The sequence below is a fragment of the Micromys minutus genome (genome assembly GCF_963924665.1).
Source record: "Micromys minutus genome assembly, chromosome: 18".
In the NCBI taxonomy this organism is placed as follows: Eukaryota; Metazoa; Chordata; class Mammalia; order Rodentia; family Muridae; genus Micromys; species Micromys minutus.
The window spans coordinates 13,461,811-13,522,758 of record NC_137953.1 but is presented as its reverse complement, the minus strand read 5'-3'; the positions used below and the strand labels follow the sequence as shown (position 1 = coordinate 13,522,758).

Sequence of the window (60,948 nt, the reverse complement as noted above, 5' to 3'; positions counted from 1 at the left end):
CCATGTGAAAATTTGATACATGCTTCTGTAATCAGCACTGTGGAGACAGGGATCCCTAGAGCTCATCTTCGGCCAGACTGATTAGTTCCAGGCTTAGTGAGTGACCCTGTCTCAAAAAGTAGGGTGAGGGCTGGGCTGGGGCTCAGAGCAGAGCGTTCATCTCACAGACCTGCCGCAGGCTCATCGGTCAGGAAGGAAAAACAGGGCCCACGAGGCAGTAAGACGGACAGCAATAAAGACATCCAACACTGACCTCTGCGCGCATGCGCACGCAGGTACACAGGCACCAGCACTGGCCTACACAGATGTACAGACGCACATGCACACAAGAGGGAGGGAGTGAGATGAAGAGGTGGCTCGTTGGTTAACCGTGCAACAATAAGGCTGCAGAAACAAGATCTGACGTCAACAGGCCTGCTAGCACAGAGCGGGGAGGAGAAATCATTCTCCAGAGGTGAGATTCTTAACCGGTTATCAACACCAAGTGGTCAGCCCTGTAAGCATTTATAAACAAGCAACACCAAACACAAAGTCTGCAGATTGTGTGTGTGTGTGTGTGTGTGTGTGTGTGTGTGTGTGTAAAGCAGTAACAATGAAAGAAAGAGGCATTTGAGAGTGAAGGGAGGAAGAAGGCTTGAGGGGTGTTGAGAAGGGAAGGAGAAACACAGTATAAGTGTATTTTAATTAATAATAAATGAATTTGGGGGCTGGAGAGATGGCTCAGTGGTTAAGAGCACTCACTGCTCTTCCAGAGGTCCTGAGTTCAATTCCCAGCAACCACATGGTGGCTCACAACCATCTGTCTTGAGATCTGATGCCCTCTTCTGCTGTGTCTGAAGACAGAGACAGTGTACTCATGTATAATAAATAAACAAATCCTTGAAGAAAAAAAAGAGCCTGTGACTTTAAAAAAAAAAAATAAATTTAAACTTTTACCTAAGGGGAAGGGGAGAGAGCCCAAACCGTTCATGCAGAGGACCCAAGTTTGGTTCCAAGCACCCATGTTGGGCTTGTAACTCCAATTCCAGAGGAACCAGCATCTTCTTCTGGTCTCTGCAAGCTCTTAATTTATATACTCATACTTAAAAACAAAATCTCTTTATTATTTATTTATTTTTTAGATGTAGATAAGTACACTGTAGCTGTCTTCAGACACACCAGAAGAGGCATCAGGTCCCATTACAGATGGTTGTGAATCACCATGTGGTTGCTGGGAATTGATCTGAGAACCTCTGGAAGAGCAGCCAGTGCTCTTAACCTCTTGAGCCATCTCTCCAGCCCCATAGTCATTCTTAAGAAAAAAAAAAAAAGTAAGTCTTTTTAAAGGTAGACAGAATTACCGATTCTAGCTGGGTATAGTGATTGGCATTTGTAATCCAGGTGTGCAAGGCCTCTGAGCTGCCGTCTTACCTCTATAAGCCTGTGCTTTTCTGTCTTTGTGCTGTCTTGGTTCTAGATTGGGAGGAACCAGTCTGGAAGGGATCCTCAGGAAGAAAGCGACAGAAAGGCCAAGATGGAAAGACACAGGAGGAAAGTGTCCCATACACTTAAGGATCCCAAGAGGTCTTTATTACCCACCAGCCACCAGCAGTTTCCAGCCACACACAGGGTCCTCTGGGTCTCTCTCACCCACTCTCAGGACCGTGAGATGCAGCCGCAGTCCAGTTGTCTCCTCCCAGGGGACCAAGGAGCTTCCGGGGGATATGATGCAACAGAAGGCCCTCCCAGGGACCGAGCAGCACTCCTGGGGAGGAGGGCAGGAGAGGGCCCCTCTTGGCACACATGAGGGAGGGTCACCCCTGAAGAGTAGGGCGGGGTGGAAGGGGCTCTTAGGTGGGGATGGTGCCAGTAGCGAAGAGTATGATGAGGATGACGATGATAAGAACAATCACACAGATGATGACAATCATCTTCACATTCTTCCACCAGAACTTCCGGGCCACCTTCTGGGACGTTGTCTTGAAGTGTTCAGACTGTTGGGGGATAAGATAAAGTAGTGACGCAGTGGCTCCAGCCCTCACAATAAGAGTCTAGATGGACACCCACACGCCACAGTGTAGATGTTTACACTATAAACTGAAACTGGGAAGAAAAAATAAAAAGGCACTGGGGCTGGAGAACCACTGCTTCAAAAATAAAACAAGTAAATAATCCTTTCCTCTTACAGTAGGAATGGAAAGGGTTTTAAAAATATTTTATAACATTTATTTGTGCCTCTGTGTGTGGCCTCATGCGTCACACTGTCCATGTGGTGCAGGAGCTGGTTCTTTCTATTCTGTGTATCCGGGGGATCGAACTCAGGTAACCAGGTTTGCTGACCAAAGTCTTCACCCCCTGAACTATCTCTCTGGTGTTTCTTGTTTGTTTTACCTCTGAGACAGGATCTCACTATGTATCCGGGGCTGGCCAGGAACTTCAGAGATCTGTCTGTCCTGGCCGCTTGACAAATGCCTTTCCACAACAATGTGTAAGCCAAGTTCTGCTTTAGAATTCCTGAGCTCATAAGACTTCCCTCTGACCACGGCAGGGTCCCTTCCTTTTCTTTTTCTTTCTAGTCAGGATCTCATACAGCAAAGACTGGCTTCCGCTCCTCACGGAAAAGGATGACCTTGAACTTTTAAAAATTATTTTTATTTATTTGTTTATGTGTGTGGTGTGCACAGGCCATAGTGGAGTTCAGAGGCCATTTTGTAGGAATCAAGTCTCTCCTACCGACTGTATGAATCCCACAAATGGAACTCAAATCCTTAGGCTTGCCACCAAGTGCCCTGTACCTTTTGAACCATCTCAATGGCCTGGCTTTGAACTTCTGATCTTTTTGCCTCTACCTCTGAAGAGCTGGGATTACGGGCATGTGCCACAAGACCCTATTTATTTAGCGTCAGGGACTGAACCCAGGGAGGGCTTCATGAATTCTAATGAAGTATTATCTGAGCCTTAAGTTCGGTCTCCCTTCTTTATCTTGCCCTTGCCCTGGCCTTTACATATATATGCCCACAATCTGAGTATGTTTGACGGGCAGAGAAATCTGGCCCCCCACAGGCTGAGGGGTGCAGAAATGTGCTCCAGATGGATGTATCTTCTGGCTCTTTAATACTTTCTCTTCTAGCTTCTGTAGAAATAGAGCTTCTACAGAAGTTTGGAAAAGTAAAAACAAAAAGCCTCCTGCTCCCCCAAGTTTTCTTCCAGACACTAAGTGTCCACAAACTGCACCAGCTGCCAAGATTACACACTGGACCCAGAAAGCCATCTATAGCACATCAAAACTGAGGCCCCAGCCTTGGTTTGTGTTGGACTTTCTTCCACCCTGAGCAGCTTGGCCTCAGCCCATGGCTGCAAAGAGGAGAAGGTCTAAGCAAGATGTGGCGGGGAGGAGATATTATTCTGACCTTTGCTGGCAGGGGGATCCTGGGATTCAAGAGCTTCATTGCTCTTCCCAGCTGTGTTTTAAAGCTGACTCAGCAAGACGCTCCCCCACTCCAGCCCTAATAACACCCGGAGCACGCCGAAAGGCCGAGGGCTGCCTAGAACTCATAGTTTTGCCTTGGGGGCAACAACTGCAAAGGGTTGCCCAGGACAAGCCTTAAAAGAAAAATCAGTTTCACACCCCAAAGAAGCTTGGGAATGCTGCGGTTGACTGAACCATCTCCGTAATGGCTCTGTGGGTGGACCCCTCACCCAAGCCCACTGGGCTCTCTACCAACCAGCAGAGTAGCAAGAAGCCAAAGGTAGAAACTCAACAATCTCCTGCATAGGCAAAAGGGCAGTAGACATGAGTCCACTTAGCCTTCCCCCCCCCAAACTTCTCCCCCCAACACGAGATCTCTCCCCCTCCTAGTTTTTTCCCAATCTCACCGTGGCTTCCAAGTCCTCTGTCTTGTTTCGGAGATGGTCCAGGTTCTCTCCTCGGGCCAAGATCCGCTCCACATTCTGGGTCATAATATTCTTGACTCCCTCCACCTCGCTCTGCAGGTTCCTAACTCGGTCATTCCCGGCGCTCCCACAGGACTCCTCCTGGATGTCAATACAGGGGTTAATTAGGCTGGCCAGCAGAGGCCAGAAGTAGTTGGAAGGACTACAGTAGGTTTTAGCCATTTCTAAAGCTTCAGTAGTTTACAGGAAGAATGTTCACGTGGATGCACGCACCCGTCTGTCCCAGATCTGCCTCAGGCGGTCAGGTATTTTTTTTTTCTTCCAGAGGCTGGGTCTCCTCTTGGCCTGGGGCTCTGAGATTAGGGTGGACAGAAAGCCTCAGGGATCAGCCTTCGCTGCCATCCTAGTGCTGGAAGCCACCACACCCGGATTTTTTTTTTCTTCTAAACGGGTCTAGGGACCCGACTCAAATCTCCCTGGTATGTGGCAAGCACTTTGCCCACTGAGTCACCCCCCCACCCCAGATTTATTAATTTACTTACTTATTTGAGACAGGTCTCACATAACCTAGGCAGGCCTCAAACTTCCTAATTAGGATGACCTTGAACATCTGATCTTGAGCATCCTGCCTCGACTTACCCTGTGCTGAGATTACAGGTGTGCGCCATCACCCCTGTTTTATGAGACGCTGGGGAATCAAACCCAGAGTTCCATGCCTGCCAGGCAAACTATCAACTGAATCCTTAGTGGGGCGTAAGTGCAGTGTGTGTGTTTGTGTGTGTATACACACGACTGTGCACACACTATCAGTAGGTGTGGGTTGGGGAACATACACGTATGCCACAGCACACACGTGGAGGTTACAGTTGGACAGACAGGAGCGAGGGGGATATTGAATTCAGGCAGGCTTGCTCTGCAAACACCTTTACCTGTCCAGCCCATCTTGGTTGCCATGGAAGTGCATATTCTAAGTCCCGAAGATGAGATTTGACTCTGGGCTGTCATTCACCTTCTTTTTGGGGGTTTTCAGGTTTACAAGGAAAAAGCAGCCCACAAGTGCCCCTATTTTGACTCCCACAAAGAAGGTCAAGGAGGAAACAGCTGGCGTTTCCGGTTTCCTGAGCAGAGCACAGCCAAGTACCTGGTCCCTACAGCCTCCCTCTTCCCAATCCTAGTGTGCTCTCTCTAAAGCTCTGAGAGCTGGTCAGCAGAGCACTCTCGCCTGGCCCAACCCAAATGCCTCTCCAGACATCTGTTGGTGAATTCTGCTTCCAGCCTGCGGGGCAATGTAACCTGGGTTCAGAGGATGTAGCCCCCAGAAGGCATCATGTGACATTGGGCAGCACACTTCTGCTTCAAGTAGGCCGCACACCACCGCCTGCTTAATGTAGATATTCATACAAGTCCTTCCTGCTTCGGTCTCTCTACCCAGGAGGCCTCCAGATAAGGCTTTTGAACAAGGAGGGAAAAGGCCTGACTCCTCCCTTAGGGACCCAGGGGGGCTCAGGTATAGGCCGTGGGTGTGGGCTGAAGCTAGATTATCAGGGAGAACCGCCATCTGGCTGCTTTATAAACCCTTGGCACTGTTGCTAATGTTTCTAGAGAAGGGGGTTGCTTTTGGTGGCCAGACAGATCCTCTGGGTGTCTGCAAAGATACAGTGCGAGGCTAAGGGGGAGAACTCCAGTCCGCTGGGTTGGAATCTGAGCCCCAAAGAGCAGGAGCGCTTGTGGCCCGGTAATGTCACAACACCGGGCTCAGGCCCAGCTGGAGGAGGCGGAGGAGGGGGAGGGCGCGGCGCAGCAGCTCGGCTTGGAATTTGGGTCCCCCAACCCCCACCGAAACCCTGATCCGATCGAGCACCGAGGTCATGAGAGGAAGGAGGTGGAGAAGTGTCAGGAACCCCTGGCCCGGAGTGCGGAGCTATTTGTAGACAAGTTGTCAAAAGTAAGGAGACAGGCAGCGCCGGCCCAACCCGGCCAGCCCTCTGCCGCCAACTTACCTATCTCGACACAGACAACCCCCAGGCCCGATCCCCCTCCAGCAGCGCCTCTAAACCTCTCTTTCTTAGTCCCCGCGTCACTCACCATGTCTCGGAGCACTTGGGCCTCTCAAAGCAGAACTTCGCCTAGTCAGTTTCCACCCAAGGCAGCCACAGCTTCACTTCCTGCTTACTCCAACTTTCTGCCCGCCTCCTGCCCATCCCGCGACTCCAGCCTCTCCGGCTCCTGCCTCACGTAAGTGCAGGTTTCTCCAGGTAGGCGGCCGCCCTCTGCCGCCCTCCTCCAAGTCTCCTCCCAAACAAAAGCTTAAGCAACAGGGCAGGGGGTGGGGGCGGGGAAGGGGATAGCCTCTAAATTGTCGAGAGGGAGAAAAGGAGGATCAACCGCCCTCCTAAGTTTTCCGAAGCTTCTTTGTATGCTTCAGAGGAGTGATTCTAGTGTTTCAGTGACTTAAATTAGCCTTATTTAGATAGAAACGAATGTACAGGTAAAAATACCTTGCGGGGCAACCTTTGTCCCCGAAGGTCATCCTGGATGAGAAGAGAGCACTAAAATCCCCAGAAATCGGGGTTGGAGAGATGGGTCAGCAGTTGAGATCACCTGCTGCTTTTGCAGAGACCTAAATTCGGGTCCTTGCACCCACACCTGGCTGCTCAGAAACACCTGTATCTGCAGCGTTAGGGGATCCGGATGCCCCCTTCTGGCCTCTGTGGATATGTGAACACACATTGCACACACATACATATAATTAAAGTCTTTCAAATTTCCACGCAAGTTCCAAGTTGGCCCTGGTGAATCTTTGCCCTCCTCTTCGGGGTTCTTCAGGGCTGAGGCTGACCTCAGACAATGCGAGGAATAGAAACAACAGGGACAGGGCACCTTGGCCTTGTCACAGGACAGAAGACAGTTGGAGAAATGCCTCAGTCACCAGCCCCTCCTTTCCTTCTGGAGTTCAGCGGTCCTACATTTCCTTCCAAAGGTCACCGTGGGGGTTGGTGACCCTGGTCAGTGGTCAGATGGATTAGGAGGGGGCCTAAGGGTAAAGGGTTTTTCCACCACACATGGCTTTCCTCCAGAGAAAATCTGCTCTTCTCCGGATGGAGTTTGTCAAGACAGAACAATAACAGGGCACCAAGAGACCAGACATTCTTTCCCACCCCAGAATAAATAACATCGTCAAGGAGGAAATCTTAGCTCCTCCAACAAATAGGAATTTTTTTTTTTTTTTTTTTTTTTTTTTTTTTTTTTTTTTTGGCTATAATAAATTTAGAACCCCGGAATCATTTTGAGACGCTTTTGTGGTTTTTCCTTGTGCATGCACAGGGACTCAGGGAGGGGCTAAATCTATAAACACTGCCAGTTTAGTTTTACAGAAACAAGTTAAAGCACCTAGGAAACACTTAAAAAATCTTCTAAGATTTATCATTATTTTTAATTATGTGTGTGTGTATGCATTTTGTGTGTGCGTGTGCGTGCCTGAGGGCAGAGAGGTCAGGTTCTCTGGTGAGTTACAGGCAGTTGTGAGCTGCCTAATGTGGGTGCTGGGAGCTGGACCTTCTGTAAGAGTAGCAGATGCTCTTAGCTGCTCAACTCTCTCTCTCCCGTCCCCTAGTGACACCTTAAAACCGCACAACCCCTTTCCTTTTCTATAAAGCAAAAAAAAAAAAAAAAAAAAAAAAAAGAAAGAAAGAAAGAAAGATCTAGAATAAACAGGAATGAGATCACGACTCACGACAGAGCATGTCTGCTCTACTACACTTGATCTTAGGCAAAAGGCCAAGAGACCTTGAGAGTATCAGTTCTAAATGAGCTCCTTACCATCCTGCTGATCAAGTGGCAGGGCTCAAGGGGTCACAAAGAAATGGGTCCTAGAGAGATGGCCCATCGATCCCTTCAGAACCCAAATTGATTCCCAGCACCCTGGTCAGGCAACTGTAACTCTAGCTCTAGGGTATTTGGTGCCCTCTTCTGGCCCCAGCACACCCTGTATTCATATAGCCAAACAGACATACAAACTTAACAAAATAACAGGTACAGGCAAGTGGAGTCTGAGGTCAGCCCGGTTTACTTATCCAGTTCCAAGCCAGCCAGGGTTATGTGGTAAGACTTTGTCAAAAAAAAAGAAAGAAAGAAAAAAAGAAAGAAAAGAAAAAAAGAAAAAGAAAAAGAAAAAAATAAAAAATTAAATTAAACATTTTTAATAGTAAAGTATTTTTAAAGATTTATTTATTTATTTATTTATTTATTTATTTATTTATTTATTTATTTATTATATATGAGTACACTGTAGTTGTCTTCAGACACACCAGAAGAGAGTGTCGGATTTCATCACAGATGGTTGTGAGCCACCATGTGGTTGCTGGGAATTGAACTCAGGACCATCAGAAGAGCAGTCAGTACTCTTAACCACTGAGCCATCTCTCCAGCCTGTAAAAGTATTTGTACAAATACTATGTATTTTAAAAGATTCATCTTAAACCACAAGGAAGTCTATAAGATGGAACCTGCCTGGGCCAGGTGTGGTGATGAATGCCTTTAATCCCTTGGGAGGCAGAGGCAGGGAGATCTCTGTGAGATACAGGACAGGTAAGACTATGTGGAACAGATGGACAGACAGACAGACAGACGGACAATCACAATGTGTCAGTGGCTCTCTCAGTAGCAACAGTATTTGCCTTGAATGTCCAGAGCCCAGGGTTCTGGCCCAAGACCGTCCACCCTCAAAGGCTTGTGCTGCCCAATACAGTGCTGACTAAATGTGGTCACTGAGCTGTCACGGTGGCTAGTGAGAACGGAGGCTGTAAAATGCATGCCAAGTTTAAGCAGCAACTTAGAATGAAAAGAAGGATGCTACATCCATAAATACCATGAGTATTTTATACCTTGTGTGGTGCTCCACACCTGTAATCCCAGAACTCAGGAATCTGAGGCAATCGCACACGACCTCGGGCCAGACTGTGTCTCCAGTGCATCAGTCCGTCAGTCAACCAACAACCACATCTCCTTTCCTAGGGCGCTGGGGTTAGAGTCCAAGCTTCCTACAGTGCCGGATGAGCGCTCTACCTTCTCTAGGACAGCACAGCACGCCTCCAGCCTCTCTTATGGTCTTAGTCTGACTGCTAGAAAAATTTAAACCACACAACTAGTCAAAACTTTACTCTTTTTTCTTTGGAGATGGGTGCTGGGAATTGAACCCAGGCGTTTGTGCACGTTAGGCAAGAATCTGCCGTGGAGCCATATCCCTTGTCTCATTTTTCAGCTACTTTCAAGGACTTAAAGGTGTTGGAATCCTGGGACTGTTGTGAGTCCCCGGACTCTCCTGTGGACTACTGAACTTAGGTTTTTCTGCAAAGGCAGTTTGTACTCTCAACTGCTAAGCAACTTGTCCAGCCTTCTCTTTGGATTTTTATTTTATTTTATTTTATTTTATTTTATTTTTTGAGACAGATCTCATAATGTCGCTCAGGTGGCCTGGAACATGACATATATAGTCCAGGCTGGCTCAAACTCACAAAGATCTTCCTCCTCAGATTCTAAACTTGGGGATTACAGGTGGGAGCCAAAATGCCCAGCTGTTTCTTTTCTTCCCTCCCTCTCTTCCACCTTTTGTCCCTCCCTCCCCTCTTTCCTTTTTCCTTCCCCCATTTCCTCCTTTCCTTTCTTTGCTAAGGACTAACTCTTCAGACTCTGGGCTGGGTGTTACCCATTCAGATCGTTTTTCTGTGAGGTTTTTGTTTCTCGAACTTCAGAAGAAACGAAAAGCTCAGTAACTTTCCTAAGCCTGGGTTGTTAACGCGTGATATCCCCCACCCCGCCCCCTTGAGACAAGGTCTCACATAGCCCAGACTGGCATGGGGTTCACTTTCTGAGAATCCTGTTGTCTTCAGCTCACTGGGGCTGGGCTCACAGGCTCACGGTACCTTACACCCTTGAGTTACAGTAACCCGAAGGAATGAGGGAGAAGGCTGGCTGTATGCTGGCAGTAAGCATGGCAGGATGCTCTCCGTGTCTAATGAATGGGAAGACTTGGGATCTCCTGATGTGCTAGGCTGGGCAGCCTTGGGCGACTTTCCTTTTGGAGCTTTCATGTTCTGGTCCCACAAACAGCAATGAGAATACAGGCTACGAGCAAAATCACATTTCGTGCCAAGCACATGGCTCACTCCTGTAATCGCAGCGCCTGAAAGCCAAGCAGGGGGATGGATTACTTCCTGTGAGCTTGAAGCTAGCCTGGACTACATAGTGAGATTGAGGCCAGCCTTGGCTAACAAAGTCTCAAAAACAAAAAGGCAATAAAACAAAGTCAGGCCTAGCACCACATTCCCATACTCTCAGTACTTGGGAAGCAGAGGCAAAACAATCAGGAGTTCAAGGCCACCCCGGGCTACACAGCTATAGCCAGAATCTATCTCAAAAACAAAACAAAAATAAAAGAGAGGAAAAAAAAACACAAGAAAAAAAAAAGGGAGAGAAAATGGAATGAGGAACTAGGAAGGGGGAATATTGCAGTCTGAAGAGGCAGCTAGTTTCAGGCTGGCTGGGTTACATGCCAGGACTTCATCTCTAAAATGGACAAAGAGAACTTGGGCGTAATGGTTCGTGCTTTTAACTCTTGTAATCGATCGACACAAAGAATGGATCACTTTGAGTTGGAGGCCAGCCTGGGCTATATAGTGAGTTCCAGGCTAGATTGAGCTAAAGATTGTCTCACAATTTCTTTCTTTCTTTTTTCTTTTTTAAAAAGATTTATTTCATGTATGTGGTTACACTGTCGCTCTCTTCAGACACACCGGAAGAGGGCATCAGATCCCATTACAGATGGTTTGCTGGGATTTGAACTCAGGACCTCTGGAAGAGCAGTCAGTGTTCTTAACCGTTGAGCCATCTCTCCAGCCCCTTGTCTCACAATTTCAATCAAACAACTGTGCTTCAGTCTAGATGTTAGGTTTGGGGAGAAACGAAAAGCATCACCTCCTTTGGATGACAAGCTACGAGCCCAACCATCCCATCCCCCACTGATTGTGGTGCAGGAAGGCCCTTTGTTCAGTAAAAACATGGTGGCTCAGTGGATCTGGGACTGTCTGTGTACTTTACATGTTTCTTCTGTTGTGCTACTTTCTAGGATAGCCCTGTTCTTTTGCTCGTCATTTAAAAATAAAACTGTCTTGAGGACAAAATTTTAAACAACATTATAAACAAGGAAGTTGATGCCAGGCATCATGCCTGTAAAGCCAGGATTGAAGGGTGGTGTGGTAAGGCAAGAGAGCTAGCCTGGGCTACCGTGTGAGCCAATATCCAACAATAAAATGAAGCAGGCATAAAAGCCAGGGCTTGGCTGTAGTTCTGTGAGCAGGTCCTGGTTTGGTCCCAGCACCACCGCTGGGGGTGCTCCACATCGTCATTCATTTTATAATGTTTATAATGTTTCCTTCCAGCAGCTCCAGCTTCCCAGTGGGTGCACGCACAGTCTCTTCTCTCGACCCATGCGTTTCCAGACTCGCCTTTCTGGCCCCATCCTTCCTTCAGGACGTGCTTATTGTATTCCCAAACACGCGTGAGTAAATTCACCTTGCCTCCGGGTTACAGCCAGGCTTCCCATGCGGGCATTCCAGGTGTCCGTCCTTCTCCCAGGCTTTCAGGACGCAGCCTTCTCAGCCCTCCCCATGCCCGTCCCCCAAGCACCCATTTTTGCTTAATGGCTTCATTCCTCGGGCCTGTGGAAATTCTTCTCATATTTCTCTATGACTGGAAATCCCCACAGAATTAAATTCACTTCTTCCTTCCTGATCTCCACCAGTTTCCGTTTAAACAGCACCCATTCATCATTCAGCATATGCGTGCACACAGCTGCGCACACTTTCTGCTTCTCCAAGACTTACACACACACACACACACACACACACACACACACACACACACACACACACACACAAATTACCGTTACTTAAGAGAGTGTTTTGTTTTGTAATCTTAGTTAGCCTTAAATTTTTGATAATCCTCCTGCCTCAACCTTGCCAGTCCTTGGTTTACAGACATGGGGCACCACACCTAGATTTGCTCCTGGCCTCCAAAGCTACATACTAAGATAATCTTTAGAATCCAAACCAAACCAAAACCGAACTGAACACAAACCCCCCACAAAACACAGAATCCAATGGAAGCAGCTTTTTATCTGGGAGCAGTTTAGACACACTGAATCAGAGCACCCTAAAAAAAGGAAAGGTGCAGAAGGCAAAAGGAGGGGCTTGCTTTGCTCCAGGGTAGCTTTTGGAGGCAGCGTTGCCTGGGCTGACATCCTGCATCGAAAACCTTCCTGGTAATTATTGAAGGTGCTCCTGCTGAGAAATGTCGAAGGCTAGCAGATACTGACCTCAAGTGTTTACCCAAGCCTACTGGAACATTCTGCGGTTTAACCTTTAGCAGGTCTGAGTGCAGGCCTCTTGCAGCCTCCCAAGTCGACTTTAGAAAATCTTAGTTGCTCTAAGTGGCTGGTGAGCGGCACCTGCCATCCCAGCGGCTTGGGGAGCTGCCGTCAGCCTGTGGAACATAGAAAAACCCATCTCAAAGGAAAAAGAGCAAACACGCAAGAGTTAGTGGCACACATTCTCAATCCCAGTTCTCAGAGCCTTAAAGCTACACAGTCAATGTTTTGGATGTTAGAGATGAATAAGTTTGTTTGTTGTTTTGTTTTTTCTTTCTTTCTTTTTCCTCCACAATGCAGACAAGAGTGACACTTTTATTATTAGAAAGACCTATGGAGAAATTTATTGCCCAACCTTTGGACTATTTCATGAGACATAATGCTGAAGGCTTTGTGTGTGAGTCATGACGGGTTACGCTGGAGACTAACAACTCCAGGAACAAAATCAAATCATGCCACCGGCAGAGAGCTGCTGACTTAGCACAGCTAATTGTTTGTTTCAGGGCATTTTTTTTTTTTTTTAAAGACAGATGTATTTCTTGTGTCCAGAAAGCTCCAGGTGAGCATTGCCACTGATCACCCAGAACTTTTGATTTCTCAAAGGAAGCTATACTTAACTTTAAGGTCATTTTCCCATTTGTTTTTTATTTGGTGTCTTGCCTGTATGTATGTCTGTGCCCTATGTGGCTGAAGTCACCGAGGCCAGAGAGGTACTGGGATCCCCTAGGACTGGAGGTGTTGACAGTTGTGAGCTGCCATGTAGGTGCTGGGACTTGAACCAGATTCTCTGGAAGAGCAGCCAGTGCTCTTAACCTCAGCGCCATCTCTCCAACCTAAAAGTGTACTTACGTTTTAAAAGTAGCTTAAATGCTACTGGTGTGTGTGTGTGTGTGTGTGTGTATGTGTGTGGCATTTGGAAGTCAAGGTCAGAGAACAGTCTGGGTATGATCACTCTCGAACAACATACCCTTTTTTTTTCCTTCTGGTTTTTCGAGACAGGGTTTTTCCATGTAGCCCTGGCTGTCCTGGAACTCTCTGTGTAGACAAGGCTGGCCTTGAACTCAGATTTCTACCTGCTTTGCCTCCCTAGTGCTGGGATTAAGGGCACTGCCACTGTCACGGATTGGACTTCACCAAATAGACTGCATTAGCTGGCCAGTAAACTCCACAGAGTGGCCTGTCTCCATCTCCCCATCCGGAAACTACAAGTATATTCCACATTTTTTTTTTTTTTTTTTTTTTTTTTTGGTTGTTGTCTAAGTCAGAGCCTTGTGCACGCCAGGAAAGCACTTTAGCAGCTGAGCTATGCCATCAGCTCAAGTTCAAAACAAACACAAAATCCCTGGGTTTTTCTGGTCCTAATTCACTTCCCCCCATAGCTCCCATAGAATTTATTTCATATTTATGACTTTCTACATCACAATAGGGGTACTATTAGAGTTCTTAGGGTTAAAATCTGGATTCTAAAAAGCCCCAACAAGCTAGGCTTGTCCACCTATCCCCAATATACCAATTAACGTGACAAGTCATAGAAACAGAAAAAGGAGGTTGATTCCCTGTTTTGGACAGAGCAAATAAAGAGGCCAGTGACCCCCAAGTTCATTGTTAGGGAACTGACTTGAGATTTAGATTCAGGTAGAAAGCAAGAGGCTTGCATAACTAAACAATCTCGGTCAACACAGGCCCTCCTCTGCCTCTGCTCAAGTCTGGCCTGCAGTGAGGTCTGATAAGTCAGAATCTGTGAAATCCCCCCGGGAGGCAGTGGGGACACTTTCTTCCTCTGCCAGACACCAGACGCCAGCCTTTCCCTTACTCGAGCACGGGAATCCTGGGGAAATCTTAATTCTTTGAACTCAATAATTTGATAGCCTCAGGAGGGGTCCAAGAAGAATATTTTCACTCCTATTAGATGGTTACAGAAGTTGCCTAGTATTTCCATATAATTATGTTTTTATATTTTTATGTGCGTGTGTGTGCGTGTGTGTGCGAGTGCGCACGCGCACGCACGTGTGCTTGAGTGGAGGTCAGAGAACAACTTGCAGGAGTTGATTATTTCCTTCCACCAAGTGGGTCCCAAGGATAAAACTCAGGTCTGGGCTTGAATTACTGAACCATTCTGCCAGCCTCTGTTATTGTCTTAACCTGTGTTCTATTGTTGAGAAAAGACATCATGACCCCTGCAAAACTTATACAGGAAAGCATTTAACTGGGAGACCGCTTGCAGCTTCAGAGGCTTATCACCATGGGGGAGTCCACATGGTGGCAGCCCTGGTCCGGGAGAAGTGCTGTACATCCTGATCTGCAAGCATCAGGCAAAGACACTGGGCCTGGCCTGGGCTCTTGAACCCGCCTGCAGCAGGGACACACCTCCTAATCCTTCCCAACAGATCACCAACTGGGAACCAATATTCAAGTACATGAGCCTCTGGGGGCCATTCTTAGTCACACCAGCACAGTTATTATTATTATAACTACGCTTGTGGATTGAACCCAGGACTTCATGTTTGCTAAGTGCACACTTCCAGTACTTAACTCCACTTTCCAGCCCTCCCTTCTGTCGGTATTGCTTCTGTTCTTCCCTCCCCCTCCCTACTTCCTCTTTTAGACAGAGACTCATCTGCTCCAGGTCGGTTTCCAATTCAGCATATAGCCAAGAATGGCCTTGAACTCCTTACCCTCCTGCCTCTACCTGCCAAGTGCTGGGATTACAGGAGGAAGCCACTTGTATGTAATGGACCAGAATGTTAAACTTGATGGAATTAACCTTGGGGGTTGGGTACTTCCGAAGATCAAACTCATGGCCTCCTGCATGCGAGGCCAGTACTTAACCACTGAGCTCCATGGCCCAGAACCATCACTGTGGATGGTTCAGCAAGAGTCAACACAAACTTCCCAAGCTGCTCAGCCTCTCTTTGAGCCACAGGTTTTTATTTGTTGTTTTCTGTGTAGGGATGTTTTGCCTGCTGGGCCACAGTTTGATAGTGATCGAGAGAACCATCTCTTATAGGTCTGTAGCTTCCAATGTGGCATGGCCCGCCTTGCCTGTTAGGATAACCTTGCCGTGGACATGTCCTCAACAGCAGGAGCACTATGGGCCTAGTGAGTCCAGCTGCCAAACACATCTGGCCCCAGTGACCCCCGCTTTTATGTCTCCATCTGCCGGCAGTGGAGCTCAGTGTGGCTCAGAACTCCTGCAGACTTCAAGGGCTACAGCTACAATAACACTGAGATATTTGTCCTTCTAGCCATGTTGACATTTGCACTGAGGCTGGTGACTTAGTGGGAAGGAAGATGGAGGTGAGAAGCCAAACCTACTCCATCTTGGCACCAGCCTCCATCTTGCGGGGGGGAAGCCTAAGAAGTTGATCTGCAGCAGAACCCAGGCTGCACCTATGTACCAGGAAGGACCGCACAGCTTGTCCTTGGCCAGAGTTCCTCCCTAGCTATTTCCTAGCAACAGTTAATCAATTAGTCTGATGGTTTCACATGTGCTTTCAGACCATTTGTGATTGTGTACAATATTGCTTCAGAGCACCCACCTGTCGGGTTACAATAGACATTCAGTTAGATACTTACCAGGCTGGACACCTCCCTCCCCCTTTCATTTCCTATAAAACCGAGTCCCAGTGAGAGTTCAGGGCCGCTTCACGAGACCATTCTGTGGGCTGGCAGTGAGTAAACCCAAACTCAAGTTTGTAATAAAGAGACCCTAATGTGATTACATCAGAAACAGCTCTTTGGTGGTCTTTTGGGGTTCACAAACACTTCCTGGCACAACAGAGGTAGCAAACTGGAACACTATCCAATTGTATTCCTCACTGCCATGTATTTGCAATAATCAGCTGTTTACTTGTTTGTTCATTCATCCATTTTATGTTTTTTGGAGACTGATGTGTTTATAAGAAGATAAAGAGAGGGGGATATGTTCTATGGAGGTGTGGTGAGGTGTGGGGGAAGGGGGCGCCTCCAGGGCCCATATTGAGGTATCCCTTCCCCCTGAAGGACATGGGCATAGGGAAGTGAGTAGGGGCAGAGAGAGAGAGACACAGAGAGAGAAGAAAAGTAGAGAAGAAGAGGAGTAGAAGCCGGCCATAAGCGCATGGAGAGAGAGGTGGGAAGGGAATGGGGAGAGAGCAGGGGCAGAAGGCAAGAGAGATAAGAGAGCAAGAGACTGAGGACGGGCAAGCTGTTGCCTGGTAACTGTGGGTGGAGCTTAGACAGAACGCTAACAGACAGTGTAGTCGAGGCTGGCCTCAAACTTTCTATTCGGCTAAGAATGGCTTGACCTCTTTAGCCTCCTGCTTCTGTCTCCCAAGTACTGGGATCACAGGTATGCACCAACATGCCTGGCTTGAGAAAAAACTTTTATTTTACATTTATTTATTACAAATTTAAAGCTGTTTTAGTGGCAGGACTGGTGGCACTTGAAGCCCAGTGCTTTGGAGGTAGATGCAGGTGGATTACTGCGAACTCACAGCCAGCTCTGTATCTATATAGTGCATTCTAAGAAGGTCAAACCTTCCTAGAGATTTTAAATTGTGTGACTGTGATGCTGTGAGGCCAGAAGGGGGCACCAGATCCCTTAGAGCTGGGTGTTTGTGAGCTTCAAAGACAGGTGTTGGAGCCAACCCTTGAACCTCTGGTAGAGCAGTAAATGCTAGTAACTGCCTAGTTGTGTTTCTTTCTCCCTTCCTCCTTCCTTTTAAATTCTGTGTATGTGTGCATTGGATGCCCTCAGAGCCCAGGCATGGGACCACCCTGCATCAAAAATAACAGTGTTTGTGAACCACTCAACATAGGTGCTGGGACTCAAACTTGGGGCCTCTGAAAGAAAAGCAAGTGCTCTTAACTGATAAGAAATAGCTCCACACTCCCTATTGATTTTGAAAAATATTAATTTATTATTTTATGTATGAACACTTTGTCTCTGTCTTCAGACACACCAGAAGAAGGTGTTATAGATGGTCATGAGTCACCATGTGGTTGCTGGGATTTGAACTCAGGACCTCTGGAAGAGCAGTCAGTGCTCTTAACCTCCGAGCCATCTCTCCAGCCCCTCCTATTTGATTTTTAAATGTATATGAATGTTTTGCCTGAATGTATGTCTGTATACCATGCGTGAGCCTGGTGCCCATAGAAGCCAGAAGTGGGTCTTGGATATCCTAGAACTAGAGTTACAGATGGTTGTGAGCTTCCAAGTAGGTGCTAGGAATTGAACCCTTTGGAAGAGTTATCATGGCTCTTAACTGCTGAACTGTCTCTCCAGTCCCCTTTATTTTATTTTTAATCTGGGGGAGTATGTGCACATGAGTTCAGGTGCACATGAATGCAGGTGCACATGAATGCAGGTGCACATGAGTGCAGGTGCACATGACTGTAGGTGCACGTGAGTGCAGGTGCATATGAATGCAGGTGCACATGAGTGCAGGTGCATATGAATGCAGGTGCACATGAGTGCAGGTGCATATGAATGCAGGTGCACATGAGTGCAGGTGCATATGAATGCAGGTGCACATGAGTGCAGGTGCATATGACTGTAGGTGCACATGACTGTAGGTGCACATGAGTGCAGGTGCACATGACTGTAGGTTCACATGAGTGCAGGTGCACATGAGTGCAGGTGCACATGACTGTAGGTGCACATGAGTGCAGGTGCACATGACTGTAGGTGCACATGAGTGCAGGTGCACATGAGTGTAGGTGCACATGAATGCAGGTGCACATGGAGACCAGAAGCATCAGAGTTGGAGTGATAGGCTATAAAAGTATTTTTTATTTTTCTGATATAACTCTGTCTTTGAGGCTTACTGCCATTGTCTGTTAATCTAAGTCTAGCCTCTGTATAATCTTATCTAGGTCTAGAATGTTTTCAGCTTCTGAGATTTACTGCTGAATGAGCTCACTTTCTAGCTCCGAGTGGCTGGTTCAACTCAGCTGTTCTGGCTCAAATTCCTGATTCAATCTGACGTTTCTTTCGGTCTCTTACAGAATTGCTCTGCCTGACTTCATACTGACTTTGGCAATCTGTTCTAATCTTCTGGTTTCTCATTCTCTGGTTCATTCCATCTTCACCCGTGTCTAACTTATTCTCTCTGCAACCTGTCTCTGTAAAACTCTGAGTAAAACTGCCTCCTCTCATTCTGCACTGCTTCCTCAAGAAGCTTCCCTTTTCTCTCTTCTTGTGAGAGTTGGGCACATCCTACTCCGTCAAATCTTTCTCTGGTTCATCACTTTTTCTGTCATTCATTTACACAGCACTTCCAAACACGGCTGCTTCCTTCTACAAACTAACTTTACCTTCAACATTCGAGATTAAATCTGTGTACCAAGGCCGTGTCTGCACTCCAGCCAGAGAGATTAAAGTTGGATGCTAAGGGCTGAACCACACCACAACTAGAAGCATTTTTTTTTCCCAGTAAATGACACAATCTTGGGGTTCATAATGTGATCAAATATGCTACAACAGTAGGCAGTTGGGAACTGCCCAATTTGGGTGGAGGGAATTGAACTTTGGTCCTCTGAAAGAGCAGTATGTGCTCTTAATCACTGAGCCATCTCTCCGAGCCCTTATTTATTGTAGAAATAGGGGATTATGTATCCCAGGCTGTTTCATTAAGTAGGATGATCGAGATCGCTCTCCCGCCTCCACCTCCTGGGATCACAAGTGTGTTCCCACCAGACCTTATTGTCTCTAGGGCTGGGGACTGAACCCAGGGTTGAATGCACGTGAAGCAAACATCCTACCAACTGGGCTACACCCTCAGCTCGCCAGATTACAATGAGGTTTGTGACTGTGCCTGTTCGTATGTGTGAGAGTGCGCCCATGCCAGTGTACAGTCTGCTCCTTGTTATCCATCTTATTTGTCAGGGTCTCTTGCAGTTCACTGTTGCTTAGGCAGCTTAGCCGGCCCTGCAAGCTTCCAGGAATTCTCCGGTTTGCATTTCCCATTCTCCTTAGGCTCACGTATACAGAGGCATACGGAGGCTTCTAGGTTTTACGTGGGTTTAGTGAATCCAAACTCCAGCCCTGGGGCATCCCACTGAGCCAACTCCACAGACCTCAGGTTGTGACTTTTTTTTCCGCTTGTTTGTTTGAAACAGGGTCTCACTAAGTCTCCTTGGTTGCCTGGAGCATGCGACATAGACCAGACTGTCCTCTAATCCACAGAGGTCTGCCTGCCTCCGCTTCTTAAAAGTCATGTGCCTCCACAAGCAGCTTGCGGTTTTTAGAAGTACCATTTTAATTTTCTTGGTTTTGAACTTTTGAGACGGAGTCTCCTGAGGCAGCCCTGAAACTCTGTAAGTAGGCCTGGCTTTTGTGGAACCAGAAACAACCACCCCTGCCTCTGTCTTACGTGTGCAAGGATTATTATCGTAGGCAACTATGCCCAGTTTTAAAAACTGCCACTTTTTTTGCCACATATGGTGGCATATGCTTTTAATCCCAGCACTCAGGAGACAGAGGAGGGTTGATCTTTTGTAGCCGGACAAGGCTCCCAGTGGCAGGATCGTGTCACATTTGATTGGCTGTTGGCCAAGAAGTTCTTGCGGAGATCTCTAAACAACGCAGGAAAATGCTAGGCAGAGGGTCTCTCTGAAAATTGACAGTGGGGACTCCATTGCTGAGGACAAAAAAAAAAAAAAAAAAAAAAAAAAACACCTTCTACACAGCTCATTGAATGTAGAGAGGTCAAGGGTCAAGCTGGTGCGGGTTTGGAGCCTTCACCCCTCCATTCCAGTCATGCTGGCACAGGAAGGTACTCTGGGCTACGGGAAGAGAAACCTGGACACCACCTCAGCCACAAACCTCCACCTACAACCAGTCCTGCCCTCAAGATGTGCTACGGCAGCGGTGGTGTAGAACTCACAGGAGAGCCTGCCAGCGTTAGGTTTAACTTGAGGCCCATGCTAGGAGTGGGCGTCTGTGCCCTTCGTTATTTGGAGAGCCCAGAACCTAGGCTAGATCCAAATATGACCGGCCAAAAAAAAAAAATAATAATCAGTGAAAGTATTCCTGGTAATATTTGGCACGCCTTTCCGGGCCGGGGTGGAGTTATCTGTACCCAGAAATTGTGCCTAGTAGGCAAGTTAAAAAGCAACAACCTGCTGTGTGACTGTTTTATCCACCGATTCCAGTGGTAGCTCCGCCCCTCCCGGAGCAACGCTGGTGGACCGCTCCCGCCCTCCAGCAAGGGCAAGTTGAAGGAGAAGCCGGGTTAGGGGGGGCAGTGACTTTTGGAGATAAGGAAAGCCTGGAGGGACAAAATGCAACACATAAGGAAAACATAAGGGCAAAGGCGGCCGTGATTTTTAAAATTATACACAATTTAAATTTGCCGTGTGTTCCCACCTTGACGTCGCTCACTGATGAACGAGTTAAAAAAAAAGCCTCTCCTCCCCCCAAGCTGCTTTAGGTCATAGTCACAGCAATAGAAACCTAACCAAGACAAAATGTATTTCGAGCCGTATTAGCCAATAGTATCAAGCCTCTTAACAATTTGAATGAAAATTACAAAATATTTTGAGGCTCGATTTTGGAACACTAAACGTGTTTAATTTCTTCTTCTTTTTTAACATTTTTATGTATTTCTTTTTTTAAAAAATTTATTTATTTTATTAATATGAGTATACTGTCGCTCTCTTCAGACACTCCAAAAGGGGACATCAGATCCCATTATAGATGGTTGTGGGCCACCGTGTAGTTGCTGGGAATTGAACTCAGGACCTCTGGAAGAGCAGTCAGTGCTCTTAACCGCTGAGCCATCTCTCCAGTCCATGTTTAATTTCTATTCTCTGTAGAACAAGAGCAGGAATTATTTTATTGATATGTATTGTACAATGCATTTTCCATTCTCTGATATAAACTTAACACGAATTCACCTGACACATCAGTTATGAGCATAAGACTTATCCTGTCACCACGAGGAGCCCCTAATACTGGGAGACTTCGAGAAGATTGGGCACTGCTAGAGAAATTCTGCTTCCTTTGATGGACGCTTTCCTACCTCAGATCCGTTCTTCAGCTTGTCCCAGTGTGTGTGTGTGTGTGTGTGTGTGCGCGCACATGCATGCATGTAGGTGTAGCCCAGAGGTTATTGGCTGATGTCTCATGACTGAACCTTAAAAAGATTTATTATTGTTTTATTGTTATCATTTTGGTCTTTTGAGACAGGGTTTCTCTATGTAGCCCTGGCTGTCCTGGATCTCATTTTGTAGACCAGGCTGTCGTAAAACTCACATAGATTCGTCTGCCTTTTCCTCTCAAGTGCAGAGATTAGAGGTGTGGGTTATCCTCTTTGGCTATTTATTATCTCTGTTTTATGTGATCGTTTTCCCTGCATCTGTCTGCACCATGTGCATGCAGTGCTCTGGGAGCCCACAAGAGGGTGACAGGATGCCTTGGAACTAGAGTTATAGATGGCTGTGAGCCTCCACGTGGTTGCTCCAAACCTTGGTTTTCTGCAACAGCAGTAAGAGCTCATCTCTCCAGCCCTCCCCCTGATCTCTTGAGCCGGGACCCACTGACTGCTTAGCTCGATTCTGTGAGCCCTGACTATCATCTGTCTCTCTCCATCCTTCAGGACCAGGGGCTCAAAGCTCCAGAACCAGGCTTGGTTTTTATAGCAGTGTGAGGGATCAAACTCAAGTACTATGTTTGTTCTGCAAACATCTTAGCTCAGGTACACATATTCCACTTTTCAAAGACTTGTTTTACTTTTTAATTGTGTGTGTGTGTGTGTGTGTGTGTGTGTATGTGTGCATGCACATGCAAATATGAGTTCAGGTACCTATAGGACATCCCGTAGAGGATGAGGTCTGCTAGGAGAACAGCCAGATAAAAAGATTAAAACAGGAATGGTGATTTAAAGTTCACTTTACCTACAATTCAGGTTATACTCACTTAAGGTCTTACCACATGGCATGCCTCTGAACCTATTCTTCAAAAAGTCTGTGTACTTAATTGTCTGCCTGCCTTATAGATCCTTGCAGTCTCTAGGGGGTCATCTGGGTTTGGGTCACAAAGCAGTGATCAAGTAGATGTCACACACACACACACTCACACACACACACACACCTAAAAAACAGTTAAAACAGATACCATGACAAGTAGATTCAAAAACTTTAGAAATAGTTAAAGTGAGGGTGGAGAGACATAGCTCTGCAGTTAAGCACACTTTCTGTTCTTCCAGAAGCCAAGTTCAGGTCCCAGCACCCACACTGGCAGCTGATAACTGCCTGTGAGCCAGCCTCATGGGATCTGTGGGCACACACATGTCACACACACACATTTAAAAAATAGTTAAAACAAATATCATGACAAATGCTTCCATAACTGTGAATACCTGAATGGTACTTTTTTTTTTTTTTTTTTTTTTTTTTTTTTTTTTTGAGATAGGATTTCTCTATGTAGCCCTGACTATCCTGGAACTCACTCTGCAAACCAGGCTGGCCTCGAACTCACAGAGATCCTCCTGCCTCTGTCTCTCAAGTCCTGGGACTAAAGGTGTGCACCATTGTTACCTAGCATTTTGTTATAAATGCAACTTCAGGTGATTAGAAGGGGTAACCTGCAGGGAAATGAATTATCAAAAAGGATATAATACTTTGATATGAACTATCACCATGTCCTGTAATTATAGCTTGTCAAAAAACCAGATCAACAGGACTCGAAGGACACCGTGTCAGAGGAATACTGGGCATATGCCACAGAACAGCTCAAAGTCCAGTTCCTCATCTGTGGGTTTCAGAGGTTTAGTCTGTGCTTTTTACTTGGCTTTGCCATGTCTCAGTGTGTGCTCAAAAGTCAAGCTGAAACCTTTTAAATTACAAGAGTTAAAACTTTTTTCTGTGTATGAATGTTTTACCTGTGTATGCATGCCTTCATATCATATGTGTGTGCCTGATGCCTACACGGGCAACAGAAGTCATCCGATCCTTTGAAACTGGAGTTATAGATAGGCGTGAGCCACGTAATGTGGGCGCTGGGAATCAAACCTCTGGAAGATCAGCCAGGGCTTTTAACCAATGAGCCATCGTTCCAGGATTTTATCTGGGCACCGGGGAAAGACTATCTTACTTCACACCAGCTTTGCCACGAAGTGTCTGATTCCGGGGCTGGAAAGATGGCTCAGTGGTTGCTCTTCCCAGAGGTCCTGAGTTCAATTCCCAGCAACCACATGGTGGCTCACAACCATCTGTAATGGGATCTGATGCCCTCTTCTGGTGTGTCTGAAGGGAGAGACAGTGTACTCACACACAATAAATACATAAATCTTAAAAAAAGAGAAGCGTCTGACTCCGAGGAGGCCTGTCTCTTAAGGACCTAATGGTAGAGTCAAAAATGTATTAATTTCCCATAATAATTTATAGGTTAAATACAAGGTTTCACACATGTGAGACCAGTGATCTATTGAGTTACAGATGTAATTTACCTAACATGGAACAACTTTTTAATTGTATTTGAATAGATCAACACACATTTCTGTATGTGTATGCTATATAATGTTGTTTTTGGTTTCTTTGTTTCGGTTTGGTTTTTAGATAGGCTGGTCTGGAACTTTCCACATACTGGATGAACCTTGAATTCCTGGCACTCCACCTTGTCCTCCACCATCTGAGGGTGGGGATCACAGGCTTGCACCACCACAGTTAGCATTGAGGTATATTTTCTGAAATTTATTTTATATTATTTTTAGTTAGGTGTATATGTCTGTGTGAGGTAATGTGCACATGATTTCAGGTGCCTGCAGAGGCCAGAGGTCTGGAACTCCCCAGGGACTGGAGTTCCTGGGGTCAGTCCTGACCAACCTAATGGGGATCCTGGGAACTAAACTCAGTTTCTCTACAAGAGCAAGACCATACATTCTCTAAATCGAGTTCTTCTCTCCATCCCTAGGTACTCCTTTAAAAATAGTATCAATGCAAAGCTTTTTAAAACGGGCAGGAGAGACACCCAGCTGCCAAAACAGCTTGCAGCTCTTTGGAAGACACAGGTCTGTTCCTAGAACCATATCCCAGGACTCACAACCCATTTTAACTCGAGCTGTGGGGGATCTGCTGCCCTCTTCTGGACTCTGTGGGCAGCTGCACACACATGGCGTGCAGACACAAATATATACGTTAATAAAAAGAAATCTCAGAACCTCAGAGTTGCTGTTGTAGCTCAGTGGTACAGTGCTCGCCTATACACTCTAGGATTTGGGTAACCCTGGCAACGGGCAGAAAAATTTTGTTGGTGGAGTTGTTCTTACATCTGTCAGGGGCAGGCAGTCCTTTGTTCTTCCTAGCATGTGTGATGCCTGGCTTGGAGGACAACCCATGCACAAGAACCAAATCTAATCTAATCTAGGGAGGAGGGAGTAAGAGACTGGCTCTATCATGTGAGCAGGAAAAATGCCTACAGACCTGCTCTCTGTCCAAAGGCACAGACAGGCAGGCCATAGACCATGGAGCTCTGCCTACCACCACTTAGTGCTGTGAGGCAGGCTGTAGACACCTGTTTGCTACCACACTGCAGCAGTATGTCACCAAGGATGTCACCAAGCCACCCCCACCCCAGCAGCAGACACCATAACGTGCAAGTAGGTGGTGGGCAGAGAAGTGGAGCAGTTTGAGCCTTGTGAGGAGAGAGGGGACTGCAGATTGGGGAGTAGGTTCTGAGTGGCCAACCCAGCCACCCTGGACCATGGTGAGGTCCCAGCCCAAGCTACTGCTGTGGTCTGGGTCCATAGCTACCCAGTGTCAGGGGTACCACTAGAGAACATGGGAAGTCTCTGGTTGAGGCAACCTCGTGGGAACCATGAAAATATTTAGAACCTAGAAAATGCAGAAACAAACATTTACTACAGCACTAGTTAGAATAATAATAAAATCAATTAAAATAATAAAATCAATTAAAAAGTTAAATGCTTGGGGCTGGAGAGATTGCTCAGTGGTTAAGAACACTGACTGCTCTTCCAAAGGTTCAATTCCCAGCAACCACATGGTGGCTCACAAGAGCACTGGCTGCTCTTTCCAAAGGACCACTAGCAACCACATGGTGGCTCACAACCATCTGCAATGGAATCCAATTTCCTCTTCTGGTGTGCATGAGAACAGAGCACACACACACACATAAAATAAATAAATCTTAAACAAACAAACAAACAAACAATTTCCTTTCTTTTGAACAGCGTAAAAGAGTCCTGAGACTAAAATGTGGAGAACCTTTCTGTTCTGGGATGCTTTTCCTCCTGTGGGAGAGCTCCAGTAGGGAATTAGATATTCCAACTGTGTTCAAGACCTTCTGACTGATGGCTGGCCCCACCATGTTTGCTAGCTATCTCTCCTTCAGCAGTTTTACCTGCCTGCAGTTTTCAAATCTAGGGATTCTTTAAGGTACAGATGGGATTGACGCACCAGCCCTAAGCAGAGACGGTTTTTCCAAGTGCATCTTTAACTTTCCAGTTCACATCTGTGGAAAAGTCCGCTCCCGACTCTTTGGGAAGGAGTGCGGGGACGAGAAGTTCAAACCTGGAGACTCCTGATAGGGTTCGGGAAGGACACAAGGAAATTAGGAAAGTATATTCCTAGTTTTGAAATCCTAACACGTGGGAGACAGAAACAGGAGGATCGCTGGGAGTGCGAGGCTAGTTCTGTCTCAAAAGGAGGCAAGCCCAGCATGGTGGTGAGTGCTTTTAATCCCAGCACTCCGAAAGCAGTGGCAGGTGGGATCTGTGTAAATCTGAGGCTAGTCTGGTCTACACAAGCGAGTTCCAGGAAAGCCAGAGCTAAAAAAAAGAGATCCTGTCTCAAAACAACAAAACAGGAGGTCGGGGTTGAAGTATGTCATGGATAGCTAGTAGTATAGAGACACTTACTCTGGAAAACGGTCACTCCTTCCTCTCAATGTCAAGGTTAGATCTAGCAAGCCCCTTGCCTCCCGCGGCGCCCATCCATGAAGCTCCCCGCACCTACCCCACCACTGGGCTCAGTGCTCAGATCAGGATCGCCCCGCCCACACGTCTAGCCCCGCCCACAGGCTGGCCCCGCCCCTTGCTTGAGTCCGGGGCGGCAGGTTTCGGTCTTCGCGACAGTGCGGGCGCTTTCCGGCAGGCCGCTCGCGTGCTTACGTGTCGAGGAGGCGGGGCCTAAGACAGTAAGTCTAAGTCTGGAGGTTGCACTGGTTCGGACCTGGCTGCAGCGAGGTTCGCCTGTTCCTGCAGTCATGGTTGTCCACCGTGGCAATGCACGAGCCGCTCCCGCGTCAGGTAGGCAGAGGTTGACGAGAGGGAAGGGGCTTATTGAGAGAGATGGTGGTCAGTGTTGGGAGATCGTAGGAGGATCCTGGAGGAGGGCCTGGAACCTAGAAACTTGCAGTAGCTGGATCAGCGGGAGAACCTGGGCTGTAAGGACTGTGGTTTTCCTACGCATTTATTTACACCAATTCTTGGTTTGTAGATAAAGTACAGAAAAACAAGTCTGCACAGACATCAGGGCTGAAACAGGGCAGCCGAATGGCGAAAATTTTGGGGTTTGAATGGACAGATTTGTCTAGCTGGCAGAGTCTTGTGACCCTGCTTAACCGACCAACGGACCCTGCAAATCTGGCTGTCTTTCGTTTTCTCTTTGGTAAGTCCATTTTCTGGATGGGGACATTTTGGGTGGGGGTGGTAGTGGTGGGAAAATGTCACCTTATTTCTTTTTTTTTAAAGAGTTATCCTTATTATTTTGTTTATGTGTGTGTTAGTTTGCTTTTCTGTTACTGTGAGGAAAAAAAACCATGGTGAAAAGCAACCTGGAAAAGAATGAGTTCATCTCAGCTTACAGTTGTAGTCCATCATGAAGAGAAGTCAGGACAGGAATCTGGAGACCAGAACTGGAGAAGAGGCCTTGGAGGAATGCTGCTGTGGGCTTGCTCCTCATGGCTTGCTCAGCCTGCTTTCTTCTACCAGTAGGGATCGCCTGCCCAGAGGTAGCACTACCCACAGTAGGCTGTGCCCTCTCACATCAATGCTTATGGGCCAATTCCTTCCGAGGCAATTCCTCAATTGAGGCCTTCTCTAGCTTGTTTTCAGGTGACAAAGATTAACCAGGGCACTGTGTGGTGATGGTATGCCAGGCATGTGCTTGCTTTAGAAGCCAGAGAGTTGGATCTCCTGGAGCTGGAGTTAAAAGGTAGTTGTGAGCTGCCTGTTAAGGATGATGGGAACTGAACTCTGGTCCTTTGGAAGGTCAGCTGCATGCTCTTAACTTCTGGGCCAGGCCCAGCTTCCCATTTCTTAGTTACTTCTTAGGTGCTCTCTTTTCCTTAGAGCTGAAGATATTGGAATAATGGAAGAATTCTTTGGAAGTTCAGAATACCCGGCCTTGTCAGCTCCTGTTAGAGTTTAGTGTTCAGAAATGCTTTGTACACATGGAGTAGAGGAACAGATGCATGCCTGTGTGTGTGTGTGTGTGTGCGCGTGCTCACTTGTGGTGTGTTTAGGCCAGGTGTCAGGTGTCTTCCTTACTTTTCTTTTTAAATGTATGTGAGTACATTGTTGCTGTCTTCAGATGGTTGTGAGCCACCAGATGGTTGCTGGGATTTGAACTCAGGACCTTGGGGAGAGCATTCAGTGCTCTTAACCACTGAGTCATCTCTCCAGCCCCCACTCTCCATCTTATTTTTTTTTTTTTTTTTTTTTTTTTTTTTGAGACGGGGGTCTCTCTCTCTCCTGAACCTGGAGCTCACCAATTGAGGTAGCCTGACTGGACAGCAAACCTCAGGGGTCATCCTGTCTCAGCCTCCACTGCACTGAGATCCACAGCTACCATGCCAGGCTTTGGGCATGAGTGCTAGCGATCTGAACTCAGCTCGAAACAAGAACTTTGAGTTTTACCAACTGAGTAATCTTCCCTAGCTCCCTTTTGCTTTTGAAGTGGTCTCGTTACACAGACCTGGCTTGCCTGGCCTCTTCATTGTTCCTCTTGCTTCTTGAATGCCGGGATTACAAACGCCATCACTCCCGACAAGGGACACAGTTTGCTCATGTCATTGAAGCTGCTCAGAAGCTATGCTGAGCAACACAGAGAAATAGCCAGGGTTACAGATGTGCCAAGATGTGCCTTAAAGCCCGGTAGTTTCCAGCTGGGCCATTTCGCAACCTGGAGACCTTTGTAGTTGTCAGGACTTTTGGAGAAGGGGAATAGGTGGTTGCTGGTACCGGGATACACTGGATGACTTGTAATGAATGGGTAAATATCCCTATAGATAATTAACCAGACTGGCTAATGCAGCTGCTCCTGGGATTGAGAAACCCTGGCTGAACCTAATTGGTTTCCGGACCTGAGTGTCTCTTATTTGTCTTGGTGTATTGAATTGACAAATACCACTGCTTTCCTGGGTGTGTCAGGAGGTTTAAAAAAAAAAAAGTTTAGGAAGGTCCCCCTGGAATACTTTTTTATAGCTCAATAAGGTGTATCTTTATAGATGTAACTACTTGAACCCTACATTGGTATAGTGTTTTGTATAGATGTCTTATTTAATCCTATCTGCAGCCCTGTCAGATTTTGTTATTGTTTGTCTTGTGTGTTGAGACAGGGCCTCACTGTTCTGGATATGCAGTCCTGAATGGCCCTGAAACTCACTATGTAGACCAGGTTGACCTAGAACTCACAGAGATCTGCTCGCCTCTGCCTCCCCAGTGCCAGGTTGAAGGTGTATTAGAAACCCTGGCTTGTGAAGTTGTTTTTTTTTTTTTTTAAATAGAGATTTATTTATTAGTGTTATACATGGGTATGTGTGTCTGTGTGTGATTATATGCACACATGTGTGAGCAGGTGGAAGCCTGAACACAAGAACAGATGCCAGAAAATGATGTCACGCTCCACTAGTTTCTTTGAGGCAGCATCTCTCCCTGAGCCCCTGGGACTTGCAGCTTTTCAGCGAGCCAGCAAGCCTCCTGCTTCTACCCCTTTCATTGCTGTCATTAAAGATGTGCGTACGATATCTGGTGTGTTACATGAATACTGGGATCTGTACTACAGTCCTGTGGCTGCTCAGTTGGGCCATTTCTCCAACCTCCCCACCCCAGAGCGTAATTGTTACAGCACATTGGCTCTGAGTTTTAGGGTCTGTCACACCACACAATGAGCATAATGCTTAGCACAAATAGGCTCAGTTTGTGTAGTAACGTCTGTTACTGTGTAGCCCTGGCTGGTCTTAAACTTCAAGCACAGAGCTGGGCATGCTTAGAGCTGTCTTGCTTCCTTAGTGGGTGCCTAACAGTGGTCTTCTCCTGCCTGCCTTTACAGCATTCTTGATGCTGCTGGACATTCCCCAGGAACGGGGCCTTAGCTCCCTGGACCGGAAATACTTGGATGGGCTGGACGTGTGCCGTTTCCCCTTGCTGGATGCCTTGCGCCCATTGCCACTTGATTGGATGTATCTTGTCTACACCATCATGTTTCTGGGTGAGGGGAACTGGGTGCTGGGGGCGTTGGGGGTTGAACCAGGGAGTAATGACTGGCCTGGGAGACAGTCACCAGAAGCATGCTGGTGAGCCAAGTCACTGCAACATCTGCTGCGACCCAGTGTCTGGCCGTTCATCCGTGTCATATGAACCCCATAGCTCTTCTCCCATTTAGTTCTCTGCCCAATTGTAAAATGCCCGCTGACTTTTCTTAATTTCAGTCCCAGGGAAGCTGGGCCTGTGGTGATACCTTGACCTGAACCCTCTCCTCACAAATCCCCAGGGGCACTGGGCATGATGCTGGGCCTGTGCTACCGTCTAAGCTGTGTGTTGTTCCTGCTACCATATTGGTACGTGTTTCTCCTGGACAAGACATCGTGGAACAATCACTCCTATCTGTATGGTTTGTTGGCCTTTCAGTTGACCTTCATGGATGCAAACCACTACTGGTATGTGCCTTGGGAAACAACAGAAGGCGTGTCTGGGTCAGGATGCTCACAGAGAGATAGGGGATCAGTGAAGTCCTAGAAATTGTCCCATGAACACAATTTTTATTGATTTTTTTTTTTTTTTTTTTTGGTTTTGGTTTTGGGGGTTAAGGTGGATGTAGGGTTTGTATTCCTGTATCCCAGGCTGGTCTAGAACTCATTCTGCAGTCTAGGCTGGCCTTGAACTTGCTGTTCTCCTATACTAGCCTCCTGCGTGCTGGAATTACGGGCGTGAGTCATCATGCCGCCTCAACAGACATATTTCTAGCTAAGTTTTGCAAAGTATGGTGATGAGGTCAAATTTTGAGTTGGATGGATTTTGGGGGAGCCTGTTCCCTCCTTCTTCCGTGTGGGTTTGAGGGTCCAGCCCAGGTCAGGAGGCTTGATGGTGAACTGCATTGCTTGCCTGCCTTGGATGGATTTGGGAAGGGAAAGGACCAGCACTTTGGGAAATGTCCATCCCACCCCTTCACTGTTTTCATATCTCTCCAGGTACCACTCCTGTAACCCTCTTAGAAGAAGAGAAGACTAAAGCCAGACATAGCTGTTTTCAGATACTCCAGGGGTGCAGACGTTACTTTCTGTGTGTGGGCCAGAGGGGCAGACTTATAGCCACAGACAGAAGTTCTGTGAGGTGGAGATGATAGCAGAAGCCGAAAGGACAGGGGCCTCCAGTGTTGCTCAGCAGTGCTGTCCTAGGAGAAAGTAACCCACCCCATCTCTGGCCTAGGTGACCATCTATCAGGGGAGGTGGGAACAAGCCTTGGAGCCAGGGTGGTGGGGCCTGAGACCTAAGGAGGACGTTTCCTGTTAACTGAGAGGCATCTGTGGGACCACAGTTGCCGGATGGGATGTTCAGCACCACTGCACGAGTACATACGTTTCCCCTGTAAAGTTCCGTACGTGTGCACCTCTGCTGGGGATTGCTCCCCACTTGTGTGCTGAGCATGTGCACCACCCCCAGGCCATGTGCCCAGTCCCCATTCCCTGCCTTTGTCACACGTGAAACCAACTCAGGATGTCTAAGTTTGATCGTAGAGAATTAAGAGGTTAGGCTGCTTTGACAGGCATCTCCTACCTCCAAGTTCCATTCTTGTGACTTTTAGGACATTTTGGAAAATTACCTATCATATACTCCGGGCTTTGTATGTAGCGGGAGAATTTGTTTTTTCCTCATTTAAACCCTATGAAGAGGCGGGTTCAGGTTTAAGCACTATCCCAACACCAGATGGTTGCTTTGAATTAGAGGCCAGACTGAGTCTCATATAAAAATGAGACCTCGTCTCAAAACAAACAAACAAACAAACGCACACACAACACACACGCGAGCCCCCTGGAGCTGAAGAAGTAAGTCTTAGGGAGTAAAGAATCTGCCTACGTTTAGACAGCAGCGAGGAGGCGGACGGGGCTTGGTTGTCCTTGCCTGCAAGGCTGGTGCTTCTGACCACGGAGGAGCCACACTCTCCCTAACTTTTTCACAACCTGCCTGGTTTCTGCCTCAGGACATCTGGTGTTAGTAGCCCGTCTTCTCCATTCTCTCTCAGGATAACATTTCAGATCGGAAGTCCTGTAACACTGGATCCTGGCGTCCAATTTTATAAATGTTAGTTTATGCTCTGCATCATTTTGCCTGGGAGTACTTTACGTTTATTTTTCCTTTTTTTTTTATCCCTGTGGAGGTGGGGACCAAACTGGGGGCCCTGTTCATGCTAGGCAAGCGCTCAGAGTCTCTGGGTGACTTTCCCAGCCCCGCCCTCCTTTTTTACTGTCACATACTATGTAGTTGAATGTGATGGTACACACACCTTTATTCCCAGCATTGAGGAGAGACGTGAGGATTTGAACTTGAGCTACATGGTAACTTCCAGAGCAGTCTGGGCTACACAGGAAGACCTTGTCCCCAAATGCCAATTCAATATTGCATTGTGTGTGTGTGTGTGTGTGTGTGTGTGTGTGTGTGTGTGTGACACACACACATGTGTATATGTATAGGTGTATGAATCTTCATGTGTGTGTTTTAATTTCATTTCATGTGTATGTACATTTAGCCCACCTGTATGTATGTTTACCATGAGTGTGCCTGGTACCTGTGGGGGTCAACATAGTACTGGATTTCCCGGAACTGGAACAAGCAGGTGTGAGTGCTGGGAGTTGAACCCAGGTTCTGTAGAAGAGCATCCAGTGCTTTAAGTCATCTCTCCAGTCCCATTTTGTAATTTTTATTGATTATCTATTTACTTTTTTTTGGTGGGGGGAACATAGTCTTACTATGTAGTCCTAGAACTTGCTCTGTAGACCAGGCCGGCTCAAACTCATGGGGATCTGCTTGCCTCTGCCTCCTGAGTGCTGCGACCAAAACCGTGTGCTCCATGCCCAGGCTGATTTTGGTCTTTCATTGGATTTATTATTATTTTGTGGTTGGGAGCACATGGTGTAGAGGAACAAGGTTTACATGCCGTGGTCCCTGTGTAGAGGTCACAACTCACCTTTTTGTGGGCTTCAGGGATTGAGCTGATTGCCTACTTGAGGCATTTCTCCCGCCCATCCCTGTAGGTTTTTCAAACGCTCTTTCAAGGTTGTTCCTTCGTGTCATTTCTAGTATAACTTTGAACCTGACCTGATTCACTAGGGCAACCTGAAGAGTGAGCTAATAGAAAGCACTGTATGTGTGCATTTGTTTTGAGTAGGGCTCTCATTGTGTCTAGATCACACTGGCCCCAGACTTTCGGCAGTTGTCTGGCCACTGTCTCCCGAGTGCTGGGATTGTACACATGGGCCACTGTGCCCCGCTACACGGACGTTTTTATTCTTACGACTTACAACAGACAGGCTCTGACTTAATGGTTCAACTTCAGTGTTTTTTGACACGGTGGTGAGAGTGTACCGGTACAAAGTAGTCACTAAAATAGTCAATCCTTTATTATAAAATAGGCCTTGACCTCAATTTTGCCCAACTGTAGGCCACTGCAGTTTTCTCTGAGCACATCCAACATAGTGTATAGGTCATACTGTGATATTCAGTAGGTTATGTAAATAAAACATTTTAAAATTAAGGTTATTTTCAGCTTGTAATGGGTTTACTGGGATAATACTCTGTAAGCTACAGAACATCTCTAGCAGTCTTCTCTTGTGATCCTAATAGTAATTACAGTTACAGTGGACTCATATCCAGGCAGGGCAGCACACTCCTGTCATTCTAGCTCTTGGAAGGTTGAGGCAGGGAGATCAGGAGTTCAAGGCTAGTTTGAGCTACTTGGTGAGTTGGAGGCCAGTCTATGGTTTGAGAGACTCCCTTCTCAACATAATGTCCCAGGAAATTTTACTCATGTTTCAAGAGTGCCTCAGTAGCCCAGAGAACCGGGACGGGCATGAGAGCTATTTCTGAGATAGATAGGACTGGACCAATTGTGGGGCGGGAATGCGGCTGGACTGAGGCCTTTCTTGATGTTTTTACCTCCTTTCTATAGGTCTGTGGATGGCCTGCTGAGTGCCCAAAAGAAGAATGCTCATGTGCCCCTTTGGAACTACACAGTATTGCGTGGCCAGGTATGGAGTGTGTGTGTGTGTGTGTGTGTGTGTGTGTATCTTCCACCGTGTTTCAGCATAGGGTTTCTCTCTTTGTTTTTTGTTTTGAGGCCGCTCATGAACTCCTGGGACTCCCCTGTCTCTGTCTCCCATCTCACTTTCGGAGCTGTAAGAACAGATGCATAATGCTTTGCCTTACTCTACATGGGTCCTAGGGATTGACTTTGGGCCCTCATGCATTTCTGGAGAGTGCTTTACCCACTGTGCACCTCCCAGCCAAGGTACAGGGTTTCGGGATAGGAAGGGGCTCCCTGTGAGCTGTTACAGTCAGCAGTGGCCAGAGACCCTCTCCTCTGCCTACCTACATTCTTTCTCGATTTGTGATTTTTGTTTTTGTTTGTTTTGTTTTTATACAAGGTTTCTCTGTGTAGCTCTGGTTGTCCTGAAACTCACTTTGTAGACCAGGCTGGCCTCAAGCTCAAAGACTCACGTGCTGGGATCAAATGCTTATGTGAACAGTGCCCAGCTGTTCTTTCTTGTTTTTAAGAATTTATTTATTCATATAGCCAGACATAGCTATTCACACTTTTAATATCTGCACTCAGGAAATAGGCCAGCCAGGACTATACAGTGAGACCTAATCTTAAAATTATTATTAATTATTATTATTATTATTATTGGTGTGTGTGTGCATGTGTGTGCATGTGCTGTGGCACACGTGTGGAAATCCAAGGATAACTTTGGGGAGTTGGTTCTCCTCTTTCAAGGCAGTCTCTCTTGATGTTTCTGCCCTACTGCATGCTGCAGGCTGCCCGACCCATAAAGCTTCCAGCTGATTCTCCCGACTCTGCCTCCCACCTCACTGGGGAGTGAGGGCAGATCACAGCGCTGCATCTTTACTGGGACTGACTCAAGCTGTGCAACAAGGATGTTTACCCACAGAGCCATCTTGTTATTTCTTCATTTCTTTTGTTAGAAAACCAGATGGGCCCTTCTTTTTTTTTTTAATTGTCAATCTCTTGAGTTCTCACCCCCTTGTGGAATGAATAAGACAGATCTTGTGTGTATGGGATTCATGGAATGAAGAAGACCTTGTATGTGTTGGACTGGCATTTTGGAGCTTGCTGGATGAATGACTGTGAGAGGAAAGGTTCTTTCTTGGGCACTGGCTGAGATGAGACCTTTTAGTTTTTAAGCTTCACTTTTTTTTACTGATGTGTATGTGCCTGCTTGTCTATGTGTGTACCATGTGCATACAACACCTACAGAGAACAGACAAAAGTGCCCTGGAACTGGGTTACAGCAGTTCTGAGCTGCCTAATGTGGGTGCTGGGAACCAAGCCTAGGCCCCGTGCAAGAGCAACAAATGCCTTTAGTCACAGAGCTTCCTGCAGGAAGACGGGTTCTTTGTCTGTGTGAATGCTCATGCTACAATTTTGTTTGCAGATCTTCATTGTGTATTTCATTGCGGGTGTGAAAAAGCTGGATGCTGACTGGGTCGAGGGCTACTCCATGGAGCACTTGTCCCGGCACTGGCTTTTTAGTCCCTTCAAGTGAGTAGAGTCAGCACGGAGGCCTTTCTGGGGCAGTGACTGAGTGGGTGACTCATCTTCAGGTCTGTGTAACATCTCCGTGTTCAGCCAAACGCTCGTACTGAAAGATGGAGGCCTAACTGCATCTTGGAGACTCCGTGCTGTAGATGGTCGGAAAGAGAAGGGAATCGGAATTAGGTGACTTAATGTCCAACTTTGCTTTCAGTTGCTGTGATAAAACTATGGCCGAAAGCAACTTTTGAAGGGAAGGGTTCATTTGGGCACACATCCAGCCCATCCCAGTTCTTGGCCATCCTCAGGGAAACCAGGGCAGGAACTCAGCAGAGCAGGAACCTGGAGGCAGGAACTGATGCAGAGGCCTTGAAGGAGTACTGCTTACTGGCATGGCTTGCTCACTTTTTGTTTTATCTATGTGTATAACTGTTTTGCTTACATGTATATCTGTGTACCACATGTGTGCTTGATGTTCATGGAGTTTAGAAGAGGGCATTAGACTCCCCTGGGACTGGAGTTACAGTTTTGAGTCACCAGGTGGATGCTGAGACTCAAACTTGAGTCCTCTAGAAGAGCAGCCAGTAATCTTAACTGTCAGCTCATTTCTCCAGCCATGTCAGCTTGCTTTTTTATATCACCTAGGACTGTCTGCCCAGAGGTGCACTGTGCCTAGTTGACTGGGCCCTCCAAATCCATCATTAATCAAGAAAATGCCCCCAAAGGCTTTCTGATAGGCAGAATGTGGGAGACACTCCCTCAACTAAGGTTTCCTTCTTCCTGATGATTTTAGCTTGTGCAAGGTGACAGTAGCAGCACACTTGTCAGTGAGCCAGCACACAGCAGCACACAACAGCACACAGCAGCACACAGCAGCACCCAACAGCACACAGCAGCACACAGCAGCACACAGCAGCACCCAACAGCACACAGCAGCACACAGCAGCACACAGCAGCACACAGCAGCACACAGCAGCACACAGCAGCACACAGCAGCACACAGCAGCACCCAACAGCACACAGCAGCACACAGCAGCACACAGCAGCACACAGCAGCACACAGCAGCACACAGCAGCACACAGCAGCACACAGCAGCACCCAACAGCACACAGCAGCACACAGCAGCACACAGCAGCACACAGCAGCACACAGCAGCACACAGCAGCACCCAACAGCACACAGCAGCACCCAACAGCACACAGCAGCACACAGCAGCACACAGCAGCACCCAACAGCACACAGCAGCACACAGCAGCACACAGCAGCACACAGCAGCACACAGCAGCACACAGCAGCACACAGCAGCACACAGCAGCACACAGCAGCACACAGCAGCACACAGCAGCACACAGCAGTACCCAACAGCACACAGCAGCACACAGCAGCACACAGCAGCACACAGCAGCACCCAACAGCACACAGCAGCACACAGCAGCACACAGCAGCACACAGCACACAGCAGCGCACAGCACACAGCAGCGCACAGCAGCACACAGCAGCACACAGCAGCACACAGCAGCACACAGCACACAGCAGCGCACAGCAGCACACAGCAGCACACAGCACACAGCAGCGCACAGCAGCACACAGCACACAGTAGCGCACAGCGGCACCCAGCAGCACACAGCAGCACACAGCAGCACACAGCGGCACACAGGAGCTAGCTACCTTGGGTAGCAGTGGGAGCTGTTTGTGTCCTTGCCTTGTCAACCCCCCTTTTTAAAATTAATTATTATTTTTTTATTATATTTTGTCAGTACTGGGGATTGAACCTGGGGTTTCATGTATATAAAGCAAGCACCCCAGCCCTGACCCAACTCTTTTTATTTTATCTTATTTTTTCGTAGACAGGGTCTCACTGTGTAGCTCTGGCTGGTCTGGACCGTACTATATAGACCACACTGGGCTTGAACTCGGAGCTCCTCTGCCTCTGCAGGATTAAAGGCAGTGTGACTGAAGTGTTCTGTAGGCACTCAGCAGACAGTTGGCCAAGGCGGTAGTGCTGCTGCTGCTTGAGAAAGCAGCTTCGTCTTGACCTTTCCTTCCTCCCAAGTCTCCCTCATCTGTTCTTCCCACTTCCTGTTTGCCACATTCTGAACTCTGACCTGTTACTCAACCAGTCACTCTTACATTTTCATGTTTACATGTGTCTGTCTGTATGTGTTTTTAGGTACATTTGCACTCACGTGCCATGGTCTGTGTGTGGAGGTCAGAGGACAGCTTGCAGGAGTTGCTTCTCAGCTTCCACCTTGTGGGTGCCAGGGATCAAACTGAGATCTCTAGGCTTAGTACCTAACCGTGCTGCCAGCCCACAGCAGGCACACTTTAAAAATGAACCTGTTCTTTTTCTTTTGAGGGAAGGTCTCACTCCTCGCAGGTGAGCCCTGAGCTCGCTGAGGATGACCTTGAAATTCTGCTCTTCCTGTGTCTGCCTCCCAAATGTTAGGATTACAGGTGTGCACCACCACACCCAGCTTTGTGAAATGCTGGGGAGCACACCTAGGGGTTGACAAAGCACCTGATGCTTGTTGTGCTGGCTACGGGGTGCTCCAGCTGACTGGCCCTGACCCTTTGTCCTGTGTCTGCAGGCTGGTGTTGTCCGAGGAGCTGACAAGCCTGCTGGTGGTACACTGGTGTGGGCTTCTCCTTGACCTCTCGGCTGGCTTCCTGCTCTTCTTTGATGCCTCCAGACCCATTGGCCTCTTCTTCGTGTCCTACTTTCACTGCATGAACTCCCAGCTCTTCAGCATAGGTCAGTGCCTGCAGCTTGGGGGGGAATGGTGACTATGGGGCTGCGGGAAGCAGGGGAGATGGTGGTCTGCAGGCAGAGCTGGTGCTGGGTGCAGGAGCTGTCTGACCCCAGTATAGTCACCGCGAAGTGGGAGGAGGCAAAGTTGAGTGGATTAGGAGCTCTGGGTGCAGCGCTGCATAGGGAGGGTCTGTGGGAAGAAGAGTGAAGCGTTTCCTATAGGTCCAGGATGCAGCTCAGCTGCTACAGCGCTTCCCGAGAATGCGCAAAGCCCCAAGTCCCATCCCCAGCATCGCATAAAACCAGCTTGTGATGGTATTCATTTCTAGTCCCAGCACTTAAGAAGTACAGTGAGAAGGATTAGGTTCAGGTAATCAATCCTCAGCTACATATTCTAGGCCAGCTTAGGCTGCATGAGACTGTCTCAAGAAAACAAAGCCAAAATTCCATTAAAGTAAAATACTTCGAGGTACTTCATCAGGGATGGTGGTAGAGGGAGCGTGACCACACTGACATGTTCCTTCCTGCTTTCCCAGGCATGTTTCCCTATGTCATGCTGGCCAGCAGCCCTCTCTTCTGCTCAGCTGAATGGCCTCGGAAGCTGGTAGCCCGATGCCCGAAAAGGCTGCAAGAGCTGTTGCCTGCCAAGGCTGCTCCTCAGCCTAGTGCCTCCTGTGTATATAAGAGGGCCAGGGCCAAAGCTAGCCAAAAGCCAGGGCTGCGCCACCAGCTGGGAGCTGTCTTCACCCTGCTCTACCTTCTGGAGCAGCTCTTCCTGCCCTATTCCCATTTCCTCACCCAGGTTCGTAGGCTCCTTCCAGGCCACCATGGCAGATGTGGCAGGATTGGGGGAGGAAGGGCTTGGTTTTATAGTCTTCTTGATGGAGGATGGGGTTGGCTTGAGAAGCATTGAGCTGACACTGTGTGCTCTGCCTTCCCAGGGCTACAACAACTGGACCAATGGGCTGTATGGCTATTCCTGGGACATGATGGTGCACTCCCGCTCCCACCAGCATGTGAAGATCACCTACCGTGACGGCCTCACCGGCGAGCTGGGCTACCTTAACCCTGGGGTGAGACATCTGATGCTGCCAGTTCTTCAGAGCCCCCTGGGCTGTGGGATCTTATTTGGTCCTACACCATAAAGTAAAACAAATTTGGGTCTCTGCACCTTCTCTAAAGCTAAACGGAACCTTCTTTTTCTCGTTTTCTTTTCTCCCTCTCTTTTTTTCTTTTGTGCTGGACCCAGGGTCTAACACATTTAAGCACATACTTAAACAGTGAGCTACATTCTCATCCCTGAACTTTTTGTAATTTTTAAAAATTATATTTTGCGTGTATGTGTGTTTGTGTGTGTGTATGTATCCATGAGAGTCAAACACATGTGCAGACAGCCTTGTGGAGTTAGTTCTTTCTACAGCTTTGCAAGTCCTAGTAATTTAACTCAAGTCGTCAGGGTTTCATGGCAAGTGTTTTAACCCATTGAACCATCTCACCAGACCATATTTTTAATTAATAAGCCAGAGTATTTCTGTATATCCCAGGTATATGGTCCTGTTTTCAGCCATTATGCCTGGTGCTGAACTTTTTTATAAATATATATTCGGTTAGAGATGAGACAGTTTGTCATTGTTTTGAGTTAAGATTATGTTTTGGAAAGGTAAGTAAATATTTAGCAATGAAAAATTCATCACCAAAGACAACTTCCTCCCCCCCCCCCCCCCCCCCCCGTCAAGTTAGGCAGCAGGCAGAGATGTTTATGCTAATGGCAGTGCATGTCTTGAAGGTTGACAGTGACAAAGTGGGACTAATATGGGGGTTTGGGGCAGGTATTCACACAGAGCCGGCGATGGAAGGATCATGCAGACATGCTGAAGCAATATGCCACTTGCCTGAGCCTCCTGCTTCCCAAGTACAATGTCACTGAGCCCCAGATCTACTTTGATATTTGGGTCTCCATCAATGATCGCTTCCAGCAGAGGTGGGCAAGGGGAGCAGAGACAGGGAAAGATGAATCACGGTTCTTTTTGCCAAGATGGAAAGCTGAAGTCTCCCAGTTGTCTGCTTTTTTACAAGGCTCACTCTCTGTTTAGTGCATGTCGGGGTTGATCTGGTTGTGGGCCACTAGGGGGCACAATTACCCAGGATAAAAGTGAACTGACTGTTCTTTCAGACACTGTTAACACAGATGCCTTCTCAGGTGGCCACTAACTCACACTTTCCCCTCCTCTCTGCCATAGGCTGGTGATAACATGCTGACAGCAGGCATTTCTCCTTTGGGGGAATCTTACTCCCTCTCCTGTCAGTGGGTTCAATGATGAAAGGAGCAGATCCACAAGTCTGGTGGGTGGGTGACTGTGGCCTCCTCAGAACATGGTTTCCTTTCTTAAGGCTTTTTGACCCTCGTGTGGACATCGTGCAGGCTGTCTGGTCCCCCTTCCAACGCACGCCTTGGGTGCAGCCACTCTTGATGGACTTATCTCCCTGGAGGACCAAGTTACAGGACATTAAGAGCACCCTGGACAACCACACCGAGGTGGTCTTCATTGCAGATTTCCCTGGTATGGAGGAAGGCGAGGGGTGATTTTTCTCTCTCTTTCTTCCTTTCCTTCCTCCCTCCTCTCTCTCTTTCCAGTGTCTTTCTTTGGCTTCTTTGACTACAGAGATATCGCATATGGTGGTGTAGGGAGGGGACTCTGGAGGTGATCGTGGTGAAGGTGTGCTGTGTCTGAGCTGGTGAGGTGGGTGGGATGGTGAACTCTCTTCCTCTTGGCAGGGCTTCACTTGGAAAATTTTGTGAGTGAAGACCTAGGCAACACTAGCATCCAGCTGCTTCAGGGAGAAGTCACTGTGGAATTGGTGGCAGAACAGAAAAACCAGACTCTTCAGGAAGGAGAGAAAATGCAGGTATCACTGGGGTCAGCAGTCTGTTAGTACCACAAAATAAGGACTTTACAGTCAGATGTCTGTTCTCTTCAGACAACTGACAACTTCAGGGTCCAGCTCCCTGCTGGTTCACCCATCAAAAAAGCAACTTGAGAACTATATGCAAAAGAACCACAGGTCTCACCATAAAGGGAATGAGACAGTTTACTCTGGAGCCATTTTGAGTGGCCTGGGAATAGATTTAGGTTGCCCCAAATTAAATGTTTCCATGTGTAAACAAAAAATAATAAGGACTTTACAAACTTAGGTGAGCAGGGTTCATTTATTACAGATAAAAAAATCTTCACCAGTGCAGTAGTGTTGAGAAAGTAAGGACTTCGTCAGGGCTGGAAGTATATACCTGTCAATTTCAGGGCTTGGGAGGCTGAGGCAGAAAGACAGAGAACTCCAGGCCAGCTTGGACTACACAGTGAGATTGGAACTGAAAACACAAAACACTAGGAGCGGGGAAAGGGACCTCTGAGACTGTGAACAACTTTATCCAGATTCCAGAGGCCATTATTTCAGACTTCCAAGGCACAGGAAGAGAGCCCCAGCAGGATTAGAGTAGGGAGGTGTAGCCTAGCTAGGGAAGTTAGAATGGATGTGTCCTCTGTTCCCTCTCCAGCTGCCTGCTGGAGAGTACCATAAAGTCTATACTACATCATCTGGTCCTTCCTGCTACATGTACGTCTACGTCAACACTACAGAGGTCGCACTGGAGCAAGACCTGGCCTATCTGCAAGAATTAAAGGAGAAGGTGGAGAACGGAAGTGGTGAGTGCATGAAGGTTTGGACAGAGAGGGTACCTGGTTTTAGAAGTCAGGGTTATACGATCGAAACATTAAAGTACGTGAAGCCTCTTGTTGATAGAAGTGGGCTTTTTGAATGAGAGTGGTCCTCACTGGATCCTTTTTTCTGTCTTCTGGACAGAAACAGGACCCCTGCCTCCAGAACTTCAGCCTCTTTTGGAAGGGGAAGTAAAAGGGGGCCCTGAGCCAACACCTCTGGTCCAAACCTTTCTGAGACGGCAGAGGAAACGCCAAGAAATTGAACGTAGGCGAAATAGCCCTTTCCATGAGCGATTCCTCCGCTTCGTGCTGCGAAAGCTCTATGTCTTTCGACGCAGGTAAGTTTCGGTCACAGAAGCATTTGTCATTCCTGTCAGGTGCTTGCAAGTTTGGTTGATCTCCCCTAGTGTGACCCCACTTCTGCCTCTGTTTATCTTTAGTCATTCCATGACTATTCTTGTTTTACCCTAGAATCTTGTCAAGCTTCATAGAGAGTATGATCTGCTTGCATTTCGGATGTACAACATCTTTTTGGGTCCTCGGGTGAAGGGGGTCTAAGACCAAATGTTTCCTGAGGGCTTTGGTTGGAGTTATGTAGAAACATAAATTTGGACTGAGTGTTTACCTTTTTTTTCCAGCTTTCTGATGACTCGAATTTCACTCCGAAACCTGCTATTTGGACGCCCTTCCCTAGAGCAACTAGCTCAAGAGGTGACATATGCAAACTTGCGACCATTTGAACCAGTTGATGAGTCAAGTGCTTCAAACACTGAATCTTCAAATTCTAATCCTTCCGAGCCAGATTCTGAGCATGTTCATTCTGAGTTCTGAGAGAAGTCCAGATGCTCTGTGCAGATATGGGGAAAGCCTGTTACAGACTTATTGTCTATGCAAAGGACATTTTTTTGGACAAAAGTGATTTTGAGTCCAGCTTTTACAGTATAGTCCAGGCTGGTCTCAAACTCCTGGTAGTCCCCCTGCTTCAGCCTGTTTTGTAATAACATCTATATACCAAACCTAGTTGTTTTCCCCCTTAAGTTCTTTAAAGTTAAACCTTACAGGATCCAAGGCAACAGAGAAGAATTTGATTTTTATAAACAGGATTTCTCTGTGTAAACCAGACCAGCTTTGCCCCTAGAGACTTACTGGCCTCTGCTTCCTGAGTGCTGGGATTAAAGGCATGCACATCACTACCTGGCTTATAATAGTCATTTTTAAGTCAACTTGCTCTTTAGGAAGAGGAATTTTACCACAATGGATATAGCTAAACCCATGTGCTTACTGTGTGCTTGGTACTGTTTGAAGCAGAGTACCTGATTAAAAACATAGTCACTTAAGCATCAACTTTGTTAAAATTTACCCAGAGGCATCTAGGAGTTGACAATTTGAAATCTGTTGGATTTAAGGTCCTATACCCTGCTGCTTATAATTTTCACACTAATACTAAAGCTGAAGCAATATAGCTTAAAACTTGTATTAATTCCAAGTGACTATGGTGACCAGGTACTAATAAATGTACAAGGTAGTTTTTTTTTTTTTTTTAATTTATAATTCATTCCTATTTGTAGCCAGCAAGTTTTTCAGCACCATTGGCATCAGAATAGCACTACTAAATAGGGAAGCCAGATGGCTTACTTTTGTATAAATCAGCTTAGTGAATGGTCACTCTCTAAGCTATGGCTGAGTCATAAGCCTTGAGGTTTTCTGTTTCTTTATATTTCTTAAGCCCCATCACATCTATCTTCTGTTTCTGTCTCTATTATACCCTGTTCCTTCACCCTTTATTCTGGAATCTAGTTAGGGATAGACCAAGGTAAGGTCACCACTTTCAGGTGCACAGGTTAGGCCTGAGAATGGAGAACCAGAAATCTAACTTTTAATGCATACGGGCTGTAGCTCTATTTTTTTAACAGGAAAAAACAATGTGCACTTTTAACACTATGAAATACAATCTGACATTATGCTCTTTCACGATTTCCTTAACCAGTCAGCCTTGAGCAGCTATGAAGTTTAGAAAGGTGGGGTTCCTTTCAAACGTTTGTGGTGCTGAGATGAAGTATGTAGTTTGTAGAGAACACCCCCCACCCCAAATGTTGAGATGAGGCCATTGTTAAGCTGCTTGGAGCTAGAGATGGAGCTCAGTTGATTAGCCATGCATGAAATCCTAGGGTTTGATTTTCAGCACTGAAAAATCAGTTCAAGGGCAGCATGGGAGAAATGAGAGCCTATTTAGTTGATGGAAACTGTACACTGTTGCCAGAAGCCAGGGTATTCTGGAAATAGCAGTTTCCCCATCTCCAGTACTTCAGGCTTGTTCTTAGCCTTGATCCCCACCTCCATCCTTGCTCCTTTCCTTCTGTCCTCCCTGGCCAAGCATTCCCGCACTTCAGAACCCGCTTGGCTCTCAAACTAGTTTTTTGGGATCTCACAAGCATGCTTATGTAGCTGAGCACATCTGAGATGGTTGGTCTTGAAATCCCAATTGTCCTGTTCTTACTGACCAACCTTTCTCATTCCTGTATTGAGCAAGCAACAATCTAAAAACTTGAGATAAGGACTTGCTAAGTGGAAGTAGCCCAAATTTTACTCAATCTCTGAGATGGAGACATGAGCCAGCCACTTTTCTTTGATTCACCTTTGTTCAAAGTCTAGGATTAGGATTAAAGGGACATTCTGCCATCACTGCCAGGCAAAGGAAATCCACTGTAACAGGGTTTTTGTTTGCTGTAAACTAATGCTACTCTTCTCATTTTAATGAACCTTAAGATCTGTTTAGTGCTGAAGCAAAATGGTTACCTAGCATAGAGTAAATACTACACAGGAGCCCCTTCACCTGTTCACCATATTTATTGGGAAGGCACTTAATTGAAGCATTAATACTGTTGAGGAGCTGGAGAACCATCTGTGATGAAATCTAAGCTGAAGTGTTGATATGTGCACAGTGTAAGCCAGGCTTTCTAAATCACTAAGCTTTATAACTGGTTGAAAACTATTGCTAGCAGTGGGTGGCAGATACGAATTTTTACTCAGAAAGCAGCAGTGGACAAATAATGGACACAGTTTGGGTAGAACCTAGCATTTTATTTAGATCTTCATTAAACTGTTGGAATTGAGAACCAGACATACGTAATAAACCTCCAAAAATAGATCCTGAAAGGCACTTTCTTGCTTAGGGCAAGCAGTCATGGAATAAGCATGTAAACAAGCTGGCTTCTCTGTACCACACCAGCCAAGTCTGCTTTCTCCATGGCCAGCTGCACCAGCTCTGCCCTCCCTTCTGTTAACACCAGCCAGACCCCCTGTAGGTCTAACCCAAGGTTTTTCTGTAGGACACCTTGGCCTACCTGGGAATGCTGGAAACATGTTAAAGGAATCATGGTGTTGAGGAAAAAAAAAACTTTTAAAAGCTGCCATCTGAGGTGATGGCTTCTCTGTACTTACGCCATACCCCAGAATACAATAAATAAGCCATTAGAAAATGTTCAAGTATGAAGGGATTTCCTCCTCCCCGCCAAAAGCTCTGCTCTCTGAAGGAAGCTGGTTTCTCTGTAGCTACACCAGCTGTTCAGAAAGCTCATTGGACCTGGTTTTGAAAATAAAACAAAGTTAAAACCTTGGGAGGAGCTATTGTGCAGTGTGGAGTACTCTTTCTTATAAAGAAAAAAAAGTTACCTGGTACCAAAGTGTGCAACCTACAGACCCTCAGGTGCTGCCCCTGTGACTTCTCTGTATGACATCACAAGAGTGCCAAGTGCCTGTTTTTCTAGACTAAGAATTGGTGAGGTTTGGCTAGTGCTGAAACCATGCATAGGATTGGTTTACTAAATAAAACCTTATTACGTACGTCCTCCAAAGACAGCTGAAAAGTAGAGATTGTGATTTGGTGCTGTTTGAGGTGGCAATTAATAGCGTAAGCACCAGGGAGATGGTTTACTTGTAACTGCCTTTTTCTTTTAGTCAGGCTAGAGCTCCAACTGAAACTTTCGTTTCATGCAAGATTGATTGGATAGGAACACTCCCTGACAAAGAACTACATAATTAGAAATGACTTGGTTATAGGGAGGATAAGGGAAGGGACTTCACATCCAATAAATAGAGCTCAAGACATTACAAATTCATGCTGACAGGGCTGTGGCATTGCCAGAGTCTATAGTCAAACTACAAGTACTTTACGTGCACATTACAAGGACATTTTCAGCATCTGGTGGGAAAGTAATTGCAACTAGGACTTTGGAGGATTAGGTGATAGGGCACAAAGGTTCGATTTCAAAGCATTATTCACTACAGTGTTTGTTTCTAGGCAGTTACATGGGTCACCTATGCTCACTATATCCATTATAATGGTGAACAAAACACCTAGGGACAGAATAGCAAGCCCAACTTACAGTCCCCCACAAAAGCTAAAATTCATGTCATTGATTAGTGACTGCAACTGATCAGGAGCTGAAAGAGGACAGAAAAATTTAGGAAGAAGGCCCTTTCCCTCAGAGCTTGAAGGCTTCTCTGTAACCTACGCCAACAAGTCTGGGGAAAAAAGGCTAACACTTTCAATATTTAAGCTTTTTGGGCACTTCCCATGGGAAGCTGTCCCTACCAAAGTGGCCATAGGCTGCAGTCCTCTGATAAATTGGCTTCTTCAGATCCAGATCCCTGGAATATACAAGTCCATAACTTAATATGTAGCATTTAATTAAAACAAAGCAAAACAATCAGCAAGACTCATTTCAAGAGCTCTGGCAAATGAGTTCAGTTCTCCCTGGGGTTTGCTAGGAAAAAAGTTCATGGCAAAAGTGTTCGTTACTTCCCTTGTGTTATTTGCAGTCCTCATTAATAACTACAGTTCTTGTTTTCCAGCCCTGGCTTGACAAATATAACTTATCATTCTCAGGAATTCCAATTGAATACTTACCAAGGTCCAATCACTGACCACTACTGGTTATTTTCTTTGTAACTTTGAGCATCCCACTTTAGCTTATTAATTCTTAATGTAGCACCCTTAGTTAAGATAAGGACAAAGCTGAGAATCAAATGGAGACCTTTCTGGAATGTCATATTAAGTCACAGAACAACTTTTATCAGCTAAGTCCCTCTCCAGGCAACTTAAACTATTGGCATGTTCTGGGAATTAAAACTTGTTTCCCTTCATGAGGAATCTAATCTCAGATTTTATTATGTATGTTCCAACCCCCATTTTCTCACTAGCAATAGGCTTTACCATCTTTACCTGACAATGACCCCAGGGCGAAGATCAAAATTCTTCTTTACAATTTCTAATAGCTCTCTCTCACTCTTCTGAGAAGTACCATAATGGAAAATGGAGATCGACAATGGATGAGAAACTCCAATAGCATAAGAGACCTAAAAGTCAGTAATATATTGTTATAAAACAGGAAAATATTTTTTTAAAGTGCCCTTCTCCCATGTAAATGTTCACCACATACCTGAACAAGAACCCTTCTGCACAGACCTCCTTTAACAAGGGATTTTGCCACCCAACGAGCAGCATAAGCAGCTGAGCGGTCCACTTTGGTATAATCTTTTCCTGAAAAGGCCCCTCCTCCATGAGCTCCCCAACCGCCATAAGTATCCACAATGATTTTTCGGCCAGTCAAACCAGCATCTCCCTGGAATTATAGGATTTAAGTCATGTAAATCGTTTTTCTTTTCTGAGACAGAGTCTGTCTGTGTAATAGACCTGGCTGTCCAGTAACCTCTGTAATCCAGGCTGGCCTGGAACTCAGAAGATCTACCTGCTTCTTCCTGCCTCCTAAATCCTGGGATTTAGGGTATGCTACCACTTCTGGCTATGTAATTTTTTTAAAAAGTGATTCTTGATCAGGCTATTAGGAACTACTCAAGATTCACATATAGCCAGAAGTAGTTCACACCCACAATCCTAGCACTTGGGGAGACTGAGGCAGGACAAGGTGTTGAAGGTTAGCTGTACATTGCAGTAACATTAGACACAAGTCAATTCTACGGTAGCCTAGGCTACAAAAGACACAGGATGTGTGTGAAGGGAAAGGAGCAGAGTAGCTAGGAAACAAAAGGTGGCAGCCAAAAATTTTAAGTAACAAATGATAAACCAAAGCATTTCCTTATTACCTGAGGCCCACCAATAACAAATCTGCCACTTGGCTGTAGATGGTAAATTGTATCCTCATCAAGGTACTTTGCAGGTACAACAGCTTTGATCACTTTCTCCTTCAGAGCATCCCTCATCTCATCAAGACAAACTTCTTCATCATGCTGAACAGATATAACAATTGTGTGGACTCTGATGGGAAGCACAGCACCCCGATCTTGCATATACTGTACAGTCACCTTGAATGCAAAACAGATGAAAATATTAGTCTAATTTAACAGCTTTATAGTGGGCTCTCTTCATAAGTTTAAATACAACAAAACAAGTACTTTTCTCCCCATTCAGCTATAATTAAGTGATTTGGGAATTTGAATGTAATTTGAGACAAATATTTAAGATCACCACTTACTTGAGTTTTAGAATCTGGGCGTAACCAAGGCAATGTGCCATTGCGGCGCAGTTCAGCCAGTTTGGCATTTAGCTTGTGTGCTAAGACAATGGTTAAAGGCATACACTCTTCAGTTTCATCAGTGGCATAACCAAACATCAAACCCTAAAAATACGGAGAAGTGGTCAATACAAGCTTCAGAATTTAGTATTAAAAGAGTCCCTAATTAAACCATCACAATACCTGGTCTCCTGCACCAATGTCTTCCTCATTCCGGTCAAGATGAACACCTTGGGCAATATCTGGTGACTGTTGTTCCAAGGCAACCAACACATTACAAGTCTTGTAGTCAAACCCTATAAACAACAAGGTGCTCCAATAACTCTCATTTTAACTCCAAAATGTTAACAGTAGGACATGCCAAAGCAAAGTGGTCAAGAATTTCTTTATAGCATCAGATTCTATATCTGCAAAAATGAGTTTACAGGAAAAAAAAACTTTTACAACATACCTTTGGAAGAATCATCATAGCCAATGTGCTTTATGGCTTCACGAACCACTTTCTGGTAATCAATGGCAGCTCTGGATGTAATTTCCCCAGCAAGAAGGATCATCCCAGTTTTAGCAACAGTTTCTAATAAAATAAAAGTTTATGCTTAAAATATTAATAATAGGGGGTGGTGGTGCTGAGGAACTCAAATCATGTTATACACGCTATACTCCTGGGATTCATTTTCTGAGATAAAATCTTGGTAAATTACCCACACAGGCATTTAACTTGCAGCCTCCAGTTACCAAGTAGCTGGTTATTACCTATACCACAAAGCTTTGCTTCAAAAGCCTTTTGCCATTCATAAAACAAGTGTTTTGTACCTACCACAAGCCACTTTAGCATCAGGGTCCTGCTGAAGGTGTGCATCAAGAACAGCATCACTGATCTGGTCACAAATCTTATCTGGAAAATAAAAATTCCTGGCTCAATTTAACTATTACTAATCCTATCTTATCATATAACTAGCAGTTTATGTCTAACGTGAGGGCCAAATATAGCTGTGAATTAGTAGGTGACAGAATCTTATGGTAAAAAACACAAATTTTAAAACGCTGCTATTGTGCCTACATGGCTCACACATGTGCCATGGTGTTCGGTGTTCATGTACAGATCAGAAAACATTAAGAGGTATCTGCTTCTCTCCACAATGTGTCCTAGGTCCCAGGGATTAAACTCAGGTGACAACAAGCTTGGAAGCAAGTACTCTTACCCCCGAGCAATTATTTTACTGACAATATCTATGTAACTCTGAAGTGAACAAATCTATCAGTGCGTTAAGAATGGAGAGCTTTACTATTATTAAAGCACTGTTTTCACCAGGAGCTATTTGCTGGAATAAAAATTGTATATAGGGATATATGTTACTTGAAAAACTTGATAGTCCGTTATAGTTTACACCTACAATGAATCCAGTTCCACCTCAAAATATTTCAGATTATTTTAAAAGTCTAAGGTTCCTAGCCAAGCAATTTCCTATGTTAAATAAACAGCCATGTAACCCATTAGACTAACCAAAGTCAAAATGGAGATTTATCTTGAAATCTCAAAGCCTACCATAGGAAAGAACTTCACAGTATATTTTAAAGATAGCTGTTCTATCTTATCCTCCACATTTAAAATTCATTACAAACCCACCAAAGAGCCAACTATCAGGTCAATAACTTCTTAAAACAGTCTATTTCCCCATCATTGGACAATACTCAGTTTGTTATATAACTAGTACCAAACCAATGAATGTACTTGGGATTCTGAATGAACCAAAGTCATATACAGAACCACCACTCTCAACTAATTAGGGAAATGAAATTTCTAGAAAATGACAGTATCCTGGACTGGAATGTTGGTTCCATTGAGATTGGGTCTTAGACGTAGCCCAGGCTGACAAATCAAAACTGCTTACATACAGGCTTGGCTCTAGACTCCAGGATTTTTTGTTACTACTCCCCCACCTTAAAATGTGTATTGCAGCCATAGACCTTTAAGACCGAATCTATTAACTGTAATAAGGAGTGGTGCAACAGATACAGAGGTAACCCTTTCCTTGAGGGGAGAGTGGAACCACAGCAACACTTGTCTTTCAGCCATCACTCAAGACCCTCCCGACAGACCATGTAGTCATATTGCTGTGGACACCTTAGGGACAGAAACCGCTCAAACTGAATATTAGTGTTTATTAGATGGTTACGTTCAGTCTGAAACCCAAGGTTCCATATAATAATCACCGTAACCGACCTCATCATGGCGGTTCAGTGGACAAAGCCTTAAGGACACATGAAATAAATCCTTTTAGTCCTAATGGGAAGACTTTAAAAGGAAACCTAATGCACTTAATTCATGCTCTTCATCCTTTTCACTCACACTCCAAATAAGGGATGCCTTCTCCAACTCTTGCTATATTTAGTCAGCGGCTGTCACCTTGAAGGCCTAAGGACATGGCCACCCATGCTCTTAAGCGTTTTCAGAGGCCGGAAGCCATGGATAATAAAGATGGAATCTTTGGAGACGCAAGCCCCCACTTCCAAACCCAGGGGTTGGGTAGGTAGAGGCCGCCAGCCCCGCTTCGTCCCAATTCCACACGCGGCGAACACGTGGTAGCCGCTGCAATGCGGGGCGCGCGCTCCCGGCGGGCCGGACGCGAGCACGCGGGGCGGGGTCGCCCACTTGAGGTTTTTCCAGACGACGGGACTACAGAGGAGGAAGCAGTGCCCTCCCCGCGCCGATCTCAAAACTGCCTCGAGCCCCCGCCCTTCTCGATTTCTGGAACCTTCCGCATGCCGGGGCGCGCCGCCGGATGAGGAGCGGAGAAAGGGGGAGGGGAGCGTGGTCACACACGGCAAACGCGCGGCGACACGAGGGAGGCGCGCGGCCGCCGCAGTGCCCACCGCCGGAGACGGCCTCGATTCCCCCCTCCACGCCCCAAGCGCCACTGCCCTCCGCCCTTCCCCGCTCCGGGTCCCCGTGTCGGCTCACCTGGGTGACCTTCCCCTACGGACTCTGAAGTGAAGAGGAACGTCCCCTCCTCGATGAATGCCTCATGGAAGCCGTTGAGCTGCCCGTTCATGGCGGCGGCGGTGAGAGAAGGCGACTCGGAGGCGACGAAGCGGCGGCGGAGCAGAGGACGGCGCAGGGCGCGAAGGGAGGGTCGCTTCTGCTCTAGACGGGCTGGAGACTCGGAGCGAACGAAGCGGCGAGCGGAGCGGCCCGCTATTTATAGAGCGGCGGCCGCGCGCGCCCGGCTCGGGCCCCGCCCCTCGGCGTCGCGCGCCAATGCGCCACGGGCGGGCGGGTGGGGGTTGGCGGCGTGGAGCGCCAAGCCGGAGCTCGGGCTGGACCATTCTCCCGACGAGGGGGGGAGCGAGCGGAGCTAACCGCGCCTCCTGCCAGTAGTTAGTCATCTTGCTGGCGTAGGTTCAATGGAGACGTGACTAAGTTGAGTAGACTTGGGTTTTACGCCCCACCCCACGTTGGTTGCTGGAGAAGAGACGATTTGGATTCTAGGGACGGTCGCCCCTGTGCGAGGACGTGGTACGTCCCTTCCGACCGTTGCCCACGGAGGTCGGCCGGCGCGCGCGCCCCCCAGCGGCGGCCGCGAGGGTGGCGGCCGTTTTGTGCTGCGGCTCCCTCCGAGGGTCTCTCCTCAAACACCGCCCCCACCCCCGCCATTCGCCACCTCGTGCACCGGCGCCGGGTGGCCCTCTGCCACGTGAAGGTGGCCATGTTGGCTGGCCAGCGGAGGCTGATATGCACGTCCTTATTCATCCTACGCTGTTCTCTCCGGGGGACGAGAGATTCCGAGGGGCTCCAGCCCGTTAGTCGGTTCTCCAGTAACTGCTCTGGGAGAAAATGGCTGTAAAGCCAACTACCAGGAATGCTGCATTGTTTTTCCAAACAGTTGCCACTTGCCGGCCTCCCCTCCCCCCCCCTCTCCGGGCCTCGTGGATCCTTGGAGTCTCAGACCGTGCTAGATCCTTTTCTCTCCTAATCTGACTTTGCATGGCTTAGTTTTCCAAGCTTCTTAGGAAGAAATGGCTGTTTCAATCCGTTCGAGAGAATATGAGTAAGAATCTTTTTTTTTTTTTTTTTTGCGTGTGTGTTGGGGTGGGCGCTAATCAAGCCTTCGACTGTGCATCAGATGAGCTTCTCAAGGTCAAATCGCCTCAATTTTATGAGACTTTCTCTTTTAAACCTTTGCAGTTGTCTCGGTTTTGTTCATGAAGTGAATTAACAGGCAGGAAAAAGTGAAATAAAACTCGTACAGACAAGAGTGGAGTCTGGAGCTAATCACATGCAGAGACCCACCATGAGGCCAGTGTCACACAACTGTGGGGATCAGCCTTAGGGCAGACCTGGGGCTTGGTGGCTTTTGAGAACCAGCATTTGTCCAGAACACCGGGGTTTTATGTTAGGGAACAACCTGCTCCTAGCATAAGATGCACCTGACTCGGTGGATCTGAATGACAACCTCCGGCTGTCAGCTGCTGAGAAAATTAGGTACACTGTGAAAAGCAAGGAGCATTTCCCTCTAGGGTGTGCCAGTGCAAAGATGGGAGTCTGAGAAAGGCACTGTGGGAAACAAAGGAAGCTCTTAGGCTGTGCTAGGAGCCTCTACAAAGAAGATAAGGGCACAGGCTCATCTCCTTGTCGGAAACCACATCCTTGCAGGGCAATCTGACAATATTTTGTTCTTCCCCGTTGGTTTTATTTTTAAAACTAGCCCTTCATGAGAAAATACTCAAGACTTTCATACATTTCATACATAGGGGCTAGAAAGATGGCTCAGCCATTAAGAATAACTCACAATGAGTAATAAAATTGCCAAATAATTATATTATTCACATTGCCTGTGTAGACCGGTCAGTACATTACCTTCCAGCAGAAAAATCTATATGGAAGCCAGAATATAATTAAAAGGTTATTTTATTAATAGTGTGGGGGGTGTTAAATTAGATGATTAGCTCATTAAATTCTGACACCTTTTTGGTATCAGCTCACAGCTGATTCCTCCTGCCAAGAGGATTAAACTCAGTTATACACCATTAACCTCTCTCTTGCTCATAGGGTAATACAGGGGCTGCCGTTCGTGGCTTTGGGTCATATTCTGCTATGTTTGCTTTTTGAGATCAGGTCTCACTCTGTGTATCCCGTGTTGTTCCGGAACGCACTGCATAGCCCAGACTGGCCTTGATTTCATGAAAAGTCTTCCCTGTCTCAGGCTCTAGATAGTTTAAGATTTCAGGAGTAGCCCACCATGCCTGACTAAAGTCTCACATGCTCTCATTAAGGGTTAGAGTATGATGTTACTACTACTTCAAACCTTATCTTGTCTTCAAAACATTCTCTGTCTTCTACTCTGGATCTCTTGTTCAAGTCGTTAATTGGTACGCATCAAAACAAGGAGTCATTTTCATTGATTTTGTATTATTCACATTGTCCATTCCGTCTGCAAATGTTTGTGGTACCAACTGTAAGGCTGGCAGGAATAGACATGGTGACTCTCCAGAGTGAGGGTACCTGGCATATTCTATTGTTTTCTCCACAGCTCAGCTGCCACATCCTAGATGAAGCCTTCACCTCCAGAGGTTTTCTCGGGATTCAATTATTTTCTCTGATGTCCCTAAGTGCTGTTTAAATTACAGATGTGAAGATTAGTTGATGGATGTCTCCCATTCCCAGTTCAGTGCATAAAGTCCGTGTAATAAAATCGAGAGCCTTTACTAACAGAGGCACATGGCCATCCTGTTCTGGAGGGAAGATGAGATTTCTCATCTCATAATTAGTACCCTGAGGGTAAAATAAACCAGAAGTTACTGGTTTAGGTAATATTTAACATTAATGAGATGCGTGGGGTTTGAGCTGTTCTAAAAAGCACATAAGGAAAAATTGAATCACTTGACTGAAGGCTTCAGATTTCTTAACGCAGAGAATCTTAATGTAGCTGTGAGACCTATGAATGCTCTCAAAGACGGGACTGAAAAAGCTGGTCTTTGTGACAGTCAGCCAGTAGAACAACTCAAAAGTTCTAGGAGAGAGTTCTGGCAGGTGAAAGGAGAGACCTGCCTGGCAAATGTGTATGTACCATTGAGCTGGGCACTGTGACACAGGCCTGTATCCCAGCACTCTAGGGCTGAAGCAGGAAGATTGGTTCAGGTTCAAGACTAACCACTGCCGCAGAACAATATACTGTCTGTTGTCTGTATTAGGACTCTATTGGAAAAAGAACTGGAAAAAAAAAAAAAAGAAAGAATGAAACTTTATGTATAAACTAACAAACTTTGGCAAACTGGCAAAGTCAAGAGCTTCCTTCTTCCATATCCCTTATATAGGCTGCCACCAGAAACTGGCCCAGATTTAAGCCTGGTCTTCCCACCTCAAGTGATCAAGAAAAATCCCTCATAGGTGTACCTAGCATCAAACTGACAACCAAGAATAGCATCACATTGTCTCACAAGAAAAACAAATCTGATTATGGGGCACAGACCTGTAATCCCAGCACTTAAGAAGGAGGCAGAGGCAGAGTGATCAAAAATCAAGAGTTCAAGGCCAGCCTTAAGACTGGTGTGGACTGCAAAAGCCCCTGTCTCTAACAAACAGCAGGAACAACAAACCAACCCAGCAGTAGCTGTTGACTCAGCGCAAGAGAAGATGGTGCCTACTCACAGAAAATGGCAAGGACAATAGTGGATTTGTAGACCAGGCAGCTGAAGCTAAGTGGCAGTCTGAGGCTATGAGCCTTCTGTGTAAAGATGTCCCAGGAAGGATGGTATCTATGCCAGATATCTCCAAAAGTCTGCCAGTCTCTTAGTCAACCTCAGAAGCAAGCTGGCACTAGTAGGATCAGAAACAGACTATATAAATTCCCTTCCCACCTTTAAAACTTTTAGTGTGTGTGTGTGTGTGTGTGTGTGTGTGTGTGTGTGTGTGTACATTTGTGGGGGTGTGTTTGCAGTCAGGGACTACCTTTGGGAACTCTCTCTCCCAGTTCTGATCATAAGACTTGGCAACAAACCGAGCCATCTCATGGGCCCTATCTCCATATTTTTGAAGTCTTTTTGTATTTTTCTGTTTGTCTCTTGGTGATGTGAAGAATAGGAGAATGCACGAAGTGCAGGGAGGAGACACTGAAGGAGATATAGGACAGTGTTTGCAATGTGCTTGGACAAGCCCGGCTGTGATGTCTGCACCTTACAACAGCTCTGAAGGGCGGCCGTATTGATTTCTCCTCTTGCCTTGCAGATGAAGAAATTAGCATGTAATCCATCCAAGTCACACATAACTCAGGGGTTGTTGAGCCTGGGTCAAAGATCTGCTATCTAAATTTATGAGTTTTTTTTTTTTTTAACAGTCAAACAATAGATATGTCGTATTTCCTGAAGCAGTAATATTTCATCCTCTCATAACTTTTCCATGGACACATACTGTTTGTGAAACTTGTATGGCTTTCTCTCTCCCTCTTCAATACAAGAGGATTAAACTCAGGGCCTGGAACGAGCCAGGCTACTTGCTCTACAGCTGAGCTGTCTCCCCATTTGTTTTGAAGTAGTTTTCTGTGTTCTAATCCAGAAATTGCTCTGTAGTCCTGGAAGGCCTTGGGTTTTCTGTCCTCCTGATCTGACTCCTTGAGGCTGGGCTGGCAAATTTCTCTTAGCAGTTTCTGTGATCTTTTTCTCTAGACACAACCCAGATGTGTGTGTGTGTGTGTGTGTGTGTGTGTGTGTGTGTGTATTCCCCCATATAACCCATCCCAGTCTCTCTGCACATGTCTGTGGGCTTAGAGTTCTCACATAACCCAGGTTGGCCTCAAATTCCTCTTCCTGTTTCTACCTTCCCAGTATTAGGATCACAGGTGTGTGCCACCCTGCTGGTTCTTGTTTTCTTCTAGAAAAACAAACCAGCTACTTCTGGGATGGGGGGCAGTGGAGACTGTACTTCCCTCCTGAATATGCTCTGAAATAAGCTTCCTCTCACCTTCTTTGTTCCATTTCTGAATCCTTTATTTGACAGGAACCTGGAAACACCAGGTATGATTTCTGTCAGGTTTCTCTCTCTCAGATCCTCCCTCTCTAACACCTGCGGCACACCAGTTCAGTGAGGCAGATACCAGGTAATATACGAGAAAACTGAAGCCAAGAAACAGAGGTGGGAATTGGGAGGTTGAGGTGACTCACACCTGCAGTCTCGGTGTTTAGTGGAGGGGCAGGCGTCTAAACCATCCTCAGCTATAGAGAACTTGTTGGTTCTCCTTTTTAAAATCAGATTTTAAAAAACTTGTCCCTTGCCCACGGATAGCTGCTATGACCTAAATTGTGTGCCCTTGAAATCCGTATGTTCGAGCCCTAACCTAATCCCCTAATGCCTCAGAATATACTTTTATTATTGTTATTATTGAGATAGGGCCTTACCATGTAGCCCAGCCTGGCCTTGAATGCATAACCCTTGGGTCTCTGCTTCCCAAGTGTTAGAATTACAAGATTGTGTCACTATTCCTTACTTAGAATCAACCAATCTCTCTCTTTTATATTTATTTATTACTACCAGGAATGATTCCTGGGCTTAAAGCGTGTTAGGTGTCTTAGTTAGGGTCTAACTGCTGTGAACAGACACCATGATCAAGGCAAGTCTTATAAAGGACAATATTTAATTGGGGCTGGCTTACAGGTTCAGAGGTGCAGTTCATTATCATCAAGACAAGAGCATGGCAGCATCCAGGCAGGCATGGTGCAGGAGGAGCTGAGAGTTCTACATCTTTATCTGAAGGAAGCCAGAAACAGACTGAGCATCCTCGGGCAGCTAGGAGGAGTGTCTCTAAGCCCACCCCCACAGTGACACACTTCCCCCAACAAGGCCACGCCTTCTAATGGTGCCACTCCCTGGGATGTGCATATGCAAACCATCATATTCCACTTCCTGGTCCCCCATAGGCTTGTTTAAACAGATGAGTTTATGGGGGCCGTACCTAAACATAGTATAATGCAAAGTACATTTAGTGAAACTTCTTAAGTCCCCATAGTCTATAGCAGTCTTAAGAATGTTAAAAGTCCAAAGTTCAAAGTCTCTTCTGAAGAGATTCATCCAATCCCTTAACTGTAATTTCTAAAGACAGGAACCAGCTGGGCAAACTCCTGTTGCAGTAAATATTAAAAAGATGGCTTAACCGTTTATTGGCCTCTACAGTGTAACGCTGCAGATGTTGCTCTAGTGCGGAGTGGAGCACACACATGCGATCCCCACAGCAGTTGTCGCTCCAGGCGGCGTCTATGAACTCAGGTGTGGTTCACTCCACCGCCCCTGTTACAGCTTCTGTCCCGGGGGAATATGACCAGCATGTTCCATTTCTCCATTGCCCAGCACAAACATGACTCCAAAGCTCCGTAGCCTTTCAAGCAGGTTTATATATTAAATTCTCAAACCACAAACCTCTATACAATAAGATAACATCCAATGGACAAAGATTCAAACTGCCTTCTATATGAGATTAAAAGTCCTATAGAATCCCTTAAAAGTATTCATATCTACCTATGGCCAATTAAGTCCACCTGGATCTAGATCCTCTTTCTCCAGCTCCATATTGATTCTCCTCAACACACACACACTCTCTCTGTCTCTCTTCCTGCCTTCTGTCCCTCAACCTTTTCCTGCCTATCTCTCTTATGTTCAATAATTTATTACCTTAACATAAATCTCCAAACTCCAAACTCTGTATCTCCATGTCCGATAACAAAGCAGTCTTCAGATCTTCAGTTCCTTTTTCATCTTTGTTGACTACAACAAAGTTTCTTTCTCCTGGGCTGGTTCCACTCCCTGTTAGCAGCTTTCCTCAGCAGATAGCTCATGGCTCTGGCATCTCGAATATCTTGGGGGTCTCCAAGGCAACTTCAATGTTACAGCTTCTTGTTTCAATGTCTGGGATCCATATGTGATCTTCTGGGCTCCTCCAAAGGGCTGGTGTCACTTCTCCAGCTCTGCCCTCTGTAGCACTCTAAGCTCAGGTTGATCCACTCCACTGCCACTGCTGTTCTTGGTGATCGTCCCATGATATGGCATCTCCAATACACTGGGGTCTTATGCTGCAACTTTGCTTCTCCAATAGCTTCTCAGACCCTCTTCATGGTGGCAAGACTCAAATCCTTTGCATGATCCCTTCAGTCCTGAGCTGTCAACTGCAACCGAGGCTGTACCTTCACCAATGAACTTCCATGGCCTCTCACAGTCCCAAGGGTCAGCTCTTCTTCATGATGCCTTCATGCCTTCAAAACCATTACTACCTGGGTGGCTCTTACACATAACCAAGAACAGCTGCTACAGGAGGTACAAGCTTTACTATCTCTGGAACCCAGCGTCTTTGTGCTCTCAAGAAACACTTCCAGAAGATCTCCCCTCAGTGATGCTGTCTTTTTAATCACCCCCAATATCTTAGCTCCATCTAACCAGCATCAATTGTCCCAGGAGTCCCTTCTATTTTGGACTCTAGAGCGAGAACCACAAGGTTGAAGTTGCTGAGTTCTGTTGCTTGCAGAAGCTGAAATATGGCCCTTGTTCTACTACATTATCACCAATTTTCTGTTTTCCAACTCCTTCCCTGTGTAAGCTTAGCTGTCCTGGAACTTGCTCTGTAGACTGACTTTGATCTACACACCTGTCTCCAGGTGTGGCCCACCAAGTCTGGATTTAAGCTTTTTTTTTTACCTAGAACTTGCTCTGTCTCAGGCTGGCCTTGAACTCAGAGATCTGCTTGGATGTTTGTAGATTAGAAGTTCCTTAGCAGGTGGGCTTACCAAAACTAGCTGCATTTAAGACAGCAGTCAGAGTGACCCCCAATTGTTTAGTTATTTTTCAGTTGTTGTGATGAGATACAGGACCAGAAGCAACTTAATGACATGTTTATTCTATCATATGGTTCCAGAGGGCTCCATGTCTATAATGTCAAGGAAGGTATGTCAGCAAGAGCAGAAAGCTGAGAGGTTACATTTTGATCATGCACTAGAAGCAGAATGAGCAAACACAAAGTGGGGTGATGCTGTAGCCCCCAAAGCCCACCCCAATGATGTGCTTTCTCCAGCAAGGCTGCACCTCCTAAAGGTTTTCTAACCTCTCCAAGCACCACTCCCTACAGAGCAAGTGTTTAGATACATGAATCTCTCTGACACCTTTCTCATTTAAAGACCACCAGTTAGCTTCTTGATAATTCTATCTACAGATGAAGTGACACTCCATCCCCCGACCCGCAGTACTACAACCGTTGACAGTTATCTTGAGGATGGCAAACCCAAACATCAAAGCAGCAAAGAGGTGGTTTCTGAATTCCAGGAAAGTCTATCATTCCCAGAAAAAAAAAATGGATATTCTTTTTACTATTCTGATATGGCAGACAGATACAGAGGAGGTGGTGGTTCTTCATACCAAGAAGCTCTGGTTTGAGTGGCATCTGCTGTGACCAATCAGCACCCAGTAACTCTTACAGGTACTGTGGCACCATTTTGATTGCTGTTTAGTCCAGTTGCTTGTCCATTGTCTAGAGCTGTGGCTCTTTTAACACGAACCATTTATATGAGTGTTGGGATGGGATCAAATAATTTTTATTATCCAGACTTACCCCTTAGCTCTCACAGGTATCTATCCTGGCTATAGGCAGCTGCATGCAGCTCCCAACAGGCTGCAATTGGACATGCCTAGTTTAGATGTTAAGAAAAGGAATGACTATGATACCCAATAGCTTTTTACAGGTTGAAGCTTGTCTAGGTGATATCTGATAACAGTGGCAAAGAAGCAAAGGAGCTGGCCTACATGCTTACACTTTAATCCCTGCCTCCATTGCCCGGGAACCAGGAGCATTAAACAATAGCTTGGCAATGCTCCTACCATGGGCAGGGGCATTGGGTTCATGCAATCTTGACTGCCAGGAAGAGGTGTGCAGCCCATGCAGATAGTGTCTCTCATGAACTGGGACTGGAAGGATGCAGGCTATATAGACCTCTTCACTGATGTTTGCTGGCTGCCTCTCCAAAGAGACCGAAAAGGCAGACCCTCAGCACTCCTCATGGATCTGCTGCTTAGCTACTTGAGCCCCAGGATAGAAGCTAGGGGTCTGTAGAGCTGTGGGGAATCAAACTTGTTCAGGTTCCCCCAGGAGTTTGAAATACTGTGATACTGGTGTCCTAACCTCTGCTGTCCGGGAAGGGATCTGCTAAAATGTGGTGGACGTTGCTGTGAGATATGAACTACTTAGCACATGGTTCCATATCATTGGCTCTGAGTAAGACCAGCAGAAGCACTCTGTGCTCCTGGGAGTGGTCCCCATGTATAAGCCCCAGTGCCCAGAACTCCAACGGTATTATAATTCCTTGAAAAATGAAAGCATCTAGTGGTTTCCATACTCATTTTTAGTGACCTGTGATATAGTAACTCTCAAGTCAAAGCTTGACGCAGGGTAAGTATGTAACTGCCATTAGCCAGGACCACCTGGGCAAGCGGGGCCATCTTTGTTTACAAAAGTAGAGGTCATTTAAATGTGACCTCTTCCAGATCTAGTATAGACTACAGATGATAAGTCTGCAGGGCAAGTAGGCCATGCCAGCAGACAGAAGAACTAGTAACACCGAGCGAACTCAGACCCTGGGAATCTTAGAGATTAAGCAACTGTCTTACCCGTTTCTGTACCTGCTCTGGAACATGTAAC

The 60,948-nt window shown here is 46.4% G+C and overlaps 3 protein-coding genes and 1 long non-coding RNA gene across 4 annotated transcripts; 2 read left to right on the top strand and 2 right to left on the bottom strand.

Annotated features, from left to right (window-relative positions):
• Positions 1 to 1,515: 1,515 nt before the first annotated feature.
• VAMP8 (vesicle associated membrane protein 8) lies at positions 1,516 to 6,153 on the bottom strand. Its single transcript, XM_080932319.1, has 3 exons — positions 5,959 to 6,153; positions 3,856 to 4,014; positions 1,516 to 1,973 (listed from the first exon to the last, which is right to left on the bottom strand). Exons 1-3 carry the CDS (start codon positions 5,959 to 5,961, stop codon positions 1,830 to 1,832), a joined length of 306 nt encoding a protein of 101 aa, XP_080788445.1. The 5' UTR covers positions 5,962 to 6,153; the 3' UTR covers positions 1,516 to 1,829.
• LOC308432539 lies at positions 5,986 to 23,958 on the top strand. The gene is made up of 3 exons (XR_013975417.1): positions 5,986 to 6,108; positions 11,310 to 11,428; positions 23,837 to 23,958. It is a non-coding gene; the product is annotated as an uncharacterized lncRNA (long non-coding RNA).
• Positions 23,959 to 26,455: 2,497 nt separating this feature from the next.
• Positions 26,456 to 45,366, top strand: GGCX (gamma-glutamyl carboxylase). The gene is made up of 15 exons (XM_080932232.1): positions 26,456 to 26,544; positions 26,735 to 26,905; positions 29,570 to 29,728; positions 30,011 to 30,176; positions 33,683 to 33,761; positions 35,187 to 35,293; positions 37,874 to 38,037; positions 38,571 to 38,836; positions 38,976 to 39,107; positions 39,864 to 40,015; positions 40,426 to 40,595; positions 40,811 to 40,941; positions 41,588 to 41,735; positions 41,893 to 42,088; positions 42,389 to 45,366. Exons 1-15 carry the CDS (start codon positions 26,502 to 26,504, stop codon positions 42,579 to 42,581), a joined length of 2,277 nt encoding a protein of 758 aa, XP_080788358.1. The 5' UTR covers positions 26,456 to 26,501; the 3' UTR covers positions 42,582 to 45,366.
• MAT2A (methionine adenosyltransferase 2A) lies at positions 44,811 to 51,533 on the bottom strand. Its single transcript, XM_080932233.1, has 9 exons — positions 51,246 to 51,533; positions 49,101 to 49,178; positions 48,735 to 48,857; positions 48,467 to 48,579; positions 48,245 to 48,388; positions 47,856 to 48,074; positions 47,192 to 47,374; positions 46,975 to 47,108; positions 44,811 to 46,400 (listed from the first exon to the last, which is right to left on the bottom strand). Exons 1-9 carry the CDS (start codon positions 51,334 to 51,336, stop codon positions 46,298 to 46,300), a joined length of 1,188 nt encoding a protein of 395 aa, XP_080788359.1. The 5' UTR covers positions 51,337 to 51,533; the 3' UTR covers positions 44,811 to 46,297.
• Positions 51,534 to 60,948: the final 9,415 nt, after the last annotated feature.

Coding starts and splice junctions, on each gene's coding strand:
- MAT2A (XM_080932233.1), bottom strand. CDS start 51,336: ATGAACGGGCAGCTCAACGGCTTCCATGAGGCATTCATCGAGGAGGGG. Junction 48,580..48,734: donor CTATGATGATTCTTCCAAAG/GTATGTTGTAAA, acceptor TGTTGTTTATAG/GGTTTGACTACAAGACTTGT. Junction 47,109..47,191: donor GCAGAAGGGTTCTTGTTCAG/GTATGTGGTGAA, acceptor ACTGACTTTTAG/GTCTCTTATGCTATTGGAGT.
- VAMP8 (XM_080932319.1), bottom strand. Junction 1,974..3,855: donor CAGAGGACTTGGAAGCCACG/GTGAGATTGGGA, acceptor ATCCCCCAACAG/TCTGAACACTTCAAGACAAC.
- GGCX (XM_080932232.1), top strand. CDS start 26,502: ATGGTTGTCCACCGTGGCAATGCACGAGCCGCTCCCGCGTCAG. Junction 38,837..38,975: donor ATTCCCATTTCCTCACCCAG/GTTCGTAGGCTC, acceptor CTGCCTTCCCAG/GGCTACAACAACTGGACCAA. Junction 39,108..39,863: donor TGGGCTACCTTAACCCTGGG/GTGAGACATCTG, acceptor GGTTTGGGGCAG/GTATTCACACAGAGCCGGCG.